A 72,089-nucleotide genomic window follows, 5' to 3' on the forward strand; every position below is an offset into this window, starting at 1 on the left:
CCAGAAATGCTATACGTGTTACAGCAGTGGATTAGCCATAAGGAAAATGTAACTCGACTATTGCTAAGCATCTGCTCAAACTCATGTCCATTGAGTTGGTGATGCCGTCCAACCATCTCATCCTCTGTCATCCACTCTCTTCCTGCCTTCAATCTTTCCCAGCATCAGGGTCTTTTCCAATATGAAAATTCATATTAAAAAACTGGAAATAATTACCTCAAGCAATTTTTAAAGTAATAACAAAGTTGGCAAGGCTGTGTTTTATAAAATGAGCATCAATTTCAAGGTTTAAAAAGCTGTTTTAGAACCTACCGTATAAAAAAAAAAATGGAGAGAAGACAGAAGAATGATCTACTTGAGATTGGTTTTGTGTTAAAAATTGCTGAGACTAATTGACGGGTCATGGGTATTTATTATACTACTCCATCCACTTTTGTGCCTGTTTGAAATTTTCCATTATAATACATTTAAAAACAGTTTATTTTCTGTTAGAACAGAGTCTTCTCCAGCAACACAATTCGAAAGCATCAGTTCTTCAGGGCTCAGCCTTCTTTATGGTCCAATTCTCACACCCATCCGTGACTACTGGAAAAACCATAGCTTTGACTATATGGATCTTTGTCGGCAAAGTGATGTCTCTACTTTTCAATATGCTGTCTATGTCTTGTCATGGCTTTCCAAGGAGCAAGCATTTTTTAATCTCATGGCTGCAGTCACCGTCTGCAATGATTTTTGAGCCCAAGGAAACAAAACCTGTCACAGCTTCCACAATAAGGCATTGGCATTCAAAGATTTTTAAAGCAAAACAAAAGTTGACTTTGAATTGGCTTAGTCATAAACAGCATCCTGATCTCAACAGCCTCTGAATAGCAGTTCTGAAAGTAAGGAAGAGCACCCCTGATCGGGAGCCATTGAGCTCTCTGCCTAAGCCGGGAGGGCGCCTCACCACAGAGCTCACTATGGGAGTCAGAACCATTGCCCCCTGGGAGTCCATCTTTGAGGCTCTGCAGTCCAGGCCCAAGAACACAGGCATGGTGGGGACAGTACTGACATGTGAGGCTGGACCCGGGATCCCCACTACATTTCCTGAATGGTCTGTATCGCCGTGTGGCCAACCTTTCCAGGAAACCTCTCTCAGGACTCGGTGACGCGAGCCTCCACCATCACCCTTTCCTGACGCGCCTTCTGTCGCAGCGCAACTGCGGTTCTCCTGTCTAGAGGCAGCCATCCTACACACACACCGTGTCTGGACCAGCGGTTTGGCATGTGGGACTCCAGCGCCACGTCCGAGGCAAGCAGGCTCCACACCTGGGCGCCATGCCTTCAGTTTCATGGGCCCCGGGCTGGCACCCCAGGTTTGTCTGAGGGGCAGTCGTGAGGTCCACCTGTATCCCAAGCAGCTCCCCGGACTGGCTGGTCAGAGCAACAAGCAGCCTCTTTGAATGTGGGGAGGCCCTGGCTCCTGCCCACTGCCTATGGGCGACCACCTCTGGCCCTGCTCCCGAGGAGGTGGGTGCCCGGATCAGCAGATGGGGCCACACAGGCACACACTTGGAGGCAGAGAAGGGAGCAGTGAAGAAAGGCAGCACTGGCCCCCACCCAAGCCTCATCTCCGGCCCAGACGCTGCCTCCCCATCAGCACAGGCACCCGCTGCAGCTCCTTGTTCTTCTCCTCCAGTTGGGCCTCCATCTGGTACAGCCTATCATCGATGCTGCCGTGACTCTCTCCCACCTGTTGGCCAAGAACAGCGTCAGCTCCGCTCTCAAGGACCCTGTCCTGACGGCACGCGGGCTGTGACTGTACGGGCGGCAAGTGGGCCATGCTCTGTGCGGACCACGGGCCCCGGGCTCGTGGGGGGCATGCCCGCATGCCTGCTCACGCAGCCTGTGTGGCTTTGTGTGTGACGCCTGGATCACGGAGGGTGCTGGTGACCGGCTGGTGAGAGGAGACGTACTCCCCCTGCCCCGGCCCTGCAACCGCGGCTGCTGCACCCCCTCCTCGGACTGCCTGTGGCAAGCCAGCACAGGCAGCAGGCAGCGCCAAGTGCGGGACGCGCGAGGCACACATTCTACCTTCCTAAGCTGGGAGGGAAGTTCGAACCGTTTAGCCTCCTTAGAGGCAGAGCTTCCGAAGACGAAAGGTCGAACTACAAGGCCAACCTGGGACTGACAGCAGAGATGCCAGGGGAGAGGAGAAACCAAGCCTGAAGAGGAAGATCACGGGCGAAGGGCGCCCCCTGGCGGCTGTTAGTGACCCTGCTCTGGGAGGGTTTGCGAGCGCGCCTGACACCGCAGGCCGCCCACCAATGGACGGCCCCACAGCTGCTCACGGGGCTCCGGGCAACGCTCCCAACAGCCGCGCCAGCACAACCCCGCCTGACTCTCCATCCCCAGCCACTGCCCACTGGCAGCGCGGGGCAACACTTTCCCACCAGAAGGACAGGGTGGCTGGCTGGCTGGCTGGCTGGCAGTGGGGACGATTCCCCCAGCAGCGCCACATCCCCGGGATGTTTCTCATAAATCATGACCCCCGCAGACACGACCGCCAGAAACATTATGATTCCACACGGTCACACAGCTCGGGCCTGAGGATCCCAGGGTGAGCAGACGCCACGACTTGTCTGACCACCGGTATCACTGTCACACATCCCTTCAAGGAGCGGAACCTCAGAAAACTAGAGAAGATGGCCAGGCAGGCTGCCTCAGCAGAGCCCACACAGCATGCTCCCATCTCTCTGAGAGAACGGGCTCCACAGATGTCACCAGACTCGTCTGAGGGAATCAGAAGGAAATTTCAGCATTCAACAGGCAGGTGGAGGCGGGGATGAACTGGGAGACTGGGGTTGACATATATACAGTACCGATACTACACATAAAGTCCATGAGTAAGGACCTAGTGTACAGCACAGGGAAGTCTACTCAGTGCTCTGTGGTGAAGTAAATGGGCAGGAAATCTAAAAGAGAGGCAGATAGATAGATAGATAGATGATTGATTCACTTTGCTGTACAGCAGAAATTGGCATAGCAGTGCAAAGCCACTATACGCCAAGAAATGAATGAATGGATGAATGACTTTTTACAAAAGGAGCACACTGGGCCCCCTAGAACTTGTGGAAAGGAGGAGTCCACACCCAGGGGGCAGCACAGTGCCAGGGCTGCCCTCGTGTTGGTCCACTGCCAACGGACTGCCTGGACCAGGCCTCTTCTACCCCAGAGAGCTCGACGCAGAGGTGGGGAGGCAGCCAGTTGTGGTCTCTGCAGTGCTCTGCTCTTACTCACGCAGCCATCCCAAGGCTGAGATCACCGGGAGAAGAAGGGACCCACAGTCCACCTCAGGCAGACACGACCGCCGTCACTCACTTCGCGGATGTCCCACTGCAGTTTCGTGTTCGTGTCCATGGACTTGAGGAGGTCCTTCCTGGCCGTGTCCAGGTCTTCCTCCAGATCTGTAACGTGGAAAGAGAGGGCTGCCAGGCGCTCCTTCAACTGGCTCTCCTCCTGTGACTGCTTTTCTATGACTTCCTGAGTGCAATCACCTTAGTCAGGTCTTCCTCATGGCTTAGAGAGCCGTAGGAGAGTCTCTAAGGGGGAAAGGAAGCCTTAGCCTTGTTTTGAGAGGGAAGGAACACAGCACTTCCAGGCAATCGGTGAGGTCAAAACAAGGCACTAAGTGTACAAATCCAGGATGGATGGGTGGCTGGTACCTTCTCGTCCAGGGCCTTGTGGTGCTCAAACAGCAGTTTCAGTGCCCTGAGCACCTCCACCTCGCTGGTCATGTTAGCTGGGCACTGTGCCTGCCGCTTGCCCACTGTAATCCGGAAGGATGGAATGTACCGGGCAACCAGTAACCCCAGGTGCTCCAACAGCAGCTGCAGGGCAGGGCCAAAGGGGCACTTTCAACCTCATGCTTGACTTCAGGGCCGATAACTCCTTTCAGCCTCACGCTACAGCTGGAAACATGCTAAGGCACGTTGGAATCCTGCCAGTTCAGTCTCAAGTTAAGAGTGGACTTCCCCAGGGGCCCAGTAGTTAAGACTCCACCCTTCTGCAGGGGTCATGGGTTTTAATCCCTGATTGGGGAACTAAGATCCCACACAAAGTGTAGCATGGACAAAAATGTAAGTTGAGAACTCCCCTCTCAAAGGTACTAAAATTACATTAGCTCTCATCATAAATTTGAAGTAAGGTATGAGAACCACAAACTGATCCACCCTGGTCTTCTCAGTGGGAAGATGTGAAAAATGACTTGAAAATCAGACAGAGTTTAAAGACAGCAACACAGAGGCTAGCGGTGACCCACGTGGGGCAAATGTCAACACGTGAGAATCCCCCTGCTGACCCTGGTGTTGCTTCTTTCTGCTTTCAGTTCAGCAATTTCTCCTTCTCTTTTAAGAAGCTGGTCCCTGCATATTTTGAGCTCTACACTAGGAGTTGGAAACTCCTAGAAAACAGTTAAATGAGAAACTAAATGCAAACATAAATTAAAAAAAGAGCAAGACTGTGAAGACTGACCCTGTCAAGTCTCTCCAGGCTTCACACAAAGGATCTCCTTGCCCCTCCAGAGAAGAGGGGGTCCACTGACCCCAAGACCACACAGACCACCACAACTCAGACTGGCCTTTGGCCTCCACCTCGACCTGGCAGGCACGCAGCAGGGGAGAACCCGGAATCCAAGCCTGCCTTCTCAAGACCCAGGGACGTCTGAGAAGCTTTCCAAAACATAAACCTAACAACAAAGTGGATAAAGAGATTCTTAAATGACACACAGACCAATGACCTAGAGCCACTGGGGAGAGTGAAGAATAAAGGGAAGGTCTACAAGGCCACCAAGCTTTGGAGTGTTCCTCTGGGACAAAGGCAGATGGCACCCCAAGGCCATCTGTTAGCCTGACTCCACTGAAGCCACCCAGTCATTCAGTCAACTGGTTAAAATGTAAAATTTATGTTATATGTATTTTACCACAATTTACATGCACGCAGGGCCGTCCACGTGGTGAACTTGCTCAAGCTGAACCACACGGAGTCTTTCGTTCTTCTGTTTTTCTTTGCAGAAACAGAAAGATCCTGGGCTACGTATCCCCTACTATATACTGGGTGTCCAGCACCCAGAACAGTGCCCAGCACTTGTAAGAGGCATGTAGTAGACATGTGAAGCTATGAGGGTGTATGTCATACACGTAAGCAGTAGGTACCCGTCATTAAAACACTGGACACATTGCTCTGTGGTTTGTAAGATGGGAGACATTAACGGGCTTAGCCTTTCTGCTTCAAGGACTGACTCTCTAGCTCGATCCTCATGCCCCAGAGACTCCTCCAGCCAGTGTATTCTTTCCTTGGAAGAAGGGAGACGTAAAGGGTTTAGCCTTTCTGCTTCAAGGACTGACTTGATAGCTCAGTCCACATGCCCCCGTGACTCCTCTAGCCAGTGTTTCCCTTCTTGTGGGGCCCCCGCCCATCCTCTACGTGGCACCTGCACAACCTCTTACAAGGTAAACTGCTGGGGTCGATCCTGCCCACTAAGGCCAAAATGCCCTGGCCAGCAGGGCCCACAACTATGCTAACAAAATGAAACACAACCCCAATGCTTCACTGGGTGAGGACCAATCCGATGGGCGTAGTCCCTGGCTGCTCTCAGCTTGTTGAAGTCCTTTAACGGACTGGAACCTGGTGGTCTAGAGTCGATGATAAGAAGGTAAAGGAGAGAAAAAGGCTGATATTCCTTGATTTATGCAGAAAGCCAATAAAGCCCTTGAGACGGGACTTGCTCTGTTCACGGAGGCCTCAGGTGCCCTCTCGATGGAGTGAAGATGGAGAGCGCCTTCTCCAGAGGGTCTTAGAAGCCCGGGTAGGAAAGTGAACTCAGAGAGCCTCTGCACTCCAAGGGATCAGCCTGAAAAAGAGAGAGAGAGAGAGAGAGAGAGAGAGAGAAATACACGGGGACCAGAGCTCTGATGGAGCAAAGGTGTTTTAATCAAACATGGTGTGGGCATATAGACTGTCTTACAAGGTAGTTGTTCTCAGCAAAGATAAAGATTAAAATTCCAGACTTACAAAACATAGGTGATCCATATTAAAGGGAGAGAGAGTTGTATACAATCACTTTTACCGTATGGTTCACAGGAAGGAAGAGGGTACTTATCACTGTATAGAAAAACTAATGAAGGAAATGCCTGGATTCTTCAGCCCGCGGGAGAGGCTTGCCTCTCCTCTTCAGGAATTAATAAGGAGCAGAGAATTCCTGACAGATCCAAAACAGCACACAGGAAGCCTCTTGTTAAATGCTTCCTAAAATAAATAAATAAATAAATAAATAAATAAATGCTTCCTGACAATTCCCTCTATTTTATTAAATTTGTCAAAAAAAGGTCTTGACCAAATGAGTTTGGTTAGTATTAACCAACCTTATAGAAAGGCGATGGTAAACAACAAATATAATTATCAAGACAATCACCAAAACTACAGTTCCAGACCCGATACTGTGGGTAATACTTTGAAACCATCCTCGTGGGTCTAGCCCAGGTAATTTGTTCAGCTAAGGTTTCCAAATTAGGGGAAGAGGGCAGATTTTTAGAAAAGGTTTTAAAGATTTCCTTTTATAGTAATTGTACATTCAGAGAGGCATTATCACGTATATTTTGTAAATGAAATTTGATTTGTTCCCAGTTGTAGGCACTATGATTGACGTGAACAGGAATAACACAAAAAGCTTAAAGAAATAGAGGAGTTAATACAAGTATACAGTTTGCAATTAATACAAGTTACAGAACGTAAAAGTCTTATTAAATTGTAAATTTTCTATGGCTATAACAAAAGGAAGTGGGACACAGGCCTGTATAAAATATGACTGACTGTAGCAAAAGAAATAGTTACTATGACGACTGGTCCCTATGAAATGTCCGGTCCAAGTTCCAAGTTCTTCGGTGCTCTGATGCTCGCAGCAAGTTTCCAAATGGCCCATTGTTCAGACCCACTCTGTTTATCGAGGACGATCTTAGGAGGAGGTGGGGCTAATCCACGGTCAAGCCACTCAAGAAGTCGTTTGTCATAGTAATGTTCCATCATAGTGTCAGTGACCTTCCATATCACACACAGTGTTGTTAATATCATCTGAGCAGTCAGATAACCACATACCATGGGGTCCCCAATCAACAATTGTATGATTAGCCACAAACATTGATTTTCTTGATTTGGTTTGACATTTGTCCCAAGGAATGGGAGTATAAGTAAAGTTTTTATACGTAAACCCTTTGCATAAAGTTCTTTGTTCTTTCCCTAACTCTTTCCCTAAAGTTTCAGTAGTATAAACATGGTTTACAGACGAAGAAAGGGCAGTAAATAATCCAAGCAGTGTCTGAAAGTCTTCTTTTGGAGGCAGGACGAAAGCCCAAGTTTGTCAGCCCAAATTTGTCGGCTGACGTTTATGCACAATTTTGCTGGGCCCATGCACAAGGGAAGGACTTCATAGCCTAAAGAAATATTAATTAGTTTTCTTTCCTGCCCAGGGTGTGAAGGCCCTTTCATGTACTAGGGGAGAAAGCATATGTATAGAGTCATTAGTTGAAATGATTGGTCCTCTCTCTGTCCATTCGACCACCTGTAATAGAGGGGGGTTGGGTGTTAGTCTGAGCTTGAGCAGGGGGAGGCACAGGCCAAAAGACTGAGCATTGCCAGGAGAATGTATTCAGGACTCGGAGGCAACCCTTGTTGAGAGACCAAATTTTCAGCTTGATTAGTAGGGCTTTTATTTGTCTCCAAGTGAGGAGATCATCGGGGTGATGCCGCCGAGGGTGGTGCTTTCTGGAGATTTTTGGAGCAGACATGGCCCGTATTGGAATTTCTTCTTCCTGGGGTTCTTATTTCATCTCCATTTTGAATGCCGGGGGCCCCCTTGGGTTGAATCTTAAGAAGAGGTTAAAAAATTTAAAACAAATAAAGCTGTAGTAACAATAGTTATAGGTTTAGAAAATGTTAGAACCTAGTAAAGTCTGCTTTAGATAAGGAAGACAGTAGTGTACCTGTGTATTCCCCTTTTAAAATTTTTTTTATTTGTAACTTTAGTGTGTGATGTGTTTGTTTTGACTATGTCTTGTGTCTGTGGATTATAAGGAATACCTGTAATATGTATTTATTGATAGGTATTACAATTTTATGAGGATCGGAGCCAATTAGAGTTTTAGTCCTAATTCTTCCACTGATAACGATTAGAGCAATTAAATCAAGGTCGGGTGTAAGTGACTTTATTTCCATAAAACGGGTATAGATCCATTTTACTGGGTGTTCTTGTTGGGCAATAAGTCCTGTGGGAGAATTAGAGGGGAGTATAAACAATTCTAGAGGTAAATCTATTTTGATGCGAGTAAGAAATTGTTTTTGTAATTTATTTTGCACCAAACAGAGTTCTTCTCGTGCCTCTTGAGAAAGTGAATGAGGACTATTTAAATCAGGATCTCCTTTTAAAGTACTAAATAGACTATTCAGTTGATAATTAGCAATGCCTAAAGAAGGTCTAATCCAATTAATATCACCTAAGAGCTTTTGAAAATCATTTAAGGTTGATAATTTATCAGCACGGATCTGAGTTAGTTCGGGAGTAATGTGTTGCCTATTAACAACGAACCCCAAGTAATAGTAAGGTGTAGAGGTTTGAATTTTTTCAGGGGCAATGATTAATCTAGAGTTTTTAAAGCATAGTTGAGCTACATCAAACATGTGTTCAGTGTTTAAGATAGATGGAGCCGAAAACAATATATCATCCATATAGTGAATAACAAGAAAGTTAGGAAATTGCTTTCTCACAGGCTCAAGGGTTTTGGCTACGTAGTACTGACACATGGTGGGAGAATTCATCATCTCTTGTGGCAGTACAGTCTATTGGTACCGTTCATGAGGTCTAATATGATTAGGAGAAGAGAGAGAGAAAGCGAATCTCTATTGGTCTAAAGGGTGTAAAGGTATATTAAAAAAGCAATCTTGTCCTGGTTGCAATGCACCCATAGGTTTCACAGATGCACTAACTTTTCTAAGGTCTGTTAGGAGACGCCATTTGTTAGATTTTTTTTTTTTTTATGACAAAAATAGGAGAGTTCCAAGGAGAACAAGATTCTTCAATATGTTTTAATTCTAGTTGTGCATCTATAAGTTCCTTAGCTGCCTGTAATTTCTCTTTCGTGAGGGGCCACTGCTCTGTCCAAATAGGCTCGTCATTCTTCCAAGTTATTTTAATAATTGTATTGTTTGTTAAATGAGAAGTGGCCCCCAGGGAAAATGTGGGATGTATATCTCAGTATGTCATATCTTATATCTTTTTATTAAAAGCATATATCTCACTTTTCCTTAGCAACTATGAAGTGTCTTGTATATTAGCATTTTATAGATTGGTGAATATATTTATATTTATATATATCAATATATTATACATTATAAAATATATTTATTAATAGTTTAAAATCTCTTTAGTTTTTCTGTAAGAAAAACTTTTTGTAAGAGGAATTTAATGTTTAGTAATTAATGTTTTAAAATCTTATTTTATTTGGAAATGACCTAGCTGTTTAATAAACTTTTATTATTTAGTTTTAGTACAACTCTAGAAATTTAAGTTATTCTAATCCTAAGAGACTATTTTAGATTATAATAACAGATTATAATAATAGATTATTCTATTAAAACTATAATTACTTTTAACAGTTTATCCAAAAGTTTTTATCTCATACATATATCTATCTATCTATCTATCTATCTATATATATATATATATATATAAAGAGTTACCTTTTTGTTGACAAATTTAGTTTACCTTAAACCTAGGCATAAGAAAAGTATTATATAATGTTGATGACTTAAGACATGTCTTAATTAGATTAGCAAACAATTATATTTAAATTATATTCATATTTAAATAATTATATATATTTAATATTTTTCAGTTCACGTGAATTTGAATTTAAGTAGAGCTCGTTAACTTCATAGTATCTAAAACCAAAGCTGGTATATCGATGGCAACACTGCCAGATGTTGAGGGTTTCAGGTAAAAGATGGAATTTGTCTCAGGTTTTTGCTGAAGGGGACGTGGGGGGTCCCTGCTTGCAGTTTTCTGGAATAGGTTTCCTTTCAATGCCAGATTTAGACTTACAATCTTTAGCCCAATGCATTCCTCTACTGTAGCAAGGGCAGATTTTTGGAGGTCTTTTATCTTTATATATTTTTCTTTTCTTTTTTTTTTAAGCTTTCTTAGGGCCATCCCTTTTTAAATGGTTCTTATTTCCACATGTAAAGCATCCTTTATTTCCCTTTCTTAAGGCAGCAGCTATTGTTTCAGCTACCATTTGCATCTTTTGAGTTTCTAATCCTAGATTGCGACAAGCCTTGAAATAATCAATAGTCCCTTTCTCACGAATTGGAGCTATAGCTTTTTGACATCCCTGATTTGCATTATCACATAATGCAAGTAATTTGCAAGTAATTAAAGGTGTTTTAATCAACATGGTGTGGGCATATATACTGTCTTACAAGGTAGTTATTCTCAGCAAAGATAAAGATTAAAATTCCAGACTTACAAAACATAGGCGATCCATATTAAAGACAGAGAGAGTTGTAAAGCAAATAATTTCTCTAGTTGCCTTTTGGCTTCTCCAAATACACTACGGGAAATAGCAGTTTCTAATCTAGCTAAAAAATCAGCATGCATTTCCTTAGATCCCTGAACTTTAAATAAGTGATGAAGTAAAGTAGAAAAGTGATGGGGCTTTCCAGCCTTTTTACCCATGTCTTAGTACTTACTGGCCTCAATAGGCCCTGCGGTCACTCCGTCCAAGAATCTGCCTACGTGTACCAAGTCCCTGTTCTGGGTGCCACTTGTTGAGGTCCTTTAATGGACCAGAACTTGGTGGTCCGGAGTTGACGATAAGAAGGTAAGGGACAGAAAGAGGCTGATAGTCCTTGGCTTATGCAGAAAGCCAATAAAGCCCCCGACACGGGACTTGCTCTGTTCACGGAGGCCTCAGGTGCCCTCTCAATGGAGTGAACACACAGAGTGCCTTCTCGAGAGGGTCTTAGAAGCCCGGGCAGGAAAGTGAACTCAGAGAGCCTTTGCAGAGCTCCAAGGGATCAGCCTGAAAAAGAGATAGAGAGAGAGAGAAAGAAAGACACGGGGACCAGAGCTCTGATGGAACAAAGGTGTTTTAATCAACATGATGTGGAAATATATACTGTCTTACAAGGTAGTTATTCTCAGCAAAGATAAAAATTAAAATTCTAGACTTACAAAACATAGGCGATCCATATTAAAGAGAGAGAGAGTTGTAAGCAGTCACTTTTACCGTATGGTTCACAAGAAGGAAGAGGGTACTTATCATTGTATAGAAAAATTAATGAAGGAAATGCCTGGATTCTTCAGCCCGCGGTAGAGGCTTGCCTCTCCTCTTAATTCCTGAGTATTCAGGAATTAATAAGGAGCAGAGAATTCCTGACAGATCTAAAACAGCACACAGGAAGCCTCCTGTTAAATGCATCCTGACATCCCCTCAGGCCATTCTCCTTACAGGACTTGGGCCGAGGCCAAGTTCTTCCTTGTCTTGGCCTTTGCCTTGGGGTTGCAGCACTGAAAAAGCGCCCACAGGTGGGCCCTGCTGCAACCCATCCTCGCGGATGGGGGCAGCCCCCCACTCGGGGGCAACTGCTGTTTCACGGCAGGATACCCACCAATCTCACACTACAACCACTGCTATTCACACTATGACCACCGCTCTCACACACACTGCTCTCACACACCACTCTCACACACACCGCTCCCACACTATGACCGCTGCTCTCACACTATGACCACTAGCACCACTGTCTCAAGGAGAAATGGCATGAAGGCTCTGCCTCCAGCACGTCTCCTACGAGCCCGGAATCGGAACCCACTCAGTCACAAGGGGCTCTGTGGTAACAGGGGGGCTGGGCTCAGGCCCACCATCAAGGGTGCAGAGAGGGGGGACGGGCTGCCAAAAAGACGACAGGTGAGTGTGGGGTGCGGGAGAAGGAAGGCCGTGCCCGTGGCTCAGGCCCCCAGTCAAACATGACCCTGCAAGGTACTGGGTCACAGTCGAACCGACCAGTATGAACTCCTTCAGAAACCACCACCCCTGGGAATGAGCACATCTTCTAAGTGGGCTTCTGCCCCCCTTTAAACCCCAAACAAGCCTCCAGTGAGGCTACTGAAAGGGCACCCATGAACTCAAGGGCGTCCCCAGAACCCACCCGGCTGAGGAGGACTCACCACGCTAGCTGCCCCTCACTCTCACCCTGAGCTCGGTCCTCCCTGACTGACTCCCTGACTCGAATTCAGCAAGGGCTTGACCAACCTCGCTCCAGGCACTTAAAATGAACCCACAGTGGGTACAGGGGTTCATTCAACCTGCTGTGAACTCGCCCTTTTAACTTCGACCCTGGGCTGTCAGACGACTCTGCCCCGTGGGGGCTGCAAGGTGGAGGTTCAGGGGTGTCCCTGCCTCGAGCCGCGACAGCCAGCGCCTCCCAGAGCCCACCAGGTGCTGCACCACCCTCCGCCCCCGAGTCTCCCACCCCTCTCCTGGCCCCACTCCCACCCTCGCGGCTCTCCACTAGCCAGAGCACAGGCCACTTGCTCCTGGCTCAGCCTGGACCTCTGCTGTCATTTGAGGACCTCGGTCCCCAGGGTGCTTGGGGTCCTATATCCACCCATCTCACGAATTACACACTCTGGGAGAGACAGAGTACAGTTTGGGGTCCTGCCTGCAGTTCACCCTGAACACGTTCTCTTTTTTTGGCTTTATCTACTGGAGTTCTCTGAGCTGTGTTTTTAAAACCTCAACTGTTGCTTTCAAAAAGACTGTAAAATCACTGTGCTCAACTTTAAGAATAAAATCTTCATTTTCCACCTTAAAGTGAAACTGGAGGGAAGACTAAAAGCAGTCATTTTTCCAAACTGAAATAGAAAACCCACATGTGACCATGTCACAGAATACAGGTCACGTAACCCCTCCCTCCTCAGCCTTGGCCTCCACCACCAGCAGCCCGTCATCGCAAGGCCTGCCCTGGGCCGGCAGGGGCAAGGGAAGAGGGGAGACCGGCTCCTCTGTGTCCAGGCCGTGTGGGCTGCTTGCTCCACCTCCTTCCCAAGTTCACGTGGCACTGAAACAGCCCGGGCAAGCTGGGGATTCTGACCAGAAACACAACCGTGGGTACTAAGCAAGGACACCTGGTTCTTGTTTTCCCCAGTATCAAAGTTGATCAATACAAGTACTGTGACTGTTACATGTGGCTTCAGATGACAGAATACACCCAGGGTGTCCCCACTTCCAGTGACAGATGCAAGCAGCTTGTAGATCAGCCTACCGAGAACTAGAAAAGCTAAACACAGTTTAAAAAGAGGTCCTTAGGCAGCCACAATCCAAGATTTCAAACAAAAGGGAAGCCCAGTGAGGGAGCTGAAGACTGAGAGGCCCGCTCCTTCCCTCGGGCCATCTGAACAAAGCCGACTCTGCGAAGAAAAGGCAGGAAAAAAGTCAAGCGGAGGGGACTGGATAACACAGCTCTGGACGGTTCCTTGGGCTGGGAAGACAAAAATTTGAGTGCAGGCCTAGTGAATCAGTTCGGATGTCAGAAAATGGACCCAACACTCTGCCCAAATTGGTTGAGCACTATCTGTCACCTCGTGGTGCTCAGGAGACAGATGGTGGGCTTTAGGACCTGCTGAGAAGAGGGCGGCCCTGGGAGGCAGCCCAGGCTTCCAGATGGAGACGCGGGAAAGCTCCTCCCTGGGCTCGGGGGGAAAGGTGGGTGAAGGCTGCTGAGACTGAGCTTACAAGGAACCCCCAGCCTCAAGTCCATCAGGCCCTGAGTGAACAGACAGCTCTGTCCCCACTGGAGGTCTGTGTCAGAGGAGACTCTGGCGAAGACGGCATCACTCAGAACCTCTAGGGTTTTCCAAACATAATGTCCAACATGCAATCAAAAAACCAAAAGAGGGTGTAACAACAAACAGGACCAAGAGAAAAAAAAAACTGAACCAGATCCAGAGGTATCAGATGTATATCAGCATATCAGAGGTATGCTAGAGGTATCAGATGCAAATGTCACCTGTTGAAAAATATACTTGACAAAAGGAAAAATTTCTGAGAATCAAAACCAACTCTCGAACTTTACAATAACAGTGACTGAATTTAAGAACTCAGTCTCTGGCCTTAACATCACATTGGACATAGCTGAAGAGATGATCAGTGAACTGAAAGATGGGTCAGGTAAAAAATATATATAAGAGAGAAAAAAAGGATAGAATATAGTGAAGGAGCCCCTTGTTAAACTACGTTGTTAAAAAGTATAAATGGGGACTCTCATGGTGGAGAAAAGAGAAAGGGGAATAAGAAATGCCTCCAGGGGTTGAAACGAAAGACCCTCTTGATGAAAGTGAAAGAGGAGAGTGAAAAAGCTGGCAAAACTCAACATTCAAAAAAATGAAGATCATGGCATCCGGCCCCATCACTACGTGGCAAATAAATGGGGCAACAATGGAAACAGTGACAGACTTTATTTTGGGGGCTCCAAAATTACTGTAGACAGTAAAATTAGAAGATGCTTGCTCCTTGGAAGGAAAGCTATGACAAACCTAGACAGCATATTAAAAAGCAGAGACATTATTTTGCCGACAAAGGTCATTTAGTCAAAGCTATGGTTTTTCCAGTAGTCATGTATGGATGTGAGAGTTGGCCCATGAAGAAGGCTGAACGCCAAAGAATCGATGCTTCTGAACTGGGGAGTTGGAGAAGACTCTTGAGAGCCCCGTGGACTGCCAGGAGATCCAACAAGTCACTCCTAAAGCAAATCAGACCTGAATATTCACTGCAAAGACTGATGCCGAAGCTCCAATACTTTGGCCACCTGATGTGAAGGACTGACTCATTGGAAAAGAACCTGATGCTGGGGAAGACTGAAGGCAGGAGGAGAAGGGGACGACAGAGGATGAGATGGTTGGATGGCATCAATGACTCGATGGTCATGAGCCTGAGCAAGCTCGGGGAGTTGGTGATGGACAGAGAAGCCTGGTGTGCTGCAGTCCATGGGGTCGCAATGGGTCAGATACTGAGCGACTCAACTGGCTGACAGGGACAGTGGCAAGAGTTGGTTCAAGAATCAGACCACTGACTCAAAGATGAAACCACACATTGGTTTCAGCAGCTCTGCAGGTGCCTAAGGCAAGAAGAGCATGTTCAAGCGCTCAGAGGAAAAAAGGTGTGGCCTTTAGTGGCACAGCAACACTGAGAGCTGACTTTCCAAGAACAAGGAAGTCAGAAGATAATGGACTGGTATCTGTAAAATGCTGAAAAACAAATAACCACCAACCTGGAATTCTATACTCAACAAAAATACTCTTCGAAAGTGAAATCAATATAGAGACTTTTAGGGCAAATGGAAATGAGACAACTCATCACCCACACACATGCACTAAAAAAAAAATTCAGGCAGTGCTTTGGGAAAAAGAAAAGTAGTCTCTGACGGAAATATAAAAAACAAGTAGAGACCAACAACGAGGTAACTGTGAGGGTAAATATTAACTCTACAAAACAATGATGTTAACGCCAAATATATATCTAACAGTTCAAAGTGTAACAGTGACAGGAGGAAACAGTCGAGTCAGGGAGGCAGTAAAAGTACTAAGTTAGTCTTGAGTGTAAAACACACGCTGTGTCCGCAAATGCGCACCTAACAACCTGACAGAGGAGCACAGAACTAGAGAAACACTTCATAGCTTTAAAAGAAGGCAAGAGCAAAGAACACAGACTAGGTGGGACAAACAGAAAACACACAGCAGCGTGGTGTCTACACACTGAATATCAACATTATAAACAGAGCAAATACTCTCATTAAAAGATAAAGTGTCAAACTGATTCCAATGAAAACTGTACACTATTCACAGAGCTACATGTTAAGATGGAATATCTTTTAGACAGGTGAACCTAAAAGATACCTAGGCCAACAAGGACAGAAAACTGATGTGGCAATATCACTGTCAAATAGTCTCTAAAGAAAGAAGCATTATTAGTGATAAAAAGGAGCATCTCATACTGACACAAGTTCAGTCTAGCAAGAAGATGAGGATTCTAAATTTGAATGTACCTAATAACATAACCTCAAAATATCAATACATACAAACTGACAGAAATAGAAAAGGAGTAACAGCCGAGTTCATAATCCCAGTGGGAGACGTTAAAGACACATCTCTCGTGGAACGGCCCCCTGGTATGTAGTCACCTGCAGCCATGAAGTACCTGAAATGCGGCTGGCTCTACAATGAGATGCGCTGCAAGCCTGAAACACACACTGGATTTTAAAGACTTAGCATGAAAAAAAGAATGTGAACTATTTCATTAGGTTTTATCATGTTGATTACACACTGAAATGATATTTTATGTGTGCTAAAATAAAATATATTACAGGTAATTTCACCTACTTCTGCTTTTACTCAACGTGGCTACTGGAATCTGAATTACATGAGTGACAAGCCTGATCTGACTGATACACATGGAACATTGCATCCCACTGATACATATTATTTTCAAGAGCCCAACGAACATATAACAAAAAGAATATATATTGGGCCATTAGGAAAGCTCAAATTATTTCAAAGGACTGAAATAATGCAGGGTATACTTAGGGATTGCAACGGGCTGACGGTTTATGGGCCCTGAAACTTCACCCGGCAGGTGGTGATGATCCTAGGAGGCAGGCACTCTGGGAGGGGTCAGGCCAGGGGGGAATGGGCTCCTGTGCTGCGAGAACAGGGAGAAGAAGCAGGCAGTCTAGGAACCAGGAAACAGGCCTCACCAGACGAGGCACCTGCTGGTGAGCTTGGGACTCCCCAGCCTCCAGGCCTACAAGAAACAACTTTCTGTTGTTTATCAGCTAGTCTACGGGATTTATAACAGTAGCCCAAAAAGACGAAGACAGGGCTCTTCATGGAATTAAGCTAGAAATCAAAAAAGGGTCACTAGAAAAACCTCCCCAAACATTCGGAAGTTAAATGACATACTGCTTGAAGAATTTCCTGATTAATAATTTTAAAAAACACAATGAAAATTAGAAAATACTTTTCCTTAAAAGATAATGAAAATCTGGCTTATTCAAACTTGTGGGATGCAGCGAACTATGTTTAGAGGGTAACTTAAAGCCTTAAACATGTATACTGGAAAAGAAGGAAGGCTAAAAATCAATTAAGCCTCTCTCCCAAGAAACCAGAAAAAACACCATAGCGAATGAAACACAAGGCAGATGGGAAAAAAAAAAAAAAAAAAAAAAAAAAAAAGAGCAGAAAACAAGGAAACAGAAAGCAAATATGAAGTTTCTTTAAAAAGAAAGCCAAAAGTTGGCACTTTGAAAGGAATGATAAAACTGATAAACCCCTAGAAAGACTTATTAAGAAAAAGAGACAAAGCACAAATCACCAGCATCAAGGATTTTTAAAAGGGGAGACAACACATCTTGCAGATAAGAAAGATATTATGAACCACAGTTCACTTACTAATTGGAGAGTCTGCTCATCTCAATAAATTCCTAGCAGGGGGGGAATGCTTTACTGAAATAGACCCAAGAAGACATACAAAATCAGAAAATTTTATTTGCATAAAAAAATTACATCTGAAATTAAAAGCCTCCCCATAATGAAACCAACCGGTTTTGCCAATCAACTCTTCCAAAATTCTAGGGAAGAAAAACAGTCATCTCACAGGAATTCTTGCAGTAAACAAGGAACACTCTCCAACCTTGTTTTATAAGACTAGCATAACCTTGATACTAAATCCAACCAGGAAGAAGTACAAGAAAGTAAAATTACAGACTCTGAGTATAGATGAAATAATCCTAAATAAAACACTAAGAAATAAAGTCCAACTGAAGGAGAATACATTGAGATCAGGTTGGGGTTGTTTTAGAATCACAAAATTTTTAAAAGTTAAATCACCACATAAAAGAAAAATCACCTGTTTCAAAATCTGCAGAAGATAAACTTAAGAATTTTTAATGTAATAATTTTAGCTCATGACTAAGAAAAAACTCTTAGTAAACTAACAGAGAAGAATTTACATATTTTGATAAAAATATCTACAAAGAAGCTAATATCCTGTGTGATGGTGAAACAGTGAAAGCTTTTCCTCTGATAATTGGACAGAGACAAGGATACTTATTCTCACTACTTCTGTTCACCACTGTACTGGAGATCCTAGTCCATACAATAAGTCAAGAAAAAGGAAAGGGTTATCACAGTTGCAAAGGGGAAAAAAAGAACTTATTTGCAGACATAATTGTGTATACATAAAAAAATACAATTAGCATGATTTGAAGTAAGTGGATTTACCAAGGGAATATAGAAAAGTCAATTCTATCTCTATTAGGAATTTATAATGGCACTGAAAATATCAAGTTATCTAATTAAACGTGCAAGACATACAGCAAACTATAAACTTCTAAGATAAATAAGATCTAAAAAAATGGAGAGCTATCTGTATTGTGTTCATGGATTATAAGAATAACATAAAAGGCACACACACACACAGAGTTAATCATGTGAGGCGATGCGTATGTGGGGCAATCATTCCACGACGTCTATGGGCATCAAGTCATCACCATGTAGACTTGAAATACACACAAACTGTATCTGTCAATGACTCCTTAGTGAAGCTGGGGGTCTAAAATCAGCGCCTGGCACCTGGTAGCTGGCAGGTGTGGGAACCCGGGTTCACGTGCAGGCTGTACACACTCTTAATCACAGGTGAGACTTGAGGCAACCCAGCAACTCTCCATTTTTTTTTTCTGTTTTGCTCTGTTCCCCTTGCCATTTGTGTTTAACAGATACCCAGTATCGAGTGAGCAGCGTCAATGCAGCAATAACGTTTCCCCATCTAAGGCAGGAGCATGTAACACCAACAGACTTCCCATCGCCCCGAGATAACTGGGGTGCCCCATCACAACAGAAAGCAAAGAAACACGACAGTCCCCGCGAGAGAGCTGCCCCACGGCAGGGGGAACTAGGTCCACCAGACGTCCCAAGGGGACCCCCAGGGGCTTGGAGCCCAGGCTGGGCCCCTCAGCTTGAGGCCACACTTGCCTTTCCACCATTCTGGGGGTCCTGGCAGAAGAAAGCCAGGCCAAGGAAGGGGGAGGGTGTGGCCGGCCCGTGGGACTCAGGGCAGGACTGACTTGGGTCTGTGCTGGGCTCCACGTCCAGTCACCACCCTTGGAGTGTACAAAGCTCTTGGGATCATTGTAGGTTTTTGGCAAAAAAGCAATGGAGCTGAAGTCACTTAGGATGGCTTTTAAGGAAAAAAATCCTCACTGAGGATTCCCTCAGCGCCAGCCTCGGCCCCTAGTGAGATGCAGACTCCTGGTCATCCATGGCTGTGCCCGCAGCCCACCAGCTCCAGGAAAGGACTCCGCCTTCTCTTCTCTGTGTGCCATGAACCTGCACAGTGGGCCTTCAGAACCTCAGGAGACTCACCCCACCCCCACTGTAGCCAGAACCCTCCCCAGGCATTAAAACAGCTGTGGAGTCACTTTGGCCCAAGCCCTGGTTACGGATCCCTGGAGCCCACTACAGCCTCTACAGCATGATTAATCAGGCCCTTTATACACAGATTCCTGCCTGTCAGATCTGAGCTTTGGATTCATGGTCAGCTCTGTCCCTCCCGTGGCAGCCAGGTGGGCCGCAATGCAGACAAAGGAGCTCAGGAGCTGAGTGTCAAGGGAAGCACTGAAAGGACAGCAATGGATGCAACCTGTTGCAAACTGAAGGAGGGTCCCTGAATGCCTCAGAAACGGCCTCTGGTGTGCAGGTGAGGAGGAGGGCCCCCACAGTGCAAAGCAAAGAGAGGTACTCAGGGGCAAAGGCTCTTGGCCTCTCCGGTAGCAGCTCCAGGTGGTAGCTCGTGAACAGTGGACAGCCAATGTGGTCACATGAGCGTGACACTTATTCCCTTACAAAGAAAGAGAAAGGGGGCAGGGTGTGGGAGTACCCGGAGGGTGTGGTGGGGGGGATGAAGAGAGGTGTCCCTCGTCTCTTCAGTGCAAATTGCTTTTGTGAGTCTCAGAGCTGCCAGAAGGCAGTTACCAAGTCAGGTCCCCACAGTATCCAGTGTGGGCTGGGTGCCTTAGCCCCCGTCACATGGACAAGCCACACCACATGGCTTCCCTGAGTTCTAACAGAAGATCTGGGGGGTTTGTCTAGGTACACACTTCCTTACTGTAGCTGTGTTACCCACTTCTGTGAGCCCCCGTTTTGTCCTCTAGATAAAGGACATCAATTGCTACCTTAGCAGGTTGCCAGCTTAATCCCATGAAGACTAATTAGGGTCTACAATTAATTAATCCTACAATTAATATCTGGCCTTAAGAGATATCAATGAATAGCTGGCCTTAAGAGATATCAATGAATAGCTGGCCTTAAGAAATACTGGGCTTCCCTGATAGCTCAGCTGGTAACGAATCCTCCTGCCATGAGGAGACCCTGGTTTGATTCCTGGGCTGGGAACGCTGAGCCGCTACAGAAGGGACAGGCTACCCACTGCAGTATTCTTGGGCTTCTCTTGGGGCTCAGCTGGTAAAGAATCTTCCTGCATTGCAGGAAACCTGGGTTCAATCCCTGGACTGGGAAGATCCCCTGGAGAAGGGAAAGGCTACCCACTCCAGTATTCTGGCCTGCAGAATTCCATGGACTGTATAGCCCATGGGGTTGCCAAGAGTTAGACACGACTGAGGGACTTTCACTTCACTTTCAAGAGACATGACCTGAATCCAGATTAAACTGGAGTCTCCCAGTGTCATCTGGCATTTCTTCCCTGAAGCCAGCCAAAATTCACATAGGAGCATTTCCAGGGTCTCCACGTAGCCAGCTGGACAGAAAATCCAGTGTGGTTCAAACAAGCTGACAGACAAGCAGGAGAGGACTCACGGGCAGATGGCCTCCCTCCGGTCTCAGGGGAGCTCCGGGACCACAGCAGGAACCGGCGCTCTCAACCCCCGGGCTCAGCAGCGCCCTCCTTCTCAGGCCGGCGGCTCTGCCCTGACGGGCGCAGGAAGGCCACCAACTGCCCCAGGCTGAACTCACTCCCCTCCCACAGCTGTAGCCTGACCTCACCCGGCCTCACCCCTTCCGGCAAAACCAGCCCTCCTCTTCCCTTGATTCCAGTGTGAGGCCTGGCCCTGGGCCCTGATTGGTCACCGCCCCAGTCCTGAGCCACTCACGGTGGCCAGGGAGGATGGAACACACCGATTGGCCAGGTCCAGGTCATGTGACCATACTCTCCAGGATACGTGCGAGCTGCTCACCCTGTGTCCGGGGTAGAGAGAGTGTGATGCCCCCAGAGCAGAACTGAGAGTCCAGTCCATGTGTCCGTGTGCTCAGTGTCCTGGGACGTGCCTGCACATCCTCTCTACACACCGCTTTGTCCTCTGCAGACAAAATATTCATGACACACCTCTTCCTTTCCCAAGCGCTGTTTCACACACCCACATTCAAGGGAGCAAGACCTCCTGTTTGAAGGTAGGTTTGGAGATCCTCTCTTAACCTCTGGACTTGTTTCTTGTATTGCTACCACTTCTACTGCCAAGTCACGTCAGTCGTGTCTGACTCTGTGCGACCCCATAGACGGCAGCCCACCAGGCTCCCCTGTCCCTGGGATTCTCCAGGCAAGAACACTGGAGTGGGGTGCCATTGCCTTCTCCAGTTTCTTATATTGTTAGAATAATTTATTCAGTCTAAAAACCCCCCACAAGCACCACCATATGCTTGCTGCTTTGCCTATTCAGGATTCTTAGCTGTTCTGACAGAGAAGGCAATGGCAACCCACTCCAGTACTCTTGCCTGGAAAGTCCCATGGGCAGAGGAGCCTTGTAGGCTGCAGTCCATTGGGTCGCAGAGAGTCGGACAGGACTGAGCGACTTCCCTTTCACTTTTCTCTTTCATGCATTGGAGAAGGAAATGGCAACCCACTCCAGTGTTCTTACCTGGAGAATCCCAGTGACAGGGGAGCCTGGTGGGTCTATGGGGTCGCACAGAGTCCGACATGACTGAAGCAACTTAGCAGCAGCAGCTGTTCTGAGGGCATGGCCCAGGGACCTCCCAAAGGGAATGCATTTTGTCCAAGGAAGCACCTGAGAGGCTGAATCACTGAATCACTTTGCTGTACACCTTAAACAAACAAATTATTATAAATCAACAATACCTCAATTTAAAGAAAAGATATTCCCTCATCAAAAATTGTTCCAAATTTTGTAAAGTTTTTCCTTCAATTGTTGGTTTTTAATATGTGTCTAATTGGTTTGGTGGTGTTTTGTGAGGTAGGGATCCAACTTACCTTCCCACATGGATACCAGATTGTCCCAATGGGACGATTCCTTTGTCCTTGAATAATTGAATATTTTTTAATTTAATAATGGAAATTATTAAATTAAATTATTGAATTAATTTAATCATTAAATATTAAATTATGTATTATATTAATATTATAAAGTAATCTATTATATTGATTAAATTAACTATTGAATTAATTTATTTAAATTAATATTTAATTTATTTTAATTTAAATAATATTTCAATTATTGTGCTTGATTTATTCATATTTTCTATTTGTTCCTGGTTCAGTCTTTAGAAGATTGTACTTTTCTAAGAATTTGTCCTTTTGTTCCAGGATATCCATTTTCTTGTCATGCAGTTATTTCTAATTGTCTCTTATGACCCTTTGTCTTTCTTTGTGGTCTGTTGTAACGTCTCCTTTTTCATTTCAAGTTGCTTTGAGTCTTCTCCTTGTTTTTCTTGATGAGTCCGGCTAATGATTTGTCAAGTTTGTTTATGTTCTCCAAGAAGTATCTTATTGTTTTATTCATCTTTGCTCGTGTTTCCTTCATTTCCATTTATTTCTGCTCTGATCTTTATGATTTCTTTCCTTCTGCTAACTTTGGAGGTTTTGTGGCCATTTTCCTCTTTTTCTAGGTTCTTTAGGTGTTAGATTAGGTTGTTTATTTGATGTTCTTTTCATTTCTTGAGGTAGGCTTCTTGTATTGCTATAAACTTCCCTCTTAGCATTGATTTATTGCATCACATAGGTTTTGGGTTGTCATTTATTCATTGCCATTTGTTTTTAGGTATTTTTAAATTTCCTCTTTGATTTCTTCAGTGACCTGTTTGATTTCTCCATGTATTTGTGTTTTTTACAAATTTTCCTATAAATGATCCCTAATCATGTATCAGTGTGATCAGAAAAGATGCTTGCTGTGATTTCAGTTTCTTAAATTTTGCAAGGCTTGATTTGTGACCCAAGATGTGATCCATTCCAGAGAGTGTTTCATGTGCACTTGAGAAAAAAAAAATGTATTCTGCTGTTTGGTGATGGAATATGCTAAAGATATCAATAAGGTCCATCTAGTCTAATGTGTGATTTAAGGCTTATGTTTCTATATTAATTTTCTTTGTGGATGATCTGTCCATTGGTATAAGTGGGGTGGTAAAGTCCCCTAGTATTATTTTCTTACTGTCGATTCCCTGTTTTATGGTTATTTGTATTTGTCTTACGTATTTAGGTGCTCCTGTGTTGGATGTGTGTGTATTATTATTGCACTATCCTCTTCCTGGATCGATCTCTTTATCATTATGTAGTGTCTTTCCTTGTCTCTTGTAATAGTCTTTATTTAAAAGTCTATTTTATCTGAGATGAGAATTGCTACTCCAGCTTTCTTTTGATTTCCATTTGCATGGAATACCTTTTTTCCAGGCCCTCCGTTTTAGTCCGTGTGTGTCCCTAGGTCTGAGGTGGATGTATTATGGACACCATTTATATGGGGCTTGTTTTTGTTTCCATTCAGCCAGTCTGTGTTTCAGTTGGACCATTTTATCCATTTATAGGTAAGGTAATTATTGCTATGCATGATACTATTATTTACTTTATTATTCTGTTTTTTTTCCATGTCTATTCACTCCCTTCTATTTCCTGCCTAGAGAGCATCCTTTAATATTTGTTGTAAAGCTACTTTGGTGGTGCTGAATTTTTTAACTTTTGCTTATTTGTAAAGGTACTGAGTTCTTTGAATCTGAGTGAGGTCGTAGCTGGTTGGAGTAGTCTTGCTGGTAAGTTTTTCCCTTTCATAACTTTAAGTATATCATGCCACACCCTTCTGGCCTGCAGCGTTTCTTCAGAAAGATCAGCTGTTAAACTTATGGGGATTCCCTTGTTATTTGTTGCTTTTCCCTTTCTGCTTTTACTATTTTCTCTTTTTGCTAAGTTTTTCTTAGTTTGATCAGTATATGTCTTGGCATGTTTCTCCTTTGGTTTACCCTGTGTTGGACTCTCTGTGCTTCTTGGACCTGGGTGTGTTTCCTTCAACAATATAGGGAAATTTTCAGTCATTGTTTCTTCAAGGGAGAGTTTATCTTTCTCTCTTCTCCTTGAATTCCTATAATGTGAATGTTAGTATGTTTGATATCCACCAAATGGCCTTAAACTATCCTCAATTTTTTGGCTTCTTTTCTTCTTTTTGGTGCTCAGATCGGGTGATTTCCACTACTCTGTATTTCTTTGTCTTTTTTTTAAATATAAATATTTATTTTAATTGGAGGCTAATTACTTTACAGTACGGTAGTGGTTCTGCCGTACATTGACATGAATCCGCCACGGGTGCACATGTGCTCCCCGTCCTGAGGCCCCGCCCCCTCCTCTGGGTCAGCCCAGTGCACCGGCACTGCTCTGTGTGTCAGCTTACTGATCTGTCCTCTGAGTCATCCAATCTCTTGACTCATCTGCTGTATTTTTCGTGTCAGTTATTGTATTCTTCCATTATAATCAGTTCTTTTTTATACTTATTGCCTCTTTGTGGAGTTCTCACTCTGTTCTTTCATGCTTCCCCTGATAGAAGTCAATATCTTTTATTCGTTTATTTAATGGGTCCACTGGGGCTTGCTGTGTCATTGGCTTTCTCTAGTTGCATAGAGTGGGGGCTGCACTCAGTTTTGGTGCGTGGGCTTCCCATCGTTCTGTCTTCTCTTGTGGAGCACAGGCTCTAGGGTACATGAGTTCAACAGCTGTGACATGCAGCTTTACTTGCCCCACAGCCTGGGATCTTAGTTCCCAGACCACGGGTTGAACCCTTGTTGCCTACATTGTCCGGAAAATCTTAACAAATGAACCAGCAGGGAAGACCCAGTAAATATCTTTATGACCCTTACTTTGCAGTCATTTGATGTAGATTATTTATCTCCATCTTGTTTAGTTCTTTTTCTGAGTTTATGTCTTAGCTGTTCATTTAGCATAGATTCTTTGTCTCTTTATTTTGCCTTTTTGTTTCTATGCATTAATATTAGGTAGATGAACTATGTCTCCATGTTGAATAAGTGGATGTTTGTAGAGTGTCTCCTAGGCGGCCCAAAGGAACAGCTCCCCCAGGTCACCAGAGACAGGAAATCCAGGGTGTCTCCTGTGTAGGCTGAGTTTGGTGTTCTGTTAGATGGACCTGCATTTGCTTTGGGCATGCTGGTGGGTCTGGCTGGCCCCCAGTGCAGCTGAATGTAAGCCCCACCTCAACAGTTGCAGGTGTACTTCTGGCTGGAGCTGACCTGGAGTGGGACTCACCTTGAGGGGATGCAAGTCACGGCTGAGTCCACCCACCGTGAATGGTAGGAAAGGAGGCGATTGTGTGGGAATCCAGGCCCTTGAGGGCAAAGCCATTTTGGAGGAGCGTTGTGGACGTGGCTGGGCTGGATATGTCTGTTCCACAGGGAACACAGAGACATAGCAGGGCAAGCAGTGCTAGCAAGGTAAGTGAGGAATGTCAGAAAAGTCTCCTTCTAGCACTGGGACAGCTGGGTACAGGGAGGATTTTTTTAAATGTCAAGTGATTTCATCCCTGGATAAAGTTTCAAGAAATCCTTGCCCCTTTGGCACGTGTCCTAAAATTAGTATATAATTCTCTTTCCCATGTGACCTGTGGCTACATTGAGCATCATTACCGACAACATTCAGCGTCAGTAAGTTTGGCACTAACCTACTAAGCATGGGGTCTTGGCTTACCACAGCCCCCAGCTCTCTCCCAGACATAGCTCTGCTGGTTTCAAATCAAGATATGGGGGCTTGTCTTCCTCATTCAGGTCACCAGGGCTCAGGTGCTCAGCATGTCCTCCCAGGGAAGATACCAAGTTGGTAATGTCCCCTCCTAATTCTGGGTCACCCATCAGGAGTATGGGTCCTGACTAGACTCTATCTCTCCCTTCCAATGCATCTCCATATTGTTTTTTCTTTACAACCTTAGTTGTGGAAGAGCTACTCTGCTAATTTTCAAGTTGGCATCTGGGTTTTCCATGTGAGGAAGCTCTCAGAATAAAATAGAGTAAGTGTCTCAAAAAGTGCCGTTTCAGTTTCTGTGGAAGCTGTCTCCTTGTGTAAGTCAGTGGTTCTCAAAGTGTCATCACTGGACCAGCCGTGTTAGCATCACCTGGGAAGTGGTTAAAACTGGAGTTTCTTAAGGTCCACCCTGATCTACTGTATGAGATGCTCTGAATCATTCCTCCAAGCCATACACATGCTCAATCCTAAATTAACCTGAAACACATCTCCCCCAAGGTTCTGGGCCCACCGTGCCCCTTAGCTTTAACCAGGCACTACTGTTCTGCAATTCTGAGGAATTTTAGGAATTTGGGGGGCATGTTTCACCACTCTCACTTGGAAGATACTAAGGAATATCTAATAAGTCGGACACAATACTTCTCTCTCGTCACCCATTGTGAGAGTTCTTAGTACATAAAGTAAAAATAAAGAACAATTTGATTGGTAAAGAAAATCCTACAGCAGGTTGGAAAGGTGCAGATGCTGCATTAAGATCAAGGTCTTGTACAAGGTTCATGGGAGTACAGGATGTACAGATATTTTGTAAACTTCATGGAAAAGAAACAAGGGTGGAGCAGAGTAGCCACTGGGCTTCAGTGACCCCCTACTGCTTAGCTGTGCACCTTCCTGCAGGTGTGATCACCACTGAACCCTGGGAAGAGCGCTTCACACCTTGAATTGTGAGGCTCCCCAGCAGGCTGGCCTGTGACCTCCTGGGCACCATCACCTTCTGCTGCTTCCTGAACTGGCCATGTTTTCTCCCTCTGCCTTCATCTCCTCTGCCTTTATCGCCTCGTCTTTTGTGGGGTTGCCAGTACCTTGTGGTCTGTGCTGGAAGGAAGACGCACGTTTGCACTTCTGAACCCTACTGGCCACCTGATGACACGTCATCCTCCCGTGATCGTTAACTCTGGCCCTGATGGGAGAGAGCTGTGTTCACTCACCACTGATGTACTCTCTTTTAGCTAAAGAAGGAATCCGTTCTAATCATGCTTTTTAGGTGGCTGGATTTACCAAACAGAAATACACGAATCCCAGTTAAATTTGAATTTTTGGGAAACAATGAAAACTTTTTTTTTCTTTTTTTAGTAGAAGTCCATCTCCTGCAATACTTGGGATGTACTTATACTAAAAAATTATTCACTGAGAACCAAATTTAACTAGATGTCTTGTGTTTTACCTGACAGGCTTACTCCCAAGGTAAAGGGGTTCCCATTTTAGCTTCCCATCCTAGGAGTGGCGCTTTGTCTTAGAAAGGAATGTATTTAGTCATCAAAATAAGGTCAGACTTACCTGCACGCCAGCCATGACTTGTGACATATTGATCACATGTTGAAATGATAATACTTTTTGTTTACTGGATTAAAATATAATTTGAAAATTAATTTCATCTGCTTCTTTATGTTTTTAAATGTGGCTACTAGAAAATTTAAGGTATTATACGGAGCTTGAGTTTGTAGTCCATAGTACACTTCACTGGACAGCTTTGGCCTAGAGCAAAAGCCATGCTGGGGGACCTAACGACCATCGGGCTGGGAGTGGGGCACCCCTCTCCCCAGAAAGAGTTAGACTCTCCCCTTTGGAGTCGTTTGTGGCTGAACTGGTCGGGGGCATACATATTCCTTGAGTGTAGTTTGTCTTTACAAAGATTTTATTGTTTGAATTTTTCAGTTCTGACCAAATCTTGGTGGTTTTTGATTGACGAGAGACCAAACAGGCCTGGAGTGCATTTCCTGTTAAGTATATTTGTAGCAGGGTGCTTCCCAGGTGACTCTGGTGGTATAGAACCCATCTGCCAATTTAGGACACACCGAAGACTAGGGATAAAAGTTTGATCCCTAGGTCAGGAAGATCGCCTGGAGGAGGGCAAGACAACCCACTCCAGTATTGTTGCATGGAGAATCCCATGGACAGAGAATCCTGGTGGGCTACAGTCCATAGGGATGCACTGAGTCGGGCATGCCTGAAATGACTGAGCACACACGTGTATTTGCAGTTGAATTATGACAGCAGATTGCGACACATGGGAAGAAGCAAGATGGGTGTGGAAAGGGGGTGGTTTGGGAAAGGGTCTGGTTTCTGGAAGCTGTGCCGTGTTGTCCTTTTTACTCCTCTTTTTCTTCTTTTGGTTTTATGATTGCATACTGGTGGTGGCAAGACAACACTGAATGCATTTGCTAGAAGCAGATGTCCCCATTAATTTAGATTTTAGAGACTGAAAATTAAGGAGGATGCATTATGCAATATGAAAGAAGGAAATGAAAATTTCTTTGGCAACATTCAAACTCTGAATATCTCCTGAGTTGGGTTCGTGGAGGTGGAAGTCTTTTTATATAAGTCTTATATAAGATATAAGACAATATCTTAGGATCATAGTTTAGTTGTAGGACTACAATTCTCCTTGATGATTCACTGCTTTCCTCTCCCTACCCCCTAACCTTCTGAAGTTCTTGGAAAGTCAAGAAACAGTAGTGAGAGCAAAGCAAATGAAAATTCAAGAGCCTTCAGAGGCCAAGGGCTTGGTCTCTGGTCAAATAACCTGACCTTTACTCAGTTCCATTTACAATCTCTCTTCTGGGAAGGCTTGGACGGTAAAAGAATCTGCCTACAATGCAGGAGACGTGGGTTCGATCCCTGGGTTGGGAAGATCCCCTACTCCAGTATTCTTGCCTGGAGAATCCCCATGGATAGAGGAGCATGGAGGGCTACAGTTCATGGGGTCGCAAAGAGTCAGACATGACTGAGCAACTAAGCGTAGCACATGCCAAGCACAGCAACTCGGAGAACCTGCTCTTGCTGCAGGATCCACCTTCTGTCCACTTCCACTTTTCCCTGCAGGTCTCACTACCTGCTGATCATGTTGCCAGAGTGTCCCTCATAGGTGTCTTGTCACCAGTTTGAGGGCATGACCTCCAAGATGTCAGGCCAGTGGGAAGTTGATGCCACATACCTTAGCAGCTGGCAGTCTGGTGCATCTGGTGATAATTTCATTAAGCTCAGCCCTCCCCCACCCTAGGTCTTCTTGTTGGCATTGTTGTTAATTTGAGGATTTCTATAGGACACGTGTGACACATGGCGCTTCAGTAAGAGGAGCTGATAGCCTTGGCTGGCAGAATGAGGCATGGGGCTGTGTGCTAGGTTCCATTTTCTGAGAAGGAGAACACCTCAATTTCATGAGGCCTTGAGCTCTCAGACCCAAAGGAGAGAAACCAAGGGTGTAGAAGGTTGACAGGCACTGACTGGAAATCTGTGTGAGAAGGTGTTACTGCTGGCTGTGTCCTGTGTCTCATGCTGAGCGCAGAAAAACTGATGCTTTTGAACTGTGGTGTTGGAGAAGACTCTTGAGTGTCCCTTGGACTACAAGGAGATCCAACCAGTCCACCCTAAAGGAAATCAGTCCTGGGTGTTCATTGGAAGGACTGATGTGGAAGCTGAAACTCCAACATTTTGGCCACCTGATGCGAAGAGCTGACTCATTTGAAAAGACCCTGATGTTGGGAAAGATTGAAGGCTGGAGGAAAAGGGGACCACAGAGGGTGAGATGGTTAGATGGCATCACTGACTCAATGGACATGCTTTGGGTAAACTCCAGGAGTCGGTGATGGACAGGGAGGCCTGGTGTGCTGTGATTCATGGGGTCGCAGAGTCAGATTCGACTGAGCGACTGAACTGACTGACTGACTGACTGACCACCACCATCATCGTGCACGGTCACTGGCCCTTGTTCAAGTCCAACAGGTCCAACTCCCCTTATCCCCTGGCAGCCTTATTCTACTTTGTGTTTGCAGTGGACTTATCTGGACATCTCACAGTGGAATCATAGATTATTTGTCCATTACTGTTTAGCTTGTTTCACTTGGCATATGACTTCAAACTTTACTCAATTTGCAACACATGTCAGAATTTCCTTAGTTGTTAAAAATAAACAGCACACAGGCTCACCATCATGTACAATCGGGGAATTACAAATTAAAATCGTGATCTATCACACCACACCTCTTAGGACTGCTAAACTCCAAATATAAGATAATACTAATTGCTGGAGGGTGAGGAACAACAGCAATTCCTCATTGCTGGTGGAATGCATGTACAGCCCCCATGAGAGACAGTCTGGTAGTTTTCCCCAAAGCTCAACAGGTTTCACCTTGGGATCCAACAATCATGCTTTCAGTATTTACGCAGTTGCTCTGAAATTGTACATCCAAATGCAAACGAGGATGCAGTTTTGCACAGCAGTTCTATTCACAATGGCTACAAACTTGAAGAAATCAGGATATCTTTCAGTAGATGAATGTGCAAGCAAATTGGTGTACACAGATATCAAGGGGACCAGAACACACCACCCTGAATTATGTCTGACATGAGTTAGTTTAGTTTAATTTAAAATAATAATAATAATAAAAGAATCTGAGTAGAGGTTGCCCCCTATTTTTTTTTTAAATGTGTTCATTTCTTTATGGCCATGCTGTGTCTTCGTTGCTTTGAGAGGGCTTTCTCTGGTTGTGGAGAGCTAGTTCTGCTCTTGTTGCAGAGCATGGGCTCTAGGTGTGCAGGCTTCAGTAGTTGTGGTGCCTGCATGTAGTAGTTGTGGCTCCCCAGCTCTAGAGCGCTGGCTCAGTAGTTGTGGTGCATGAGCTCAGCTGCTCTGAGGCATGTGGGATACTCCTGGATCAGGGATAGAACCTGTGTCCACCGCATTAGCAGGCAGATTTTTAGCAGGCAGATTTTTAGCAGCTAGCTCACCAGGGAAGACTGAGGTTACCCTTTTGTGAGGTACATTTACATTTATGAGAGAAATCTCCATTTGTAAGGGTGTCCCCCTTTGAACCTAGGAGAGGAATAATTACATCTCAAGGAAGGAACACTTATCAGTGAAGAAGTCAGGACTTAAATCTGCAAACAATCATCTGTTTGTTTACTGTGCTTTGCATGATAACCTGCCATAAATGGCCTCTGCCTTCCCCTCAAGGTCTTTCTTCTGTTTGGGGTTGAAGAGCTATTTATGGTGAAGTCTTTGGTCATTTCAGGGAGGACTCAGTTTTCCTTGGCATCTCCTCTCTATGCAAAAGGTATACATGTTCATTAAAGTTCTTTCTCCTGATAATTTGTGTTTAATGATGGAGAAGGAGGGCTCAACCAAGAACCTGGAAGGGGAGAGGGAAATTTATTTTCCTCCTATATACATGCAAAGGAATAACACTCAACAGTGGAAAGGAATGAAACATCAACCCTTGAAAGGGATAAACCTTAGATGCACATGGCTAAGTGAAAGAATCCAGTTGAAAAGGCTGCACCCAGTATGACCCCATTGTGACATTCTTGGAAAGGTAAAGCTACATAGATGATAAGCAGATCACGGAGTGGGGAATTGGAAGTGATCGTTTAGGATGGATACCTGTCAATATGCATTTGTCGAAGCCTGTCACTTTATGTAGTGCAAAGGGTCAATCAGAATCTATTCAAATGTACTTACTCATTGTATAAATAAGTCATAGGATGGAATACCAAACACAACAGCATCTCAACATCACTCACTATTCTATCACTATTCAGTTCAGTTCAGTTCAGTCGCTCAGTCATGTCCGACTCTTTGTGACCCCATGAATTGTTGGTGGGAATGTAAATTGACATAGCCACTTTGGGGGGCAGTATGTAGGTTCCTTAAAAAACTGAAAAGAGAACTACCATACCACCCAGTAATCCCACTGGGTTTGCTGAGACTGTCATAATTCAAAAAGACATATGCACGCTCATGTTCATTGCAGCCCTATTTACAATAACTAGGACATGAAATCTGGAGAAGGAAATGGCAGCCCACTCCAGTACTCTTGCCTGGAAAATCCCATGGATGCAGGAGCCTGGTAGATTACAGTCCATGGGGACAGGAAGAGCCAGACAGGACTGAGTGAGTTCACTTTCACTTTTCACTTTCATGCATTGGAGAAGGAAATGGGAACCCACTTCAGTATTCTTGCCTGGAGAATCCCAGAGACGGGGGAACCTGGTGGGCTGCCGTCTATGGGGTTGCACAGAATCAGACACGACTGAAGTGACTTAGCAGCAGCAGGACATGGAATCAACCTAAATGTCCAGCAACTGCGAAATGGGTAAGGGAGAGTGCTACATATATACAGTGTAATATTATGTAGGCATTAAAGGAATGAAAGTGGGTCCTCTGAAGAAATGTGGATGGACGGTCAGTCATAAAGTGAAATGAGACAGAAAAACAAAAACATATATTGTATCTTCATATATATATATATATATATATATATATATATACACACACACACATATATATATATTCGTATATATGAATTTATACGTTTATCTGTCTATCTATAGGCTTCCATAGTAGCTCAGCTGGTAAAGAATCTTCCTGTAATGCCAGAGACCCTGGTTCAATTCCTGGGTTGGCAATATCCCCTAAGAAAGGATAAGCTACCCGTTCCACTATTGTTGGGCTTCCCTTGTGGCTCAGAGAGTAAAGAATCTGCCTGCAGTGTGGGAAACCTGAGTTTGATCCCTGGTTTGGGAAGACACCCTGGAAAAGGGCATGGCAACCCACTCTAGTATCCTTGTGTGGAGAATCCCCTTTGGCAGAGGAGCCTTGCAGGCAACAGAATGAACAGGATTGAGCAGCTAAGCACAGCGTATATGGAAAATGGTGCTGAGGCTCTTATCTCCAGAGCCCACATAGAGGCACAGACACAGAGAAGGACCTCGACGACGCAGCAGGGGAGGGAGGAGGGGCAAAGTGAGAGGCCAGCAGGGACATGCATGCCCTGCTAGGATGTACGTTTCCTGTTGTTGCTTTTGTTTGTTTTTAAATTTCCTTTATTTATTTCTAATAATCCTCAGGTCTTTAACCAGACAGCTAGTGGAGAGCAGCTGTCTAATATACGGAGCTCAGCTTGGTGCTCTCCATTGACCTAAAGAAGAGGAATGAGGGGGTGGGTGGGAAGCTCAAAGGGGAGCAGATATATATGCACATATAAATGATTTACTTCATTGTACAGCAGAGAATAATGTAACATTGTAAAATGACTATAACACAATTTAAAAAAGAGAGAAAACAAATAGGTGGTCCTGGTGCTACGACTCTGCACTCCCAAAGCAGGGAGCCCAGATTTGATTCATAGTCAGGGAACTGTATCCCACAAACTGCAACTGAGACCCAGCGTAGCCAAATTTAAAAAAAAAATGAAAAATTACGAATGCCACAGACAGCATAAAAAATAAAATAGTATCCATATATTTCTGATAAATGTTGTAAAAAATGGGGACATTTCCTTTTCAGGAAAAGTCCTGACGGTTATTAGAAATAAATTAAGGAAATTTAAAAACAAACAAAAAGCAACAACAGAAAACCTATTATGCCAAACAAAAGAAGTCTGACACAAATGCAAACCCATGATCCGGTTTTTATGAAATCCTAGACAATAGATCTAATCTCTCGAAACCAGCAAATCATTGGCTGCCTGGTGTTGATCAAAATGGTTGGGAAAAGGACAAGAGAAGATTTGTGGTGATGGAAACATTCTGTATCTTGCTTGTGGTGGCTGTACATGGGTGTATTTATCTGTCAGAAATCATAAAACTATACCCTTAAATTTTACTGCATGTGGATTATACTAAGGTCATGAAATGATACTTAACATGATTTGTCACTAGAGAAATGCAAGTTAAAACCACAATGAGAAACTATCTCACATCTAAGATAGCTTCAATGTAAAGATCAGAAACAACAGAATATGACAAGAGTGCACAGGATTAACAAGTGGTGGGAGAACGTGGAGACACAGGAACCCTGTATCTTGCTGGGGAGAATGGAAGATGATGTGGCCACTGTGGAAAAAAGTTCACACATTCCTCAAAAAGTTAAAATTGACCTATGAGCTGGCAAAACTGTTAGGGGAAGCACACTAATTGAAACTGCCCACCCTGGCCAGGCACCATAGTAACAATTTGCATGAGTTGTTTTATGACAGGAGATCCTGATAAGGAATACGAAACTAATAAGCCACCACCAACAGGAAGAGTTCGGGAAGGGTTAAAAGGAGACACCGTGTGTCCGTCCACTTGCCAGAATCCCTCTCGCTAGCATCCATCTTGGCTGAGCGATGCGTGTGCCACCAGGAAAGACTCTGAATTAGAATGATTGGCCAAAGACCACCCAGAAACTAATCCCATCACCATAAACCCCAAGACTGCGAGCCACGCGGCAGAGCAGTTCTCCTGGGTTCCCTTACCCTACTGCTCTCCACCCGGGTGCCCTTTCCCAATAAAATCTCTTGCTTTGTCAGCACATGTGTCTCCTTGGACAATTCATTTCTGAGTGTTAGACAAGAGCCCAGTTTCGGGCCCTGGAAGGGGTCCTCCTTCCTGAAACAAAACTACTCTAGGTCTAAACCCCAAAGAATTGCCAGTAGGGACTCCAACAGACACTTGTACATGAATATTCATACCAGCACCATTCACAACAGACAAAAGGGAGATGCAACCCAAACGTTCATCCATGGGCAATGGATAAGCAAAATGCTTTACAAACACAGTTACCCCTCAAACAACACAGATTTGAACTGCACAGGTCCACTTACACCTGTATTTTTTTCAATAAATATATCTATGGCATGTCCCATGGTTTTTGAATCCACAGACATTAAACCGAGGTTATAGAGGGCTGACTGTAAAGTGTACACAGATTTTTGACTACATGGAGGATCTTAATACTTTTTTGCTTTCAGAGAACTAATTTTGTAAAGGGAATGGTGCTCAGAGATATAACTTGATACTTTCATCTCCACCTGCCTACCTCCCATCTTCATTCTGAAGTTTAAGATCTGCCTCAGTATCAGCAGGGCCACAGCCATGACTTTCTGCCTCTACTCTGTTCCTGCAGGTGCCCCCCCCACCCCTCCCCCCATAGTAGTCACTGCTTACTGTTTCTCCGGCCCAAACAACGATTCCATTCTTGGCTCCTTCCTTCCACCAGCTCCAGACATGAATTGAAGAAAACAAAGTTGATTCTGTCTTTGAGACATATCTAGTTCTGCCCATACACGAGTACTTGCTTTACTACACTACTGGTACCAGTGACTTCCCTGATAGCTCAGATGGTCAAGAATCTGCATGCCATGTAGGAGACCCCAGTTCGATTCCTGGCTTGGGAAGATCCGCTAGAGAAGGGATAGGCTACCCACTCCAGTATTCTGGCCTAGAGAATTCCATGGAGTGTACAGTCCAGGTGGTTGAAAAGAGTCAGACACGACTAAGTGACTTTCATTCATTCACTCACTGACTCAGTACCAGTGAGCAGGCAAGTAGATTTAAAGTAAATGCTGCTTAATTAACTGCCCATCTAGATGGAATAAAATCGATCCAACAAAAGTCAGTTCCAAGTGAATAGTGAACCTAAGTGGAAAGGAAAGAAAAACCGGTAGATGACATAGGGGAATATCTTCATGACCTCAGGTAGCCAAAAGTCCAAGGGCAGGAATTTGTGTCTGCTGCGTTCATGCCGCATCTCCAGTATAGATGCCCAGTGTTTCCAGAGGGAACATAAAGGAAACTTCAACACCATCTGGAGGAAACTACACACATGCAAGCACTTGGGTCATTGTGAAGACACGCAGTGTTCTTAATGATCAGATTGAATGTCATATAAATGTCGCTTCTCGTTAGTCTAACATCTAATGCAATCCTAATTAACAGCCATTCAGACTGATTTTCAGGATAAACTGATTCTAAGTTTCACATGAAAAATGAGCAAGAATACCTAGGAAAGCCTGAGGGGGAAAAGCCAGGTCCAGTGATGAGGTGTGATAAGGCCTACCAGGAGATAAGACAGATTTTTAAAGGCAGGATTATTATCATTTTTTTTGAAGAATCCAGGCCACTACTGTTACAAGTTTCGTCATTGGCTCGGATACCACTACATAAAACACTATTCCGAAGACTCTTGACTTGTTAGGTGCCTCCCGATTCAGAGATTGGGAGGGCCCTGGGAGGCGCAAACGGAGGCGGCGGCGATCGCCTTAAATCAGAAAGTGGTGGATAAGTTTTTAAAGGTTTGCGCAGAGGGGCAGGGGGCTCGCCAGGGCACCCAGCTGCAGTGCCCTGTAAGCCCCCTCCTTTCTCAGGAGGTAAAGCACAGTCTCCCTCCTTTTCTTCATCAATGGCAGAAAAATATGATCTGCGCAGAAAGTGGAGACCCACCACCATCCACCGCCATAGCCTCCCCCACAGGCTCTCTAACAGCCTCATGACGGGGGTCCAGGACATTTCTAATCACATTCCACAGAGCAAAAGCATCTACAGGAACCCTTTTTGGCCCATGTTTCTCTTTCCCTGTTCCGGAGATCTTTTAACTGTTTGGTGACTGAATCTTATGGATGGTCTGATTGGGGATGTGTCTCTTAAGCTCTTAGGAGCATTTTTAGCTTAAAAAGACCAATCTTTATTAGAATGGTATCGGGCTGCTGCCTCTTTTAAATCTTTTTCATCTTGAGGTGAAGTATATTAATTATAAACAATTAACAAATTGCTTTTATTAATAATTTATAATTATTTATGCATTGTCATAAATAAATATATGTATTTATATAATTGTACATTTTAATTAATTAAAGTAATATACTGTAAATATAAGTATTTACAATAAATTTTTGTAATATGTATGTAATGTAAATGATTACAATGTAATTCATAGCTATTATTAAATATTAATCATATATAATGTATATGTATATACATAAGTATAATGAATATATATAATAATGTAATAATAGCATTATTTAATAAATGTAATACATTTATATATTATTAGATTCATAAACATTTATTAATATTAAAATTATATTATTTAATTACAAAATAATAACAATACATTTTAATAAATTAATGTAAATTATTTATATATTTTATTACTAAATCACGTTGGCAATTAATGTAGTGGATTAACCAGATTCATGAGCAGGATCTAAAGCGTCTCTAATCATATTTCATAGAGAAAAGGTGTCAGTGGGGACCTTTTCTGGGCCATGTAAAGTGTAGTAAGTTTTTAGGGGCTTCCCTACCTTTTCCCAGATATCTAGGTTAACAGTGCCCTCTTCTGGAAACCAAGGACATTGCTCTTGTACAAATGTAAAAACGATTGAACATTAGCTTTCTTAAACTTAATTCCTCTTTTGTTTAACAGTTGTAAGATTACTCCTATAAAGAGTTGTCATTCTTTTGACTCACTGTTACCCATATCAGAAAATTATCTTTTTTACCTCTTCGTCAAAAAGATTTTTACTTCCCACTGTTTTTTACTCTACCTATTTTATGCAGGGGGGTCTGCGGCATCCTGAGTGGGGTCCTAGCCGTCCGAAAAACTGTACAATGGGGGAGACTTACCTTCGGGACCCTGTTTCGGGTGCCACTTTGCGGGGTCCAGCCCCAGTTGGATCCAGGGATTCTCTCAGGAGAACGGTGTCGGCAAATGGAGAAAGTAAAGAAGAGAGATAAAAGGGGAAAAAAATAGGCTTAATCTTCCTTGGTTTACACAGAAAGCCAATAAAGTTCTTGACACAGAACTTGTTCTGTTCACGGAGTCTGCAGGCGCCCTCTCAGATGGGGTTAGGACGCAGGACGCCCTCTCCCTGGTGAAGAAGCAGGGCGCCTTCCCGATAGGGTCTTAGAAGCCCAGGCAAAAAGTGAACAGAGAGCCCCTGTGTTTTAAGTAGTCATCCTAAAAAAAGAACAGAGAGAAAAAAAGAGTGAAAAGGAAAAAAAAAAAAATGACACAGGGAGACCAAGCTCTGATGAAGCCGGGTCTGTAGCTTTATTTTCAAAAGGAGCTTTTATACCCTAAGTTACACATTTCCAGAAGTGAAAGATACAGAGTTATATCGAGTCAGCTCAACATTACATCAGTTTCACCCTTATCAAAAGCAGGACATTTTTTGCATAGCTTTTTATAAACAAGGGTCTTATGTTGTGCACACCATCTTCTGGCCCTGTGGCCTGTTAACATTTTGTAACTCTTTTGTGATAAAGGTTGGTCGCCCAGAAAACCTGTTTTCCCTTTATCTTTTTAGTCTGCAGTCCCCCTCAAGAAACAGAGATACATTCTTATGGAACAAAGGCACAGTGGGTTACAACAAAGAAAGAACTTACCAACTCAAGGGTTTTCTGTTGCTAATGCCAAGGCTACTGCTTGTTTTTCTTGCATACCAACTATTTTTGTTAATGTACTCCCAGGCGCACATTGGGTAAAGGACAAGGAAACTCAGCAGCAAACATTGGCTCAACAATGCAGTATTATTTTAAAAAAGCTTTTTTATCGCTCGAAGGTTATGCTTGGGGTGTTGTGAACAATCATGTGCATTAGTTGTAAGAATGTGGATAAACCTGCCAAACAAGCTAAAATAGTAACAGAGGGGTTAAAGTAAAAATGTTCCTTTCAAGCCCAGGAGACTTAGTAACTAGAGCCTTAAGTTGATTTGTTTCAGAAAAAGGTGGTCAGGGATAGCCCCCTGTAAATGTCAAAAAAGTTGGTGAAAAGCATAATATAATAAACAGTAGACAGACAGATTTTAGTTTTGGGGTAGATGCTGGAGCAGATCCAGGGAATCCCTTGAGTCCTGTTTCGCCTTTGTCTGTCAGGTCCTCTCCACATGACGTTTGTCATGGTTGGGATCTCTCATGGTGGCTCCCGACATACATCAGAAGCTTTCTCTATCTCCTTTATACTTTAATAAAACTTTATTTGTAACTTTATATATAAAAAGCTTTATATATATATATATATATATATATATATAAACTTTATATATATAAAACTTTATATATAAAAAGCTCTGAGCAATCAAGCCTCATCACTGGCCCTGGATCGAATTCCTTTCCTCCAGAGGCCAAGAATCCTGGCATCTGTCACAGCTCATCGCAGCAACATTTCAATACTGAAGAGATCCTCCAAGAACTAAGAGTCTTTTAATAGTACAAAGCCATAGATTACAAAATGAAAATACATATGACCCCCCCCCCCTAATTTGTGCAGCTTCACAGGTGCCACTATGAGGGTCAGGAAGATCCCCTGGAGGAGGGCATGGCAATCCACTCCATTGTTCTTGCCTGGAGAATACCATGGATAGAGGAGCCTGGCAGGCTACAGCACATAGGGTCGCACAGAGTGGGACACGAATGAAGTGACTTTACACTCACGCACCTTAATTTGTCAAGAAATAGCTGGAGTAACAGCAAATTTAGCCTTGGAGTACAGAATGAAGCAGGGCATAGACTAATAGAGTTTTGCCAGGAGAACACGCTGGTCATAGCAAACACCCTCTTCCAACAACACAGGAGAAGACTCTACACATGGACATCACCAGATGGTCAACACCACAATCAGACAGATTATACTCTTTGCAGCCAAAGATAGAGAAGCTCTATACAGTCAGCAAAAACAAGACCGGAAGCTGACTGTGGCTCAGATCGTGAACTCTTTATTGCTAAATTCAGACTTCTATTGAAGAAAGTCGGGAAAACCACTAGACAATTCAGGTATGACCTAAATCAAATCCCTTACAGTTATGTAGTGGAAGTGATAAAAGAGATTCAAGGGAATAAATCTGATAGAATGCCTGAAGAATTATGGGCGGAAGTTGGTGACATTGTACAGGAAACGATCATCAAGACCATCCCCCCAAAAAAAGAAATGCAAAAAAGGCAAAATGGTTTTCTGAGGAGGCCACACAAATAGCTGTGAAAAGAAGAGAAGCGAAAGGCAAAGAGAAAAGGAAAGATATACCCATTTGAATGCAGAGTTCCAAAGAATAGCAAGGAGAGATAAGAAAGCCTTCCTCAGTGATCAATCCAAAGAAATAGAGGAAAGCAATAGAATGGGAAAGACTAGAGATCTCTCCAAGAAAATTAGAGACACCAAGGGAACTTTTCCTGCAAAGATAGCACAGTAAAGGACAGACATGGTATAGACCTAACAAAAGAAGAAGATATTAAGAAGAGGTGGCAAGAATACACAGAAGAACTGTACAAAAAAGATCTTCACAACCAAGATATTCACGATGGTGTGATCACTCACCTAGAGCCAGACATCCTGGAGTGTGAAGTCAAGTGGGCCTTAGGAAGCATCACTACAAACAAAGCTAGTGGAGGTGATGGAATTCCAGTTGAGCTATTTCAAATCCTGAAAGATGATGCTGTGAAAGTGCTGAACTCAATATGCCAACAAATTTGGAAAACTCAGCAGTGGCCACCGGACTGGAAAAGGTCCGTTTTCATTCCAATCCCAAAGAAAGGCAATGACAAAGAATGCTCAAACTACTGCACAATTGCATTCATCTCACACGGTAGCAAAGTAATGCTCAAAATTCTCCAAGGCAGGTTTCAGTAGTATGTGAACTATGAACTTCCAGATGTTCAAGCTGGATTTAGAAAAGGCAGAGGAATCAGAGATCAAATTTCCAACATACGTTGGGTCATTGAAAAAGCAAGAGACTTACAGAAAAGCACATACTTCTGCTTAATTGACTACACCAGAGCCTTTGACTGTGTGTATCACAAAAAAACTGTGGAAAATTCATCAAGAGATGGGAATACCAGACCACCTGACCTGCCTCCTAAGAAATTTGTATGCAGGTCAAGAAGCAACAGATAGAACTGGATATGGAACAACAGACGGGTTCAAAATCAGGAAAGGAGTAAGTCAAGGCTGTATATTATCGTCCTCCTTATTTAACTTACATCCAGAGTACATCATGAGAAATGCTGGACTGGATGAAGAAAAAGCTAGAATCAAGATGATCAGGAGAAATATCATTAACCTCAGATATGCAGATAACACCACCCTTATGGCAGAAAGCCACGAGGACCTTGATGAAGAGCCTCTTGATGAAGGTGAAAAAGAGTGAAAAAGATGGCTTTAAACTGAACATTAAAAAAGAAACTAAGATCATTATTTTGCCATCAAAGGTCCACCTACTTAAAGAAACGGATTTTCCAGTAGTCATGTATGGATGTGAGAGTTGGACCGTGAAGAAGGCTGAGCATCAAAGAATTGATGCTTTTCAACTGAGGTGTTGGAAAAGACTGTTGAGAGTCCCCTGGACTGTATGGCAATCAAACCAATGAATCCTAAAGGAAATCAGTCCTGAATATTCATTGGAAGGACTGATGCTGAAGCTGCAGATTCAATACTTGGGCACCTGATGTGAAGAACACACTCCTTGGAAAAGATCCTGATGCTGGGAAAGAGCGAAGGCAGGAGGAGAAGGTGCGACAGAGGACGAGATGGTTGGATGGCATCACTGACTCGATGGACATGAGTTTGAGCAACTTCTGGGAAATAGTGAAGGACAGGGAAGCCTGGCGTGCTGCAGTCCATGGGGTCACAAAGGGTCAGACATGACTGAGCAACTGAACAACAGCAATTATTTCAAAGAATTCAAGTGATGTTGCATGTAAAGAAAAATATGTGAAAGCCTATCTCCACTGGCTTTTTTTCCAAAATGAATTTTCTCACCTTTTGCTTTATAAATTGAATTCATTTTACCCCCTTAATCCAGACTCAAGCTTCTGTTTGTATACTGGGAAATTCCTCCACCAACATGTGTGTAAGCTGATCCCCTTTAAAGTCTGTTTGTTTCTGAGTGTAAATCTGCTTGCTCCCCAAGCCCCTGTGACGAGTAATGTCTGGTGACAGTAAGGTCCACCAGGTGCTCTGCCAAAGAGAAGCATTGGGAGTGACCTTTGACAAGTGAAGTCCCTGCCTCCCTCTGCACCTGCCTGTCTGCTCTGGTGATGCTTAAGAGCCCACCAGAGGTGGCCATGGGAGGGGACCGCCTCGGGAACCAGGACATAGGCCGCTCACGTCACGGCTCCCTGGTGTTTTAAAAGAAAGACCATATTTGCTCTTGAAGTTTATGAGTTTGTGTTTTTCCTGTTTTGGGCGATGCAGAGATTAAAAATGAAGAGCACAATAAACACTTATCAGATACCGTGGATAAGCTTCTATCCGAATCAGATGAGAAGCTTCAGCTTCATCTGAAGGAGAGAATGGCAGCTTTGGAGGATAAGGTGAGCCAGCCCCACGGCCTCTTTAGAAAGAGGCGCATCTGGCCTGGCCTGGCCTGGCCTGGCCTGGTCTGTGTGTGGGAAATCTCCAGGATAGCAGTTGGAAAACTCTTCCCATAGAGGGCCCCGGAGTGAATGTCTTTACTGGTATGAATAATTGAGTAGCAGCATTTCATGCTAGTGAATAAGCGTGACAGCATCCACAGGCAGTGTGTAAAGGAACAGACATAGATGTGTGCCTGCAACCTTTACAGAAAGCATCAGAGAGCCGGATCCACTGATGGCCCCAGTGTTACCAGCCACCATGCTAGAACTTTCTTCTAGGTCCACCCTCACCCTTTCGTTTCTTTCTTAGAAGTTTATTTCTGGGGCTTTGCTGGCAGTCCAGTGACTGAGAGTCTGCCTTGCAAGGTCAGGGACGCAGGTTCAATGGCTGGTTGGGGGGCTAAGATCCCACAGACCACGTGGCAACCGCGACAAAGGAATCCCGCATGACGCAGCTAAGCTAAGGCCTGACACAGTCAAATCAATAAGTTTAGTTCAGGATCTTTTACATAAAGTGATAGAAAAGACTGAATCAACTAAAAGCAAGTATTCTCATATTCCAACTCCAGCCTTCTCTCTTTTCATTTGCTTTGAAAAATGGCTGAGAACCTCCACCAGAGCAGCTCAGTGGGCAACACTCTGGTTCAGGTTCGGTGAAAACCTGTCCCAGCTGCACCAGTGCCCTAAAGACAAGGCCCAGAACCTTCCCTGAGGTTGGCGTTTGGGCAACGATTGTCTGAGAGAGACCAATGGTGACTACAAGTTCTGTGGCATGTTTTCCCCCCACAAAACCCAAGATGAAACACACACCTCACTAGAGACCACACAGTGTGGTCCCCTCACTTCACCCTGACCTGTGGGCTGGCCCTGAGGTGGGATAGTTTTGTCTCAGGTTTGAATTTGGCATGTGAAACCTGCGCCAGTTTCCTGAGTGACCACTGAACTGCAAAAAGCTATAAGCAGTTTCACTTCTCCCGGGACCTGGCCTCCTTGTATCTAGAAGATCAGTCGGGGAAGGAGGAGATTGTCTGCGTACAAGTTGATGTTAAAAGTTGTCATCCAGCCTCGTGCTGGCACTTCACTCTGGGCGCGAGGTCCGCCACTCATCCCGAGGTGCTTTATGCTTTCAGACAGAAGAGTAGCCATCCCACAGTCCATGCAACGTCCGTTAAGAATGGACACTAAAGCTGTTTGTATCTTTTTCAGAATTCTCTCCTATGGGAAGCTGAAAATGCTAAAAAGCAATTAGAAGAAATGCAAAACAACAAGCTACATAAATCTCTAAATCGTTTAGAAATTTGCTAAGAGCTGAATTGAGCTGGGTTCGTTGTTCCAGTCACTAAAGATGCTTAGCAGATGTCGAGTTACATTTTCCTTATGGCTAATCCACTGATGTAACACGTACAGCATTTCTGGCTTTGAACACTGAATGTGTTTGCATTGTAGATGGATTTAGAGTGTGTGGCTAAATTCTGTTTGTGTGTGGTTCAGAATTCTGAGTAGTCCTTTCTGGGTTCACCCGAAAGCTGAGACAAAGCGTGAGCCTTTCACGTGGACTGTGCTGTCCGTTAGAAAGATAATATGAGCCACATATGCAATCTAGACTTTCTTAAAAACCAACAGGCTATTTGACGTCCTTTTTTCACTGCGAGTCTTGAAATCCTGTGTGATTTCCACATCGAGGTTTGCACCAGCCTGTCTCACGTGCTCAGGGGCTGCACGAGGCGAGTGACTGCCGTGGCCGACAGCACAGAGCTGCCAGGTTGAGTCAAGTGACTCAGAAACTTGGCCCGTTGGACTTGTTTTACCCCGTGAAGAAGGGGGGTGTAGAGGAATGAATGTGAGGAATGCCCAGGAATGCAGGTGAGCTCCATGGATACAGTTTAAAGCAATGAGAGGAGTGAGGGCAATAGAGTGAGTCCTGCCCCCCTACCCGAACCCCCGCCCCAAGTCCAGCTTCTCTCTACAGACTTCATCATTGTTAATGGCTTGCCGTGTTTCCTCCAGAAGCTTTTCTACACCTGAGATGGAACTTCTTATTCATTATGGTTTATAGGGTTTACTATTGTTCTGAGTGCTTCTATTTGCTATGGGACACTTAGAGAATATTTTCTCACAATGAAAATATTCGGAGTTGATAACTACTCCTGTAACCTGTTCTGCACATTTTGGTGCAAGTCATTTTACATCCAGAAAGCAAGCAGTGCAGGCTGTGTCATTTGCTGTTTCATAGGACCAGCCTGGAAACCCTGAGAGCCGAACTGGACCAGACGAGGCTACGAGGGGCTCCCTTCCACCATGGGTAGGCCGCTCCCCCAAGCAGCTCCCCTCAGCGCTGTCAAGTGTGACAAGGGCCTGTCTGGTGTGTGGACAGTATGACTGGGTGTTGCTCATGGTCGCACCTCAAGGAGCCTGTAGCTTCGTGGCCAGCGAGAGAGAAGAGACAAACATTGTTCCTTAGGGTCAAACATGGTACCACGGAGTGGTAGTCACAGGATTGACAACACTCAAAAGCACAGGCAGAGGTTTGGAGCTGGGGGTGGGGGGGGGGGCGACCAGTTGATATTTGAGCATATTCATTTGAGGGGCCTGACAGACTGTGACAGTGCTATTTCTTAAGAGTCGCAGAAGGTTAATAACCTGTAGTCTTTTTTACGTGAATGGAGACTGAGACATGACTTGTCCTTGACTACGGTGGGAGGAATCACCTGGCTTGTGAATGAGGCAAGCAGATCAAAGTGTAACACAACTGGGCGCAGATTTCTCAAGCCTAGTTCTTCTAAAGCAGAGTTACACCATATGTATGAAACGCTCAAACCAGGACCAGAACTTGCTGCTGGTACAACTCCTGTGCGCCAGTTCAAAATCCATTTCAGGTCCCTCCCTGGTCATTAAGTAACCAATGTGGGCAAAGTCCTAACATTAAAAGTGAAAGGTCTTAAAAACGCTTTTCCCAGAATTCTGTATGTATTAAACTCTGCCACCTAATCTCCTGTTGCCAAAGAGTAGTGTGAATAGCTTATACAAACCTGTGCAAATATTTCTGTTTTGAGTTCTCACACAGAATTACTCACACCAAGCTACTAAACAAGGACACTTGCTGTACCACATGTTGGAGGGGTTCTCTCTGAGATGGTCTCACGGGGGAGGGGTGGGCAGGGTGGGCGCTGTCTGTCTGTGCACAGAGGAGAGGCGAGGCTCACAGGAAGAGGCCTGAACCCCCAGCACTCTTCTGTTTTCACAGTGACCGTTAGGTAGTTTCTCATAAATCATGACACCCGCAGACACGACCGCCAGAAACATCATGATTCCACATGGTCACACAGCTCGGGCCTGAGGATCTGAGGGTGAGCAAATGCCACTTGACTTGTCTGGCCGCCGGTATCACTGTCACACATCCCTTCAAGGAGCGGAACCTCAGAAAACTCGAGAAGATGGCCAGGCAAGCTGCCTCAGCAGAGCCCACACAGCATGCTCCCATCTCTCCGAGAGAACGGGCTCCACAGACGTCACCAGACTCGCCTGAGTGAATCAGAAGGAAATTTCAGCATCATCAGGAACACATTTGACAGGGAGTTGCAGAGGGGTGGGGGTGGGGGTGGGGGAGGATGAACCGGGAGACTCAGGTTGACATATATACAACACCGATACTACACATAAAGTCAACGAGTAAGGACCTAGTGCATAGCACAGGGAAATCTACTCAGTGCTCTGTGGTGAAGTAAATGGGCAGGAAATCTAAAAGAGAGGGAGATACGTAGATAGATAGATAGATAGATGACTGATTCACTTTGCTGTACAGCAGAAATTGACACAGCAGTGTAAAGCAACTATACGCCAATAAATGAATGAATGGATGAATGAATTTTTAGAAAAGGAACACACTGGGCACCCTAGAACTTGTAGAAATGAGGAGTCCACACCCAGGGTGCAGCACAGCGCTAGGGCTGCCCTAATGTTGGTTCACTGCCAACGGACTGCCTGGACCAGGCCTCTTCTACCCCAGAGATCTCAACGCAGAGGCGGGGAGGCAGCCAGTTGCGGTCTCGCCAGAGCTCTGCTCTTGCTCACGCAGCCATGCCAAGGCTGAGATCACCGGGGAACAAGGGACCCACAGTCCACCTCAGGACAACAGACACAGCTGCCGTCACTTACTTCGTGAACATCCTGCTGCAGTTTCCTGTTCACGTCCTCGGACTTGAGGAGGTCCTTCCTGGCCGTGTCCAGGTCCTCCTTCAGCTCTCTCACATGGGCAAAGAGGGCTGCCAGGCGCTCCTCCATCTGGCTCTGCTCCTGCTTGTCTATGACTTCCTGGAGGTTGATCACCTTAGCCAGGTCCTCCTCATGGCTTAGAGGGTCTCTAAGGGGGAAAGGAAGCCTTAGACAGCCTTGTTTTGAGAGGGAGGGACCACAGCACTTCTGGGCAATTGGTGAGGTCAAAACTGCCTTCTGCGCTCTGGGAGCTCACAAGACCCTCACAGCCACTCAGACCTACATGGTATGTTGGTGAGAGGTCCCGATAGCCCCACACAGACTGGATGGTAAGACAAGAACCAGACAGAGGGTGAGACCAAGGACTTGCCTTTCCATTGGCGCTTGGCATGTTTTCTTGCTCATGATTTACATCTAGCACCCTGTGCGTTAGTATCTTTTCCTGGTTATTCTCCTCTTTAAGAATCATCTGCTAAAACCAAAAAGTTGAATTAGAGTCAAGAAATAAGTAAAGACAGCAAAACACCTGGAAATATTCAAGTCTAAACTGAAAATGCAACATATAAAGAAAATACATGGTGATGCTATCCATCCCGAATACCACCAGGTGATTAGAGTCTGAATTTGTCTTCTGCTGGACAAAGGGGGTACTTAAGAGATCCTGCAGCTCTGAGCCACAAGTCTAGTTTACTAGTCATTAAAATAACCCAGGTGGGCAGGTTCTCAATCAGAACGATAAAAAACATCTGATGCCCACCACTACAGCTTTCATTCTTTTTTAAAATCAAAGGATTCAAATGACAAACCCTTCACGGAAATTACACAATGACTGATCAAACTTACCTCTTTATGTGTGGCACCTAATTTTTCTTCTAACAAACTACACCTTTCGAGTGCTACTTGTAATCACGCTCTCAACTCAAATAAAAGGGGCCAAGTCACCTTGTGTTGATGTGTGTATATACGTTAGTACACTTCTTAGTGTATACTCACCCTAATACATAGATACTGTCACAGAATACCTTTAATGTCTCTCATTGATCTTAACGTCAAGAGAATCTGCTTGTTAACAGCTTTAAATTCTAAATTTGAGAGAACAAAATGTTATCCTAAATTAATTCTATTACCCAGTTTTTAACTGCAAGTTGATATACAGAATATAATAAATCTTGAGACATTCATGCCAACGAATACTTTTTAACTGGGGGTTTCCCAGGTGGCTCAGTGGTAAAGAATCCGCTTGCCAATACAAGAGGGCAGGTTCGATCTCTGAGTCGGGAAGATTGCCTGGAGTGGAAGATGGACACCCACTCCAGTATTCACGCCTGGGAAGCCCCATGAAGAGAGGAGCGTGGTGGGCTACAGTCCACAGCGTCACAAAGATTTGGACATGACTGAGCATGTACACAGGCTATGCTTTTTAACTATATAAAACTCTGACTTCTTACAGAAAAAATATATATATACAAGAATTCAAGAAGCTCAAAAGTCAAGTAGTTACATAAATACATGCATCATCCACCTAACAAGACAGCAAGTGTACAAATCCAGGACGGTTGGGTGGCTGGTACCTTCTCGTCCAGGGTCTTGTGGTGCTCAAACAGCAATTTCGGTGCCCTGAGCACCTCCACGTCGCTGGTAATGCTGGCTAGCTTGCTGCTGCTTGCGCCTGCTGCATGCCCACCGTCATCTGGAGGGACGGCACATACCAGGAAACCAGGCACTCCAGGAGCTCCAGCAGCAGCTGCGCCTGCTGCTTGCCCACCGTCATCTGGAGGGACGGCACATACCAGGAAACCAGGCACTCCAGGTGCTCCAGCAGCAGCTGCAGGGCAGGGCCAAAGGAGCACCATCAACCTCATGCTTGATTCAGGGCCAATAACTCCTCTCAGACTCACCCTATAGCGGAAAGCATGCTAAGGTACATCGGAATCCCGCCAGTTCAAGCTAAAGTTAGAGTGGACTTTCCCAGGGGCCCAGTAGTTAAGACTCCACACTTCTGCAGGGGTCATTGGGTTTAATCCCTGATCAGGGAACTAAGATCCCACACAAAGTGTAGCATGGACAAAAATGTAAGTTAAGAGAACTCCCCCCTCAAATGTTCTAAAATTACATTAGCTCTCATCATAAATTTGAAGCAAGGTATGAGAATCCCGAACTGATCCACCCTGGTCTGCTCAGTGGGAAGGTGTGAAAAATGGCTTGAAAATCAGACAGAGTTTAAAGACACCAAAACGGAGGCCAGTGGTGACCCCCCGTGGGGCAAATGTCAACACTTGAGAATCCCCTTACTGACCCTGGTATTGCTTCTTTCCACTCTAAGCTCAGTGATTTCTTCTTAATCTTTCAAGAAGCTGCTCCCTGCATATTTTTAGTTCTTCAGTAGCAGTTGGAAACTCCTAGAAAACAGTTAAATGAGAAACTAAATGCAAACATAAATTAAAAATGAGAGCGAGACTGTGAAGACTGACCCTGTCAAGTCTCTCCAGGCTCCACACAAAGGATCTCCTTGCCCCTCCACAGAAGAGGCGGTCCACTGACCCCACGACCACACAGACCACCACAACTCAGACCAGCCTTCGGCCTCCACCTCGACCTGGCAGGCACGTGGCAAGGGAGAACCTGGAATCCAAGCCTGCCTTCTCAAGACCCAGGGACGTCTGAGAAGCTTTCCAAAACATAAACCTAACAACAAAGTGGATAAAGAGATTCTTAAATGACACACAGACCAATGACCTAGAGCCACTGGGGAGAGTGAAGAATAAAGGGAAGGTCTACAGGGCCACCAAGCTTTGGAATGTTCCTCTGGGAGAAAGGCGGATGGCACCTCAGGGCCATCTGTTAGCCTGACTCCACTGAAGCCACCCAGTCATTCAATCAAGTGGTTAAAATGTTAAATTTATGTTATATGTATTTTACCACAATTTGCGTGCACATGGGGCCCTCCACATGGTGAACTTTCTCAAACTGAACCACATGGAATCTTTCGTTCTATTTTTCTTTGCAGAAATAAAAAAATCCTGGGCTACGTATCCCCTACTACATACTGAGTGTCCAGCACCCAGAACAGTGCCCAGCACTTGTAAGAGGCATGTAGTAGACATGTGTAGCTATGAGGGTGTATGTCATACATGTAAGCAGTAGGTACCCATCATTAAAATACTGGACACACTGGTCTGTGGTTTGTAAGATGGGAGACATTAACAGGCTTAGGCTTTCTGCTTCAAGGACTGACTCTCTAGCTCGATCCTCATGCCCAGAGACTCCTCCAGCCAGTGTATCCTTTCTTTGGAAGAAGGGAGACGTTAAGGGGCTTAGCCTTTCTGCTTCAAGGACTGACTTTATAGCTTAGTCCACGTGCCCCAGTGATTCCTCCAGCCAGTGTTTCCCTTCTTGTGGGGCCCCCCGCCCATCCTCCACGTGGCACCTGCACAACCTCTTACAAGGTAATCCTGCTGGGGTCGATCCTGCCCACTAAGGCCAAAGCGCCCTGGCCGGCAGGGCCCACAACCATGCTAACAAAATGAAACACAACCCCAACGCTTTGCTGGGTGAGGCCCAATCTGACGGGCCCAGCCCCCGGCTGCTCTCACCTCAGGCCACTCTGCTTCCAGGACTTGGGCCGAGGCCAAGTTCTTCCTGGTCTTGGTCTTTGCCTTGGGGTTGCAACACTGAAAAAGTGCCCACAGGCGGGCCCTTCTGTTACACAGCCTCGCGGATGGGGGCAGCCCCCCACTTCAGGACCTGCCGAGAAGGGGGGCGCCCTATGGGGCAGCCCAGGCTTCCAGACCGAGACACTGGAAAGCTCCTCCCTGGGGTGGTAGTGGAAGGTGGGTGAAGGCTGCTGAGACTGAGCTTACAAGGACACCGCCCCCTCCCCAGCCTCAAGTCCCTCAGGCCCTAAGTGAACAGACAGCTCTGTTCCCACTGGACGTGTGTGTCAGAGGAAACTCTGGAGAAGGCAGCATCACTCAGAACCTCTAGGGTTTTCCAAACATAATGTCCAACATGCAACCAAAGAAGCAAAAAAGGGTGTAACAACAAACAGGACCAAGAGAAAAAGAGCTGAACCAGATCCAGAGGTATCAGATGTATATCAGCATATCAGAGGTGTGCTAGAGGTATCAGATGCAAATGTCACCTGTTCAAAAATATACTTGACAAAAGGAAAAATTTCTGAGAATCAAAACCAACTCTAGAACTTTACAATAACAGTGACTGAATTTAAGAACTCAGTCTCTGGGCTTAACATCAAATTGGACGTAGCTGAAGAGAGGATCAGTGAACTGAAGGATTGGTCAGGTAAAAATATATATAAGAGAGAGAGAAAAAAAGGATAGAATATATTGAAGGAGCCCCTTGTTAAACTACGTTGTTAAAAAGTATAAATGGGGACTCTCATGGTGGAGAAAAGACAGAAAGGGGAATAAGAAATGCCTCCAGGGGTTGAAACTAAAGAGCCTCTTAATGAAAGTGAAAGAGGAGAGTGAAAAAGCTGGCATAAAACTCAACATTCAAAAAATGAAAATCATGGCATCCGGCCCCATCACTTCATGGCAAATAAATGGAGAAACAATGGAAACAGTGACAGACTTTATTTTCTTGGGCTCCAAAATTACTGCAGATGGTGAAATTAAGAGATGCTTGCTTCTTGGAAGGAAACCTATGACAAACCTAGACAGCATATTAAAAAGCAGAGACATTACTTTGCCGACAAAGGTTCACTGAGTCAAAGCTATGGTTTTTCCAGTAGTCATGTATGGACGTAAGAGTTGCCCCATGAAGAAGGCTGAATGCCGAAGAATCGATGCATCTGAACTGGGGAGTTGGAGAAGACTCTTGAGAGCCCCTTGGACTGCCAGGAGAGCCAACAAGTCACTCCTAAAGCAAATCAGACCTGAATATTCACTGCAAAGACTGATGCCGAAGCTCCAATACTTTGGCCACCTGATGCGAAGAACTGACTCATTGGAAAAGAACCTGATGCTGGGGAAGGCTGAGGGCAGGAGGAGAAGGGGACAACAGAGGATGAGATGGTTGGATGGCATCACCGACTTGATGGTCATGAGCCTGAGCAAACTCCGGAGTTGGTGATGGACAGAGAAGCCTGGTGTGCTGCAGTCCATGGGGTCGCAACGGGGCAGATACTGAGCGACTGAACTGGCTGACAGGGACAGTGGCAAGATTTGGTTCAAGACTCAGACCACTGACTCAAAAATGAAAATCACCCATTGGTTTCAGCAGCTCTGTGGGTGCCTAAGGCTAAAAGAACATGTTCAAGCGTTCAGAGGAAAAATGGTGTGGCTTTTAATGGCACAGCAACACTGAGAGCTGACTTTCCAAGAACAAGGAAGTCAGAAAATAATGGACTGGCATCTGTAAAATGCTGAAAAACAAATAACCACCAACCTGGAATTCTATACCCAAGAAAAACACTCTTTGAAAATGAAAGCAAAATAAAGACTTTTAGGGCAAATGGAAATGAGACAACTCATCACCCACACACATGCACTAAAAAAATATTAAGGCAGTGCTTTGGGAAAAAAAAAAAAGTAGTCTCTGATGGAAATATAAAAAACAAGTAGAGACCAACAATGAGGTAACTGTCAGGGTAAATACTAACTTTACAAAACAATGATGTTAACGCCAAATATATATCTAACAGTTCAAAGTGTAACAGTGACAAGGAGGAAACAGTCGTGTCAGGGAGGCAGTAAAAGTACTAAGTTAGACTTCAATGTAAAACACACGCTGTGTCTCTGAATGTGCACCCAACAATCTGACAGAGGAGCACAGAACTAGAGAAACATTTCAAACTTCTAAAAGAAGGCAAGATCAAAGAACACAGACTAGGTGGGACAAACAGAAAACACACAGCAACATGGTGTCTACACACTGAATATCAACATTATAAACAGAGCAAATACTCTCATTAAAAGATAAAGTGTCAAACTGATTCCAATGAAAACTACACACTATTCACAGAGCTACATGTTAAGATGGAATATCTTTTAGACAGGTGAACCTAAAAGATACCCAGGCCAACAAGGACAGAAAACCGATGTGGCAATATCACTGTCAAATAGTCTCTAAAAAAGAAGCATTTCTAGCGATAAAAAGTAGCATCTCATACTGATACAAGTTCAGTCTAGCAAGAAGATGAGGATTCTAAATTTGAATGTACCTAATAACATAACTTCAAAATATCAATACATAAAAACCAACAGAAATAGAAAAGGAGTAACAGCCGAGTTCATAATCCCAGTGGGAGACGTTAAAGACACATCTCTCGTGGAACTGGGCCCCCTGGTATGTAGTCACCTGCAGCCATGAAGTACCTGAAATGTGGCTGCTCTACAATCAGATACGCTGCAGGCATGAAACACACACTGGATTTTAAAGACTTAGCGTGAAAAAAAGAACCTGAACTATTTCATTAGGTTTTATCATGTTGATGACACACGGAAATGATAATATTTGGGGTGTGTTAAAATAAAATATATTACAGGTAATTTCACCTACTTCTGCTTTTATTCAACGTGGCTACCAGAATCTGAATTACATGAGTGACAAGCCTGATCTGACTGATACACATGGAACATTGCATTCCCACTGATACATATTCAAGAGCCCAAGGAACATATAACAGAAAGAATATGTATTGAGCCATTAGGAAAGCTTGAATTATTTCAAAGGACTGAAATAATGCAGAGTATATTTAGGGATTGCAATGGGCTGACGGTTTTGGGCCCTCAAACTTCACCCAGCACGTGGTGATGATACGAGGAGGCAGGCACTCTGGGAAGGGTCAGGCCAGGAGGGAATGGGCTCCTGTGCTGCGAGGACAGGGAGAAGCAGGAGGCAGTCTAGGAACCAGGAAACAGGCCTCACCAGATGTGGCACCTGCTGGTGATCTTGGGACTCCCCAGCCTCAGGACTCCAAGAAACAACTTTCTGATGTTTATCAGCTAGTCTACGGGATTTATAACAGTAACCCCAAAAGCCTATGATGGGGCTCTTCATGGAATTAAGCTAGAAATCAAAAAAGGATCACTGGAAAAAGCTCCCCAAACATTGCGAAGTTAAATGACATACTGCTTGAAGAATTTCATGGATAATGATTTTGAAAAACACAATGAAAATTAGAAAATACTTTTCCATAAAAGATAATGAAAATCTGGCTTATTCAAACCTGTGGGACACAGCGACTGTGTCTAGAGGGTAACTTAAAGCCTTAAACACATACACTGGAAAAGAAGGAAGGCTAAAAATCAATTAAGCCTCTCTCCCAAGAAACCAGGGAAAAAACATAGCAAACGAAACACAACATAGATGGGGAAAAAAGGGAGCAGAAAACAAGGAAACAGAAAGCAAATATGAAGTTTTTTAAAAACAAAGCCAAAAGTTTGCTCTTTGAAAGAACTGATAAACCCCTAGAGAGACTTATTAAGAGAAAGAGACAAAGCTCAAATCACCAGCATCAGGGGTTTTTAAAAGGGGAGACAACACATCTTGCAGATAAGAAAAATATTATGAACCACAGTTCACTTACTAACTGGAGAGTCTGCTCGCCTCAATAACTTCCTAGCAGGAGGGAAATGCTTTACTGAAATAGACCCAAGAAGACATACAAAATCAGAAAATTTTATTTGCATGAAAAAAATTACATCTGAAATTAAAAGCCTCCCCACAATAAAACCAACTGGTTTTGCCAATCAATTCTTCCAAAATTCTAGGGAAGAAAACAGTCATCTCACAGGAATTCTTGCAGTAAACAAGGAACACTCTCCAACCTTGTTTTATAAGACTAGCATAACCTTGATACTAAATCCAACCAGGAAGAAGTACAAGAAAGTAAAATTACAGACTCTGAGTATAGATGAAATAATCCTAAATAAAACACTAAGAAATAAAGTCCAACTGAAGGAGAATACATTGAGATCAGGTTGGGGTCGTTTTAGAATCACAAAATTTTTTAAAAGTTAAATCACATAAAAGAAAAATAATCACATACAAGAAAAATTACCTGTTTCAAAATCTGCAGAAAATAAACAAGAAAATTTAATGTAATAATTTTAGTGCACGACTAAGAAAAAACTCTTAGTAAACTAACAGAGAAGAATTTACATATTTTGATTAAACTGTCTACAGAAAAGCTAATATCATGTGTGATGGTGAAATACTGAAAGCTTTTCCTCTGATAATGTGAAAGAGACAAGGATACTTATTCTCACTACTTCTGTTCACCAATGTACTCAGGACTGGAGATCCTAGTCCATACAATAAGGCAAGAAAAAGGAAAGGGTTATCACAGTTGCAAAGGGGAAAAAAGAACTTATTTGCAGACATAATTGTGTATACATAAATAAATACAATTAGAATGATTTGAAATATATGGATTTACCAAGTGAATATAGAAAAGTAAATTCTGTATCTATTAGGAATTTATAATGGCACTGAAAATATCAAGATATCTAATTAAACATGTGTAAGACATACAGCAAACTATAAACTTCTAAGATAAATTAAAGAAGATCTTAAAAAATGGAGAGCTATCTATATTGTGTTCACGGATTATAAGAACAACATAAAGACACACACACACAGAGTTAACCGTGTGAGGTGATGCGTATGTAAGGCAATCATTCCATGACATCTGTGGGCATCAAGTCATCACAATGTAGACTTTAAATACACATAAACTGTATCTGTCAATGACTCCTTAGTGAAGCTGGGGGTCTAAAATCAGGGCCTGGCACCTGGTAGTTGGCAGGTGTGGGAACCCAGGTTCACGTGCAGGCTGTACACACTCTTAATCACAGGTGAGACCTGAAGCAACCCAGCAACTCTCTATTTTTCTTTTTCTGTTTTGCTCTGTTCCCCTTGCCATTTGTGTTTAACCGATTCCCAGTATCGAGTGAGCAGTGTCAATGCAGCAATAACGTTTCCCCATCTAAGGCGGGAGCATGTAACACCAACAGACTTCCCATCGCCCCGAGATAACTGGGGTGCCCCATCACAACAGAAAGCAAAGAAACACAACAGTCCCCGAGAGAGAGCTGCCCCACGGCAGGGGGAACTAGGTCCACCAGACGTCCCAAGGGGACCCCCAGGGGCTTGGAGCCCAGGCTGGGCCCCTCAGCTTGAGGCCACACTTGCCTTTCCACCATTCTGGGGGTCCTGGCAGAAGAAAGCCAGGCCAAGGAAGGGGGAGGGTGTGGCCGGCCCGTGGGACTCAGGGCAGGACTGACTTGGGTCTGTGCTGGGCTCCACGTCCAGTCGCCACCCTTGGAGTGTACAAAGCTCTTGGGATCATTGCAGGTTTTTGGCAAAAAGCAATGGAGCTGAAGTCACTTAGGATGGTTTTTTTAAAAAAAATCCTCACTGAGGATTCCCTCAGTGCCAGCCTCAGCTCCTAGTGAGATGCAGACTCCTGGTCATCCATGGCTCTGCCCACAGCCTGCCATGGCAAGGGGAGGCTACCGGACACTGGGTGCCACATGGGGTTCTTCCCTCACTTTGAGTGAAGGGCTGAACGCCCCCCCCAGGATGAACCCAGCTCAACCCTCCACCTCTGATGCTGAGGCGCTCATGCCTCCCAGGACCGGAGGATCCAGCCTCTCCCGGGGCCTCCGTGTCACCGCACAAGCCTCGTCCATGCGGCCCCAGCAGACAGGGTGAGTCCTGTGCGGAGCCTCCCAGCTCGCTGGCCTCGCTGCCCACATCAGGCCCTTTTATGTCCACTGAATGAGTGGATGAGGGCCCCTCACAATGACGGTGATGGTGACGAGGAGGAGGAAGTGAAGCGGGCTGAGATCCAAGTGTCAGTCCCTGATTCAGCCATCTGTGTGTATGAACTCATTTAACCTCATGACAAGATTGTGTGTTGGGGTTGGGGGGTAGGGGGTGGGTCCTGCCACTGTTCTCACCTTGGAGCCAGCAAGTTCACTCTCAGTGTCCAGGGGTGGCTGCAGCCACTGGCCACAGACTGGACAGCTTTAACACAAATTCATTCCCCCCCCCCCCCCAGTTCTGGAGTCAGAAACCTGTGATCAAGGTGTGGGCAGGGCTGAGCTCCCTCCAGAGGCTCCAGCGGAGGGTCCCTCTGGCCTGGTCCAGTCCTTGGGGGACGCCAGGCCTCCCTGGGCTTCTGGCCACATCACCCCGACCTCTGCGTCCATCTGCACAAACCTTCTCCCCTGGGTGGCTCAGTGCCTCAGATCACCCCCTCTTTTCTTCCAAGGACACCTGTTGTTGGATTTAGGGTCCACATGCATCCCGGGTGATCTGGTGCAGGGGTCAGGAACTTACTTCCATCTGCCGAGACCTTTCATCGGAATAAGGCCACCTCTGGAGGCTGCAGAAGGATGGATGGCTTTCGGAGCCACCACTCAGCCCAACATACTTGTCATGAAGCCACAGGGCAGAGCCTCACTGGGCTTGGTGAAGGGAGCTTCGAGGAAGCAGGGCCCAGTCCTGGGGCTGCCTCAAGAAAACAGTTAGGATCAGGACACTCGGGCACAGAGACCAGATGGGCAGGGCTCGGAGGTGTGCTGGTGGGCGTGGGGCTCACCTGCAGGGAGCCTGGAGCCTGACATGACGGCCCAGGGCTGGGGGACACAGTGCATGATTTGGGAATGGACACATCCCAGCACGGACGAGGGGAGGCAGGCCCAGGGGCTCAGGCCAGGGGAGCCCAGATCCTCCTGCTGCCCTCAAGGGGCAGGTCAGATGGGCACAGGAGGGAGCCGTGGTTTCAGCGACCTGGGTCGGAGTCCTGGTCTGCTGCTGTGTTGTCTCTGGTGAGTGACTCAGCCTCTCTGAGCCCACCGGAGAAGTGCTCGGTGGTGCCTGGGAAACAACGCATGCATTTTGGAACTGGGAGAAGAATCCTTGTCACTTATTGATACAGCTCAATCTTTTCTGGAGGCCACAACCAATGTCTTTATGTTTGATGTTCATTTCAAAGTCAAGAAGTTTTTAAAAACATATGTGTGGCAAAGGATTTAATTGGACTTGGAAAGGCTCTTCTTTCTCCTTTATGAGCATGGCCATTTCATTATCATATGAGCAATAATGATATATGACTGAATATTCACATCACCAGTGAGAACTTCCCCAGTGCCAGACTCCAAGTTAAGTACTTTAGGATAACCCAGTGATGTAATGACTTGTTTCCCAGGTGGTTCAGCAGAAAAGAACCCGACAGCGAATGTAGGAGATGCAGGAGACCTGGGTTCAATTCCTGGGTTGGGAAGATCCCCTGGAGGAGGAAATGGCAACCCATTTCAGTATTCTTGCCTGAAAAATTCCACAGAGAGAGGATCTTAGGGGCTACAGGGCTGCAAAGAGTTTGACACGTATGAGCCACTGAACATGCACACGGTCGTGTAAATACTGTTGTTATCTCTGACAAATGGTGAAGCTTCGGTGTTGTTGATTAGTCATCAGATTTTGTCTGATTCTTTGTGACCCCACGGAGTAGGCACTCCATGGAATTCTCTAGGCCAGAATACTGGAGTGGGTGGTGTTTCCCTTCTCCAGGGGATTTTTCTGACTCCCCACATATTGTAAGACTAAACTTGAGAATTCTTGTTTTTCTTTCATTTCAAATAGCCTTTGGGAATCTGAAAGGACAGTGTAGGTACTTTCAAGATGTCTTCTGCAAAACAAAGCCCTTTCGGCAAATGTGGTCATAATACCCAGGTGGGTGTCGCTGTTGTAAGTGTCACATATCAGCCAGAGGCAAATTCTGAGCTCTTCCTCTGGCAGAAACAAATTGATAAAATAAAGCAAGAAAGAGAGCTGGGAAAACAAACCACATCAACAAGTGGAAAAGCGTTCCTCATGAGACAAAGCTAGAGAAAAACCCAACATCCTTGTGGCCCAAAAACCCTCTTAGAAATGAATGTTCCATAAGGAAGAGACGAATCATGTCAAGTTCCAAGGAGAGGCAATGCTCATGGCCAGTGTAGCTTAGAGACGGCCTGACCACTCGATGAAGACACACACCAATGTAAACCCTTTGCAGACAGCAGTGACGGTCATCACCATAGTAAGTGTTTAGTCTGGGGACAACCTGCCCTGGGCGCCAATAAGCGAGCAGACCTGGTTCTCTTCCTCTGCCCCCACACCATTCACTCATAATGGCAGCTCAGGTGCTTTCGTGCCCTGCCTGCCTGTCTGGCTCATCCATGAGCTTGGACCACCTCCATCCAGGAGCTCGGACTCCAGGGAAGGACTCCGCCTTCTCTTCTCTATGTGCCATGAATCTGCACACAGTGGGCCTTCAGAACCTCAGGAGACTCACCCCACCCCCACTATAGCCAGACCCTCCCCAGGCATTAAAACAGCTGTGGAATCACTTTGGCCCAAGTCCTACTTACGGATCCTTGGAGCCCACTACAGCCTCTACGGCATGATTAATCAGGCCCTTTATACACAGATTCCTGCCTGTCAGATCTGAGCTTTGGATTCATGGTCAGCTCTGTCCCTCCCGTGGCAGCCAGGTGGGTCGCAATGCAGACAAAGGAGCTCAGGAGCTGAGTGTCAAGGGAAGCATTGAAAGGACAGTGATGGATGCAATCTGTTGCAAACTGAAGGAGGGTCCCTGCATGCCTCAGAAACGGCCTCTGGTGTGCAGGTGTCGAGAAGGGCCCCCACGGTGCAAAGGAAAGAGGGGTACTCGGGGGCAAAGGCTCTTGGCCTCTCTGGTAGCAGCTCCAGGTGGTAGCTCGTGAACAGTGGACAGCCAATGTGGTCACATGAGCGTGACACTTATTCCCTCACAAAGAAAGAGAAAGGGGGCAGGGTGTGGGAGTACCTGGAGGATGTGGTGGGTTGGATGGAGGGACGTATCCTTCCTCTCTCCAGTGAAAATCGCTTTTTTGAGTCTCAGAGCTGCGAGAAGGCAGTTACCAAGTCAGGTCCCCACAGTATCCGGTGTGGGCTGGGTGTCTTAGCCCCCGTCACATGGACAAGCCACACCGTATGGCTTCCCTGAGTTCTAACAGCAGGATCGGGGGGTTTTTGTCTAGGTACACACTTCCTTGCTCTAGCTGTGTTACCCCCTTCTCTGAGCCCCAGTTTTGTCCTCTAGAAAAAGGACATCGATGGCTACCTTAGCAGGTTGCTACCTTAACCCCATGAAGACTAATATGGTTGATACTACAATGAATAGCTGGCCTTAAGAGATACTGGGCTTCCCTGATAGCTCAGCTGGTAAAGGATTCTCCTGCCATGCATGAGACCCCGGTTTGATTCCTGGGTCGGGAATGCTGATCCGCTACACAAGGGACAGACTACCCACTGCAGTATTCTCGGGCTTCTCTTGTGGCTCAGCTAGTAAAGAATCTGCCTGCAATGCGGGAAACCTGGGTTCAATCCCTGGACTGGGAAGATCCCCTGGAGAAGGGAAAGGCTACCCACTCCAGTATTCTGGCCTGCAGAATTCCATGGACTGTATAGCCCACAGGGTCGCCAAGAGGTGGGCACGACTGAGGGACTTTCACTTCACTTTCAAGAGATATGACCTGAATCCGGATTAAACTGGAGTCTCCCAGTGTCATCTGGCATTTCTTCCCTGAAGCCAGCCAAAACCCACACAGGTGCATTTCCAGGGTCTTCACGTAGCCAGCTGGACAGAAAACCCAGCGTAGTCCAAACAAGCTGACAGTCAAGCAGGAGAGGACTCACGGGCAGGCGGCTTCCCTCCGGTCTCAGGTGGAGCCCCGGGACCACAGCAGGAACTGGCGCTCTCAACCCCTGGGCTCAGCAGCGCCCTCCTTCTCAGGCCAGCGGCTCTGCCCTAACGGGCGCAAGAAGGTCACCAACTGCCCCAGGTGAACTCACACCCCCTCCCACTGCTGCAGCCTGACCTCACAGGCCCCCACCCCTTCCGGCAGAGCCAGCCCTCCTCTTCCTTTGAATCCAGCTTGAGGCCTGGTCCTGGGTCCCGATTGGTCAGTGCCAATCATGGTGCCCAGGGATGGAGCACACTGATTGGCCAGGTCCAGGTCATGTGACCATACTCGCCAAGACACGTGTGAGCTGCTCACGCTCTGTCAGGGATGGAGAGAGTGCAATGCCCCCAGAGCAGGGCTGAGAGTCCGGTCACTCTGTCCGTGTGTTCAGTGTCCTGGGACATGCCTGCACATCATCTCTACACACCACTTTGTCTCCTCTGCAGACCAAATATTCATGACACACCTTTTCCCTTCCCAAGCGCTGTTTCACGCACTGACATTCAAGGGAGCAAGACCTCCTTTTGGAAGGTAGGTTTGGAGATCCTCTCTTAAACTCTGGGCTTGTTCCTTGTATCGTGTTAGAATAGTTTATTCAGTCTAAAAACCCTCACTGAGCACCACGACATGCTGCTTTGCCTATTCAGGATTCTTAGCTGTTCTGAGTAGAGGGCATGGCCTAGGGGCCTCCCAAAGGGAATGAATTTTGTCCAAGGAAGTACCTGAGAGGCTGAATCACTGAATCACTTTGCTGTAAACCTTAAACAAATTGTAAATCAACAATACCTCAATTTAAAGAAAAGATATTCCCTCATCAAAAATGGTTCGAAATTTTGTCAAGTTTTTCCTTCAATTGTTGGTTTTTACTATGTGTCTAATTGATTTGGTGCTGTCTTTTGAGGTAGGGATCCAACTTACTTTCCCACATGGACACCAAATTGTCCCAATGGGATGATTCCTTTGTCCTTTCTCCTGGAAATATCCTTTCTGCGTTTACACATTAAGAAGCTTCTTTTAAAAATGCCAAGTATCAAGAACTTCAGATCTTTGGAAATTTGTACAGCACCCCAGAAGCATGTTTCCGTTTCTGTGTCTTCTCTTCACACTTCACCATTGCCTGTTTCTAGTATACACAAGTACCCTCAGAGGGTTCTCTGTAGTGAACCATGTATGTTTCTGTGAGGACAGAGGATGTGAGCAGAGAGGAGGGACTGGGTGACCCTAGTGACCATGTAACCATGCTCAGCAACCCCAATATTAAGTCTGGCTGAGACTTCCTAAGGCAAGGTCTGTGTTTCTCCCTCTTGCTGTCTGGATATGCAAAATGATGTTGGTGGATTGGGACTTGGGTCCCTGGGTCCAGCAGTGTAGAGATATACCCATAGCCTGCTTTTCCATTATATTTTCCTCCTGTGGGCTCTGCTGAGCTGGTGTGGAGATATTTCTGCTAAAGGCTTGCGAGGTAGTCAATCCTTCTGCTTCTCATACCCTGCCTTGTCTGTACTTCTGTCATTTTTTTAAATATAGCTAATTTTCAATGTTGTTAGCCCTTGTGTCATTCGGACTCTCAGGCACCTGTGGTTTAATAGACCTCCAAGTCCCAAGAGCTCTTTGCCTGGTGGAGACCTGGAGAACTCAGGGAGCAGCACCACATCACACTGAAGCCCGGACCAGAGAGAAGGTTCTTGCCAGGAAGGCTCCATCCCTGCTGGGGGTGGGGGGGGGCGGTTCGGGGTTCACATCTGATTGTACATCCCCCGGGCCTTCGGTGCAGGCCCCACTCTGAGATCTGGAAAGGAGGTGGCTTCCCTCCCTGACACAGAACTAGTATATTTTTTTGTCCTCGTCATTGTCCAGTCCCATTTGGCTCCCAGGCTCTACACTTGACCCTCACCCACAGGATCAGAAGAGCCCAGTTCTAGAGGAGTTTCATACAAGGAGAGGCTCCCGGAGACACTCCAATGCCCGGGCCTAAATAAGCATTTCCTTGGAGTTTCACAGCCCTGGGAGGAGATACTGGGTTTGTGTCCATTTTACAGTTGAATATGTTGAGCCTCAGATCATTGTGTGATTTGCCCTGGGTCACTCTGCAGGTCAGTGTAAGGTGGGATTTGAATCCAGACTCTATGTCTTGGAGCCTGTGATTGTACAGGTGCTTCTGCTCGTCGGTAAAATTTATTTCATGTTGTTTTTTTTTTTTTGATGCATTTGTATATGGTACTGTTCTGTTCTCTCTCTGATGGCTCATATCCTGCTACATTGCTGAGTTTATTAGTTTTAATACTTGTTACTTGGTGGAGTTTTTATGGTTTCATATAAATTCTGTCATAATCGAATAGTGGCAGTGTAACTTCATTTGTTCCAATGGGGATGCTTTTATTTCCTTTTCTTGCCTAGTTATTCTGGGTAGGACACTTCCACTACTATGTTGAACAAGATTGGTGAGAGTGGGCATCCTTGTACTATTCCTGATCTTTTAGGAAAATCTTTCACCTCTTTACCACTGACTTGGATGTTAGCTGTGGGCTTGTCTTATATACCCTTTAGGATGTTCCATGTTTAACCACTGTATTGAGAGATTGTACCAAAATTGATGTTACACTTTGTTGAAAGCTTTTTCTGCAATTATTGAGAAGATCACATGATTTCATTCTTAATTTTGCTCATATTGTGTATCACAGTGATTGATGTGCAAATACTAAATCATGCTTGCAGGCACAGAATAAATTCCATTTGATCATAGTGTATGATTCTTTTTAATGTGTCTTCAATTTGGTTTGCTAATATTCTTTTGAGGATTTTTACATCCGTGTACACCCGGGTCAGGGTTCTCTGGTGGTTCACATGGTAAAGAATCTGCCTGCAATGCGGGAGACCAGGGTTTGACCCCTGGGTCAGGAAGAGCCCCTTGAGAAAGGAATGGCTACACACTCCAATATTCTTGCCTGGAAAATTCTGTGGACAGAGGACCTGGTGGGCTACAGTCCATGGGTCACGAATAACTGGACATGACTGAGTGACTCACACTTACAAGAGTGCTTCTTGACATTCTTAATATCTAAATTTAAGATTTTATCTCAGTCAAAAATTACAGCCTCAGGCAAAAATGTCAAAAGTCCAAGAGTCCTTAGAAGTAAATGAGGATACGGCATAACAGATGAAAGCAAGAAGGACTCCACATAATGTACTTTTCATAAGAATTTTAGGCCTTCAGAGGAATTCTCACTGAACTGAATTAAAATGCAAGCTTTAGTTTAAAATGGAAACCTTTTTTGGTATTATGTTTCTATGTTGAGACTGAAATGTTGTTATTTATGTGTGAGATATTAAGCAATACTGTGTAGCTATTAAAATCATATTTTCAAAACCTTTAATGACATTTATAAGCACTTATAGTGGAAAAATAGCTAGGAATAGACGATGATCCCATATAGCTTTAGACGACAGTACAAAAGTGTTGAATGATAGTTTTCAGATTGTATTTATTAATTTTTAATTGAAGGATAACTGCTTTACATTGTTTGGTTTGTTTTCCTCATACAACAACACGAATAGGCCATAAGTATATTATCCACTCTTTGGTGAGCCTGCCTCCCACTTCCCGCCATCCCACCCTCTAGGTCGTCACAGAGGACAATGCTGGGCTCCCCATGTTATATAGCAACTTCCCACTAGCTAGCTATTTTACATATGGTAGTAGGTGATGTTTCAGTGCTACTCTCTCAATTCATCCCACCCTCTCCTTCTCCAGCTGAGTTCACAAGTCCTTCCTCTACATCTGTGTATCTATTTCTGCCCTTCAAATATTCACCAGTACCATTTTACAAGATTCCATGTGTATGCATTCGTATACTATATTTGTTTTTCTCTTTCTGACTTACTTCACTCTGTATCACAGTTTCTAGGTTCATCTACCTCAGTTAAACTGACTCGTATTGTTCCTTTTCGTGGCTGAGTAATATTCCATTGTGTATATGTTCCACGACTTCTTTATACATTGTTCTCTTGATAGATATTAGGTTGCTTCCATGCCCTGGCTATTTTAAATAGTGCTGCAGTGGACATTGGGGTGCATGTGTCTTTCTAGAGGTATGGTTTTCTCCGGCTATATGGCCAGTAGGGGATTGTTGCATCATATGGTAGCTTTATTCCTACTTTTTAAAGAAACCTACATTCCCTCTCCATAGTGGCTGTATCCATTTACATGTCTACCAACAGTGCAAGAGGGTTCCCTTTCTTCCATGTCCTGTCCAGCATTTATTATTTGTAGAATTGTTGATGATGGCCATTCTGACTGGTGTGAGGTGATACCTCATGTAGTTTTGATTAGCGTTTCATTAGTAATGAGTGATGTGGAGCATCTTCGCGTGTGTTTGGTGGCCTTCTTAATGTCGTCTTTGGATAAATTTGTTCATGTCTTCTGGTCACTTTTCAGTTGGTTGCTTTTTATCTGATATTAGGCTCGATGATCTACTTGTGTACTTTGTAGATAATCCTTTGTCAATTGCTTCATTTACAATTACTTTCTCCTATTCTGAGGGTTGTCCTTTCATCTTGTTTATAGTTTTCTTTGCTGCTTATATACTTTGAAGTTTCTCTAGATGCCATTTATTTTTATTTTTATTTCAGTCATTCTCGGAGGTCTTGCTGTGATAAATGACAAAGAGTGTTCTGCCTATGTTTTCCTCTAAGAATTTTATAGTTTCTGGCCTTACTTTTGGTCTTTAACCCATTGTGAATTATTTTTGTGTATAGTATGAAGAAGCGTTCTAATTTCATTCTTTTACATGTAGTTGTCCAGTTTCCCAGCACCACTTACTGAAGAGGCTCTCTTTTCTGTCCTTTTTCCATTGTACATTCTTGCCTCCCTTGTCAAAGAAAAGATGCCTATAGGGGTGTGGGTTTATCTCTCAGCTTTGTGTCTTGTTCCATTGCCCTCTGTTTCTGCTTTTGTGCCTGTACCATAGTGTCTTGATAGTATAGTCTGAAGTCAGAAGGTTGATTCCTCCAGTTCCACCTTTCTTTCCAAGATTGCTTTGGCCCTTCTGGGTCTTTTTTCCCCCCATGTAAATTGTAAAATTGTTCGTCCTAGTTCTTTAAAAAAAAAAAAAGTCATTGGTTGTTTGATAGGGATGAATTGAATCTTCAGATTGCTTTGGGTAGTATAGTCATTTTCACAACATTGATTTCTTTCAAGTCAAGAACAAGGCATATCTTTCTATCTGTTTGTTTCAACTTGGCTATCTTTCATCATACAGCCTGTCTTTCTGCATACATGTGTTTTGTCTGTTTAGGTAACTTTAATCCTAGCTATTGGGGAAGAAAAATGGAAACCCACTCCAGTACTCTTGCCTGGAAAATCCCATGTACAAGGAGCCTGATAGGCTACAGTCCATGAGGTCCCGAAGAGTCGGACACGACTGAGCGACTTCACTTTCACATTTCACTTTGATGCATTGGAGAAGGAAATAGCAACCCACTCCAGTGTTCTTGCCTGGAGAATCCCAGGGATGGGGGAGCCTGGTGGGCTCCCATCTATGGGGTCACACAGAGTCGGACGTGACTGACGTGACTTAGCAGCAGCAGCATTCCTAGCTATGCTATTCTTCTTGTTGCAGTGGGGAATGGCACTTTTTTCTTAGTTTCTCTTTCTGATTTTTCTTGTTGTGCTGTAAGTCTGCAAAGGATTTCTGTGTATTAATTTTGTATCCTGGGCTTTACTAAATTCATTGATTAGCTCTAGTAATTTTCTGGTTCTACCTATAGGGTCTTCTATGAATAGAAACAGGTCATCTGCAATCAATGACAGATGGACTTCTTCTTTTCCAATATGCGTTCTTTCTCGTTTTCTTCTCTGATTGCTGTGTCTATGACTTTAAAAACTCTATTGATTAATAGAAATAGAGTGGGCACCATGATCTTGATGCTGATCTTAGAGGAAATGCTTACATTTTGACACCATTGAGAATAATGTTTGCTGAGAGATTTTCCTATATGACCTTTCTTATGTTGAGGTAGGTATCTTCCATGCCCATTTATGGAGTGCTTTTTAAACTGGTATTTAGTTTTGTCAAAACCTTTCTCTGCATCGATCAAGATTATCGTATGCTTTTTATCTTTCAGTTTGTCAATATAGTGTATCACATTGATTGATTTGCAGATAGCGAAGAATCTTTGAATCCCTGGGATAAACCCCACTTGAACTTGGTGTATGATCCTTTTCATGTGTTTTTGTTTGGTTTTTGCTACAATTTTCCCCAGGATTTTTGCGTTGATGTTCATCAGTGATGTTAGCCTGTAACTTTCTTTTCTGTGTGGCATTTCTGCTTCCTTTTGGTTCATGGTGATGGTGGCCTCGCAGAATGAGTTGGGAATGCTCCTCCCTCCACATTTTTCTGGAACAGTTTGACCAGCATAGGTATTATCACATCTCTACCATTTGAGAGCATTCATCTGTGAAGTCCCAGGCATTTCTTTGTTGGAGACTTTTGATCCCAGTTAGTAGTGCTTGTGATTGATCTGTTCATAGTTAGAGCTTGTGACTGGTGTTGGTGCTTGACTTATTCATATTTTCTCTTTCTTCCTGGTTCAGTCTTAGAAGATTGTACTTTTCTAAGTATTTGTCCATTTGTTCCAGGTTATCCATTTTATTGTCATGCAGTTGTTTCTAATTGTCTCTTATGATCCTTTCTCTTTCTGTGTTGTCTGTTGAAACGTCTCCTTTTTCATTTCGAGTTCATTTGAGTGGGCTGCCTTCTATGGGGTCACATAGAGTTGGACACGACTGAAGCGACTTAGCAGCAGCAGCAGCATATAAGGCTCAGCGACCCCGAGCTTTCCCAGATGTGGGATTTTTAGTGCTAAAACCAGGACAGCCCCGGGCAAACCAGGATCCTGGTCACCCTAGTTCTGTGTATCGTCTTCCTCAATCCTGAATGCTCCCCCTTGTCTGTCCCACCCCGTGTTTACTATCCAATACTCCTCATCCTCCGTTTCTGCTTGCACATCACTTCTGCTGCCCCCAGGGAGTGGTTTATTCGTCCTGTCTAGGAGCTCTGGGGCTTCCCAGGAGGCACTGAACAGAAAGTGAAAGTGTTAGTCACTCAGTCATGTCCTGACTCTTTTGCGACCCCATGGACTGCAGCCCGCCAGGCTCCTCTGTCCATGGAAATCCCAGGCGAGAATACTGGTACCTATGCCCTCCTCCAGGAGATCTTCCTGACCTGGGGATAGAACCCAGGTCTCCCGCATTGCAGGTGAAATCTTTACCATCTGAGTCACCAGGGGTGCTAGTGGAAAAGAACCCGCTGCCAGTTCAGGAGACCCAAGAGATGTGGGTTCGGTCCCTGGGTCTGGAGAAGGAAATGGCAACCCACTCCAGTATTCTTGTCTGGAGAATCCCATTGATAGAGGAGCCTGGAGGGCTACAGTCCAAGGGGTCTCAAAGAGCCAAACATGACCGAGTGACTTAGCACAAATGCTCAGGCTCTCCTGGCAGTGACCACTGTGTTCTAACAGCTTCTCTGTCTCTCTTCAAGTTATAAACTCATTAAAGACTGAGGCAGTTTTTTTTTTTCCTTCTACCTATAATCTCAGAGCCTAGCAGAGATTCTGGTGCACAGTAGGTGTGCAATGAAGTTTTATTGATTTAATGACTATCAGTATCAACATATCAAGTGTCATCTATTTCATATCACTACGTGGGATGTTATGGACTGAATGTTTGGGTCCCCTCCAAAACTCATATGTTGAAGTCTTAACCCCCAGAGCAGCTGTATTTGGACGTGGAGCCTTTAGGGAAATGGATGAGTGTGTGCTAAGTCGCTCAGTCGTCTCCAACTCTCTGCGACCACGTGGACTGTAGCCTGCCATGCTCCTCTGTCCATGGGATTTTCCAGACAAGGATACTGGAGTGGGTTGCCATTTCCTCCTCCAGGGGATCTTCCTGACTCAGGGATCAAGCCTGTGTCCCAATGCAGGGGGCCTGGGTTTGATCCCTGGTCAGCAAACTAGATTGTACCTGCCGCAACTAAGCCCTGGTGTGATTAAATAAATTTTTTTTTAAATTCAAGTAACACTAAATTCAACACTATACTTTAAAAACAGCATGTGCAGATTGAGCCTATTCCTGTTACAGTCACTCTATCTATGCAGCTGTCTATCCATCCTTCTATCTGTATTTGTTATAACGGTGTTCACCAACTGTGGATATTTATAGTATTTCTGTGATCATAAAGTCAGGATGATTTGAACTTAGGTAAAAAAAAAAAAGAAGTGGAGAAGGAAATGGCAACCCACCCAGTGTTTTTACCTGGAGAATCCCAGGGACGGGGGAGCTTGGTGGGCTACCGTCTATGGGGTCGCCCAGTCGGACACAACTGAAGCGACTTAGCAGCAGCAGCAGCAAGGAAAAAAAAAAAAGGAGAGACACCAAGAGACGGCTCTTTCTCCCCCTCCCTCCATCCCCCTCACTTTTTCCCCCTGCAGAGTCACCTAGGAAAGACCGTGTGAGCACACACTGAAAAGGAGCTCCCAAAGGGAGCTCTCAGCAGACGTCCACCCTGTCAACACTGGGTCTCAGGCTTCCAGCCTCCAGAGTGGTGAGAAAACAAATTTCTGTAGTCAAAGCCACCAGCCTATGGTATTTTGTTATGGTGCACCCAGCGCGATAACACAGGGGTCGTACCCAGTTCATATAACCATGCTGTGACGATTGATGGGTGTGGTCATACAGACACCCTCCTGAGTCAGAGAGCTGCTTTCTATTCCAAAACCGTTCCAATAATACTTCCCATCCCACTTTAAAAACATAAGTGTTCAACATGACAAGATTGACAAACCTATTTTTCTATCATTCGGCTTTACTTCTGCAAACAAGTATCTTAGAATAGTAACTTCTGGGACTGGAAATGGTTACATGAATACGTGGTTCAGTTTCAAATGGATGACTAATATTTTTTGCAGCTAAGTAGCATTTTCTGTTTTCCAATGATACTTTAAAGCCCATTTATGTTACTGAGTATGCATAATTAATTCCTCCTTTGGAAATGTCTTTGTTTTCTCCACTGAGCTGGTGATTCTTCATCGTCCCACTCAAATCTTACCACTCCCCTCCCACCCCTGGCCACACTTGTCATCCCGTTCCCTGCCTCAAAGCCTGACATCTACAAGCTGCAGCCCCCAGGCTTTGCTGTTCTCAGCGCCTCTTTCTCGGCTCTTGACCAAAGGGAAGCACTTTGAGTAGAAGAAGAGTGTGAAGAGAGGAGTGTGAAGGGCGGGAAGAGAGAGGGGTGGGTCTTCCCCCTCCCTCCCTCCCTGCCAGAGCCTGGTCTCCACCATGGGTGCCTTCCTCTGTCATATAGCACCTATGTTGGGCGGCCCCTCTGCTATGACCACAGCTCTGGATGGGTTCTAGGAATAGCACACCCTTTCTCTTTTGTTTCTCCAGGCCCAAGGATGATGGAAGCTTCTGCTGTTAATAGTTCCCAGTGGCTTCTCCATTCATCTTGATTCTCTTTACCTTGCCCACAGTGTGAGTTAAGGGTTGAGTTGTAACCCCCGCCCCCAATTCCTATGTTGAAGTTCTAACCCCCAAGACCTCAGAAAGTGACTGTCTTAGGAGAGTGTCTTCAAAAAGGTAATTAAAGTTAAACAAAGTCATACAGGTGGACCCTAATCCAATCTGACTTGTGTCCATATAATAAGAGGCCCAGGTGGCACTAGTGGGAAAGAACCCGCTTGCCAATGCAGGAGACATAAGAGATGTGGGTTCGATCCCTGGGTCTGGAAGATCACCTTGGAGGAGGGCATGGCAACCCACTCAAGTGTTCTTGCCTGGAGAATCCCATGGACAGAGGAGCCTGGCGGGCTACAGTCCATGGGGTGCCAAAGAGTCGGACATGACTGAGCAACTTAGCATATACACAGTAAGAGAAGATTAGGACATCGACGAGCAGAGAAGGAAGACAGTCTGTGGGCAAGGCAGCCGTCTGCAAGCCAAAGAGAGAGGCCTCAAAAGAAACCAACCCTGCCCACATCTTAATCTTGGACTTCCCAGCCTCCAGAAAATAAATGTCTGTTGTTTTTAAGCCACTCATCAATTGTGGTGGTGGCTTAGTCACTCAGTCGTGTCCAACTCTTTGTGACCCTGTGGGCTGTAGCCCACCAGGCTCCTCTGTCCATGGGATTTCCCAGGCAAGAATACTGGAGTGGGTTTCCATTTCCTTCTCCGGGGCATCTTCCTAACCCAGGGATCAAACCCAAGTCTCCTGCATTGCATACTGTTTCTTTACCTCTGAGACATCAGGGAGGCCCACTTATCAATGGCACTTTTGTTACAGCAGCCTAAACGGGCTAAGGTTCTGTTACAGCAGCCCCAGCAAACTATGACACCATGGTCAATCGTCCCATCACTAAACCACTTGTGGAGCCCTGGGGATGTGCTGGTTATATCCTTCTCGGACCTGGTCTCACACAGCCAACCTCACCAAGGACACTTATCATATGTCCCTTTATCCACTCCACGGTGTCTATCATCACATTCCTAAGTTTGTAAATATGTCAACGTTTGTGTTGTGAATGCCTGTTCCTGAAATACTGCAGGACTTACTTTCACAATAAGGTTCCTAAGCTGTTTCTAAGCGAGGAGCCAAGTGACATCCAAGTCTCTGTGTGGAGCATCTTGTCGTTTTTGGAAAACTCTTTTCACATTTTTTACATCAGCTGCTGCTGGAAGGCCTGGGGTGATGACTGAAGTCCAGAGAGCTTTTGGAGATGCTGTGTGAGAGTTTTTGTTGCTGCTTCAGTGGCTGGGAGACCCAGTGGCTGGTGAGGAAGCTGAGCAAGGTGAGCTGGAACATGTAGGGAGGCCCTGGGTTCTGCATGTAAGGAGATCTAGGGAGGAAGAAAAGATACCGCTACAGTGAGAGTTGTTAGAACAGCAGGAAAAGCTATCTAATTCAACTTATTGAAGGAATATAAAGGGCTTCCCTAGTGGCTCAGTGGTAAAGGATCCACCTGCCAAGCAGGAGATGTGGGTTTAATTCCTGGGTTGGGAAAATCCCTGGGAGAAAGGAATGGCATTGCACTCCAGTATTCTTGCCCGGAGAATTCCATGGACAGAGAGGCTGGTTGGCCAAAGGCGGACACAACCTAGTTACTGACCAACGACAAAGTAGTGTAAAACAATTTTATAAAATCATAGGACGGGATGGGATTTATTGAGATGTCCCAGTTTTACCACCTTCCCCCTCATTCACCCCTCAACTATTGAGTCACTCCTAATAAATACATTTCTTTGTCTCCAAAGCACTTTCACAACCATATTTCATTTGAGCCTCAAGGAAACTGTGTGAGGTAGATAGGGAGGTATTAATGTCTCCATTTTACAAATAAATGAAACTGAAGAGCAGGTAGTTGAAATGCCAGCATTCAAGGAGCTAAAAAGTGTTAGAGCTGGGCCTGGAGACTCGTGATCCTCAGACCAGGTGGGTATTGCTAGAGTTCCCATCGTTTACCCTCCCTGCTAATCTGGGCATGCGCACTAAAGACTGATGTCGCACGTGGACATTCCATCCAAAACTCACAGCGAGGAAGGACTTCTCAACATCTGGCCGTGAGCAGAAAAGGCAGAGAAAGGGAG

General features: G+C 44.9%; 4 long non-coding RNA genes across 5 annotated transcripts in view; 2 read left to right on the top strand and 2 right to left on the bottom strand.

The window, feature by feature from the left end:
- Positions 1 to 7,390: 7,390 nt before the first annotated feature.
- Positions 7,391 to 21,144, bottom strand: LOC129632861 (uncharacterized). The gene is made up of 2 exons (XR_008704707.1): positions 20,954 to 21,144; positions 7,391 to 7,594 (listed from the first exon to the last, which is right to left on the bottom strand). It is a non-coding gene; the product is annotated as an uncharacterized LOC129632861 (long non-coding RNA).
- Positions 21,145 to 21,335: 191 nt separating this feature from the next.
- Positions 21,336 to 27,045, top strand: LOC129633175 (uncharacterized). 2 transcript variants are annotated; one of them, XR_008704941.1, is made up of 5 exons: positions 21,336 to 21,544; positions 24,070 to 24,124; positions 25,578 to 25,666; positions 26,299 to 26,376; positions 27,006 to 27,030. It is a non-coding gene; the product is annotated as an uncharacterized LOC129633175 (long non-coding RNA). The 2 variants fall into 2 exon arrangements; XR_008704940.1 differs by lacking the exon at positions 26,299 to 26,376 and having other exon boundaries at positions 27,006 to 27,045.
- Positions 27,046 to 60,639: 33,594 nt separating this feature from the next.
- On the top strand, positions 60,640 to 63,190 carry LOC129632847 (uncharacterized). The gene is made up of 2 exons (XR_008704693.1): positions 60,640 to 60,979; positions 62,020 to 63,190. It is a non-coding gene; the product is annotated as an uncharacterized LOC129632847 (long non-coding RNA).
- Positions 63,191 to 69,865: 6,675 nt separating this feature from the next.
- Positions 69,866 to 72,089, bottom strand: part of LOC129632848 (uncharacterized) — a 3,539-nt gene continuing 1,315 nt past the window's right edge. The window contains exon 2 of the long non-coding RNA XR_008704694.1: positions 69,866 to 71,341. This is a non-coding gene — a long non-coding RNA (uncharacterized LOC129632848). The remainder of the gene's footprint in view (positions 71,342 to 72,089) is intronic.

The sequence above is a fragment of the Bubalus kerabau genome, chromosome 18 (genome assembly GCF_029407905.1).
Source record: "Bubalus kerabau isolate K-KA32 ecotype Philippines breed swamp buffalo chromosome 18, PCC_UOA_SB_1v2, whole genome shotgun sequence".
Taxonomy (NCBI): domain Eukaryota; kingdom Metazoa; phylum Chordata; class Mammalia; order Artiodactyla; family Bovidae; genus Bubalus; species Bubalus kerabau.